Source organism: Quercus lobata, chromosome 5 (genome assembly GCF_001633185.2).
Source record: "Quercus lobata isolate SW786 chromosome 5, ValleyOak3.0 Primary Assembly, whole genome shotgun sequence".
NCBI classification, from domain to species: domain Eukaryota; kingdom Viridiplantae; phylum Streptophyta; class Magnoliopsida; order Fagales; family Fagaceae; genus Quercus; species Quercus lobata.
The window spans coordinates 24,792,016-24,861,494 of record NC_044908.1 but is presented as its reverse complement, the minus strand read 5'-3'; the positions used below and the strand labels follow the sequence as shown (position 1 = coordinate 24,861,494).

The window sequence follows — 69,479 nt, the reverse complement described above, 5'->3', positions numbered from 1 at the left end:
GAAAACTGAGTTTTGGACAGAACCAATGCATTGCATGCTCCTCGGACTCAAGCCTATGGGGAAACCAACTACTTGGATGAGAAAACTGAGTTTTGGACAGAACCAAGGCATTGCATGCTCCTCGGACTTAAGCCTATGGGGAAACCAACTACTTGGATGAGAAAACTGAGTTTTGGACAGAACCAAGGCATTGCATGGTCCTCGGACTCAAGCCTATGGGGAAACCAACTACTTGGATGAGAAAACTGAGTTTTGGACAGAACCAAGGCATTGCATGGTCCTCGGACTCAAGCCTATGGGGAAACCAACTGCTTGGATGAGAAAATTGAGTTTTGGACAGAACCAAGGCATTGCATGGTCCTTGGACTCAAGCCTATGGGGAAACCAACTACTCGGATGAGAAAAAGATTGAGTTTCATAAGGTCGGCTACTTAATAAAAATTCTAAGTTACTCAATCCTCGGCTCAAATACTGTAAAAGGTTAAAGCCAACAAGAGTGTTAAGAAGATGGTGAAACACCCCACTATTCAGCAACCTAGGGGGGCTGTTCATTTTGCGGGTGATATGTCTTCAGATGTTTACTTCCTACACCGCATCGAGCATTCAGTTATCATCTCGGCTAGTTTTGGGGTAAGTATTGTTTTTCACAGGTCAGCATTGTTGTGCCAAACAACTCTATTAAAGTTATGGTGATATCTTTTTCTTAGCAAGTATTTTTGACCCTAGGTGTCATTGACTCAAATGCTATATTATTGTGCCGAACAGCACTCGCAAATTCATAATAGCGCCTTTCTCTTTGATAAGGGATTATGGCCTCAAGTATTGTACTTTAAGGTCGGCGGTATTGTGCCAGGCCGACTCAGTAAGCTCATCATAATGTCCTTTCTTTTCCTGCCTAATGGGAGTTTCAGCCCTAAGTATCACTTATTTGATTCAGTATTATTAAGCCGGATTGTTTTTATAAACACAGAGCAAGATCTTTTCATTAACTGGGATTTTGGTCCTAGACGTCGGTCACGGTTTAAAAATAAAAGAAAAATTCGCAAGATTGTATGTCTATTCATTGCGTTGTCATTTTGGAAATATAGAGATGGAATATGTGAAGTAAAGTGATAACAATTTTTATTAATATAAAGATGTATTACAACGTACAAAGAGGGGCTTAAACAAGCCTATACAAAAGGTGGATTGCCAAAACAAAAAAAAAAAAAAAAAAAAAAAAAAAAAAAACAGCAATACAGATAGTAAACAGTCAGATGTCTTTTTAAACTCGTCTCCGAAGTCCTTCTAAACTCTGTCTCAGTAGCGCCCATATTGAGAGAAGGACCTTCTTCAGAAGAAGATGAAGGAGATGAATGAAGAAGATGGAGGAGATGAATGAAAAGAAGGAGGAGAAGAAGAGGGAAGAGATGAAAAGAAAGAAAAATGAGCAAAATGAGGCACCAGTGAACGAAGAGAGGAAGAAGCAGGGGCACTTGGTCCCTGCCTCAATCCTGACTCCTAACACGCTGGTGCCATGTTAGCTATGCTCATCAGAGAGCGGCTGGTACTGATAATGGGTGTTCTCGGCTCAGTCACGCCGAAGTTTTGACGTGACGAGCCCCTGCTTCGAATTTTGGCTGAAAGGAAGGTGAGACAGATTTTGAGTCTTCGTCATCCCTGCCCTGACCGAGCCATTACGAGCTTTATTGGAACATGGTGTTTACGGGGAGGGTATGGTTCCTTCATTACTTGTTGTTATGGTGAGCGTATCACGATTTGGTATATAACTAGTGGGTAAAGTAAACTCTAGGGGAGGCTAAGGATTTCAAATCTCAGAAGGATAAAAAGGGTCTCTGTGTGAGAGCAATAGCCTCCTAACTTGTCTTCTTATAGGAAGGGCAAAACGGAAGGTATTAAATTTGTCCAGATTTTCAAGAGAATTTGTAAGCAAAGATGTACCCGTTCTACTTCCCCACCTCATCAAACAAATCGTCGAATTTAAATAGTCTCGTAAATAGAGGTCATTAAAAGCGCGTTTTGGATAACCAAACGGTGAGAACGCGTCAGGAATAAACTCAAGAGGAATGTCTCGTAGACCGGTACATTTCCTGGGCAGACGAAGAAACGTCAACATTGATGAAGGACTGAGTTGAACGAGCTATAATAAAGGCTTGGTATTATCAAAACCCTCCTCTCCAACCAATTGGTTATGCAGCAGGGTTTTGAGAGGCTATTGTGGGGCCCAATAATCCGTGGGCCAGGCCCATTTACTTGTTGGGGTCCAAAGGCCCAAGCCGAGGAAGGTGATAGTCCAAGCTCGGCAATACAAATACGAAATAGCCTTGGGACACAGCCGAGGGCGACTCAGTCCTCGGCATAACCGAGATCCCACAAGAGGAAAGGGCAAAAATGGTATAAAAATAACTTTGGAAAAAAATCTAAAATATCTATGACATATAGAAAAGGGTACGCTAGGAAATATAACGACCCAGTAAAGCTGCTCTTACTACCATTCAATGCTCTACACCTGACAGAGCCGTACTCTTCAGCTTTTACAACCACCCCCAACCACTCTGAGTATGGGCTGATGGGACAAGTATCAGTCTTGGAATGCTGATCCTACACGTGGACGAAGGATAATGAACACAGGCTAGTATAAAAGGAAAAGTAAGCAATTCATAGAGGGGGCTGGGAAAAATGGCCAAAAACCAGAGCCTCCCAGCCCGCCTCCAGGAAAAAGACTCCTAAGGCGAAGATGACTTAACCATGTATGCATATAACGTAAACCCACCGTTTGGCGACCAAGGCCTAGCCTTTCAAACCCACGCTCTACAAATGATGTTGTTTGGGCCTTTTTACGTGCGAACCCAACACCGTTACGGTCCGCCACGAATCGTGTCCTTACAATAACCATATTGATAAATTTCTCTTATTTGTAAATTATTAAATTATTGGATTAATTTGAAACTCTCCATTAATTATAGTGTTTAAAATGTATTTTCCTTCTTTTGGCAAATAAAAGAGTGAAATGTAAAATATTTCAAATTTTAGTTACAATCACTCTAAACTCATACTACTATTTTACCATAGAATTTTTTTAACCCCTTTTTGTTTATACTAATGATAGGCATTATAAGATAGATCGCCATATTATAAACTCTCTCTTTTTTATAACTTATGAAATTATAGAGTTTAATTTGAAACTTTTAATTAATTCTAATGTTTAAAATATATTTTAATGGTGCATTAGCTCTCCTCCTTTAAATATGACCAAATCATCTTAAGAAACTTTTCCTCATCCTATCATCAATAGGGTCTACCCTTATTTATAAGCAAATTTCTTTATTTTGAATTTTGTCTTTCCATGAATTTCTATTTAACTGTCTTAACATTCTTATTTTAACTACAATTTATTTTATGAGTATGTTACTTATTAATAGTCCAACATTTGGTACCATAAAGCATAATTCGTCATATAACAGTCTTATAAAATTTTTTCCTTAACTTAATTTGTATTTTACGTTCACATTAAATTCTTGATGCGCTTCTCCACTTCATGCACTCTGCTCTTATCCTATGATTTACATCATTTTTAATCTCTCCATCTTTTTGTATTATTGATCCACAATATTGAAAACTCACCCTTTAGTATCTTGACCATCTAGTCTTATCGCTCTTTCATCTCTTTTTCTACTTTTACTAAACTTACATTTCATTTACTTCGTTTTAGTCCTACTTAATAAAATAAAATAAAAAATCTTTAGATTCTAGAGCATCTCGCCAACTTCTAATTTTATCCACTAAAATAATATTATCTACAAACAGCGTACATCAAAAATAAAATATTCACAATAAAATGCATCATCCTAATTTAAAAATGGATGAAGAATAGTCGCACATCACTACTCATATAAAAAATAAAGTATAAAGTATCTAGTTTTAAGCAATAGTGGCAGGTTGGCGTTTTTCTGTTAACCCAAAAAAAAAAAAAAAAAACATTCATGTTGCCCAAGTTTTGGTTACGTTTGCCGAGAAGAATGAGGTTACTCTCATTTGCTCTAAATTAAGTTTTGCTACGGTTTTTTACTTTTTATCAAAAATTAAATAAAGAAAAGTATGAGAGTATTTTTTTTTTCTCTCTCCAGTTTATCTAACAAGTTTGGGTTATTTATAAAAGTAATGCTTTTCACAACGATTTGATAATAATTTTAGCTAGCAAGTAGTTACTAGTTCTAATATTGGTCGACCACTATCATCATTTTTTTCTCACTAATTAATAATAACTTGTTTCTTAAGATTTGTTGCGAAAATGTTGTGTATATAGTGTTACTCTATTTATAATTTATTAAAGATTTAGCAAAACACAAATATGCTTCTGTAGGAACCAAGTATGAGGCTGCTGGACCTTAAATCACTTGGGCTCACAATTTATTTGTAGTGGGCTTGAGGATTTCCTACTTTGGGTCGTTCTCAGCAGAAAGACTCAAAGCAACACTCAGTTTATACTTTCTCACTTGACTGTTTTCTCTCCGTTTTTCTGAACCCCCTCTTCCTTCCATACTTCTGCTATTTATAGCCAAGATTAGTGGTGAGATTACGTTTTCAGCCTCTGTTAGTGCTATTGAAGGTCCAGTATTTTCTGATTTAAGTGGATTTTTAGGTGAGAGTGGGGTGCAACAATTATGACCTTGGAACTTGGTTCCAGCTTAGTTGATAGTACTCGGTAATGCAGTTTACCGAGTATATCATGATTTACCCAGACACGGTTAATAAACTTGTTCGGGGAAACATATGCCGAGCACACATCAGAATTCAAGGCCTAAAATTGGTTTTTGCGCTAAGGCAGATCCGAGAAGGACTTAGGGCAATGGGATTGTTCCCGTTAGGCCTGGGCCCAAGGGCCTATACAGGTCTTGGGATCTCGGTGCCGTACATTAGCCCCCCCTTGATTCATACCCGGTTGTCGGGAAGAATCAAGGAGTTGGCCGAGCCTCTTGACCTCAGAGACTTTTATGGCCTGGGAATCGTGGTTATGGTTCCTAATTAATGCTCATCTCAAAAGATGCGCCGTTTCGCGATGCCAGGTACAGTTGTCATTATTGCCTGACGCTTCCTGAACCGGAGCGACGCGCGTTCTGGTTACGTTTGGCATCCGCAAGGTCGTTCGTAAATCGTGCCCATTTACTGCTTGATTAAAAGCTTCTTTGCCCCCCCTCTTTCTGACCCTATAAATAGTTCCCCATAGAACATTCTCTCATTTTTCCTCCACCTCTGATATTTCGTGCTTACTCTCTGCCGACCAACTCTCTGTGTGCTTACTCTCCTGCCCAGTGTTCTCTTCCTACTTAGAACCCAAAGTAAGTTTTTCTTTCTTTTTCTATTCATTCAGCTTATTTCTTCAAGTTCCCTTTCATAGCATTAGGTGTTATAGATGGGTTACTCTTACCTTCTAGAGTCCCCGGATGCTTTGGCCTCTTTTAGGAGCACATTTAGTATTCCCGATGACGTGGATGTGGCTTACTGTCACGAGAGTGATATTGCTCTCCACCGAGGATTTGGTACAGCATTTTTTCCTCTGATGGCAATCTTAGAAGGCGGGGTTAGGTTCCCCGTGGATCCCCTTTTGACTGATACACTTAGGTATTACGGGCTGTGTCTCGACCAGCTGCCCCCCAACTTTTACCGGGTAGTTAGCTGCGTCAGTAAGTTGAACCATACTTTCAATTTACAGTTAAATTACCATGACATTAACCACATGTATAGACTCTGTGGGAACAAAGCTACCAACTATTACCTAAAGGCACGAGATAATCGGGTACGGCTGATATCATGCTTGCCTGATTCGAACAGGAACTCCGCCGGGGAGTTCATTAGGGTGCGTGGCAATTGGTTTGCCGGGGATGTCCCTTGCCCCCTTTCACGGCGTGAAGTGGGTTTGTACCAATTCCTTGATCTAACTATTTTCCTCCGCTTTTCCTTTTCTTTTAATGGAATAAATCTTTATAATTAGATATTGATATGGCACCTGTTCTTTTGTAGATGGCAAAATGTTTGTTCCGGACATTAGAACCGTCCACGCCAAGGATTTGAACTTCATCCTTCGCTCGGAGATATACGTGCATTGGGACAGACAACTCCGAGCTTCGCACCTGATCCTCGGGATAGAGCCAGTTTACTCCACGTGGCAGAATTTTAAGCAGGCACTTTTGGTTGACAATCCCCTGTTGTCCTACATAGATGTCCGGTACGTGAATTTCCTGCCGCCGACGCTTACAACCGGGGAGGCGAGAGATTTTGGACGGCGCTTCACCTGCTCGGAAGAGCTAGCCCCCCTGCGAGACGAGTCCGCGGAACGGGTGTCTCGACACCTTAGGGAGTTAGCCCACGAAGTTGTCCAACAAGAGGGCCTTGTTCAAGAGCAGCCGCAGTCTGAGAATCCCCCTACCGAGACTCAGCAACCAGTGGTTGAAGCAGCTGCCCTATCGGTTGAAGCTATCCATCCTGGCGGAAGGATGGTGTCAAGGAAGGTCATGACCATTGACCGTTTTGTGCCCGGTGCATGGCAACCCAACCAGCCCCCACCTTTTTAGGGCCGGAGCCAAGGACCTCAGCCTCCACCCTCTTCGCAGGCTAAACAGGCCTGTAAGAAACAGAAGGTAACCGATCAACCTTCCACGAGCCCGGGGGATGCCGCCGTCCAGACTCTTCCCCCACCAACAGGGGGAATCGTTATCCGTGAGCCGCCAACCCAGGCTGGTACGGGGGTTGCATCCTCCTCTCAAGTGGCTCCAGCGTGGAAGCCCAAGTTCCTATTGGACGGCAAGCCGCTGCCTTCAACCGCTTGTGTTCGGATGTGGGAGAAGGGCGAGGGCGGCCGTATTGCCCAAACTTTGGCCGAAGGTCTTCTTCTTCCCGAGGACGTGCATGCCTTCGAGGAGGGATCTGAGGAGTCTGTGGGGCGCCGGTTAGAGTGGCACGCCATTGCAGTAATTACTTAGTTTATTCGTTTTCTTTCCATACATTCACTTCTGCTTCTTTACTAACTTTTGTGCTTGCTAGGCTGCCCGACTGGCTCACATAGTAGCCAGCCGGACACGGGATCTCGCTGAGGAAGTCGAGCGTGAAAAGGGAGCGCGGGAGTCAGCGGCCAAAACGGCGAAGGAAAAGCTCAAGGTAGCTGAGTCCGCCGAGAAGAAGGCTGCTACTGCGGAGAAGAACAGAGCACTGGCCGAAAAGAGGTGTGCAGAGCTCCTGGCCAAGCAGAATGAGACGAAGGTCAAGTTAGCTGAAGCTATCAGCCTCAATACTGCCAACGCCGAGGAGTTAGCCGACTTTAGGGCAGCCCTGGCGGCAGCGAAGCAAAAATGGTATAACAAAAGCTTCGTTGATGCCGAGAAGTCTGCAGAGCCGGTAGTGGCTCAGGCTCGGAACCTGGGTTTTGAGGCCGGGTGGTTCGCCGCTCTCCAAGCACTGGATGTTCCTGAGGATTCGCACCTGAGAGACCCCGGCCAAATTCCCTTTCCGAGTCCTGTTGCTGCCGTCCAGGACACCCCAATTGCTATTGACAAGGAGGAGACAGCAAGCATGAGGGAGCTGGTTGAACAAATTGACGCTTATGCTGAGCCAGAGGACATGGAAGCCACCAGCATCTCGACTGTGCAGGAGCTTCTCGGTGAAGACTCGCATTTCCCCCTGACTGACTAGCTAGAAGCGACGGACCTGACCCGACCCTTCAGCTGATTTTCTTACAGTCCTTTTATGCTTTTACTTGTTTTTATCATATTTCTAATTTACTGGTTTATTTGCCTAAGGCACCGGGATGTGGTACATGAACAATTACCTTGATTTGTTTGATTGGTAAAATGCTTTCCGTTTGACTTTCATTTTAATCCGTTGAATGAATTTCCGTCTATTTGTATGTTTCACGTGGATTATGCCAGTGTTTTGGCCATTTAATGGAATGATACTCCCAAAACCTCTTACGCGGTGCTTTGAAAAATCCGAGAGCGCCAATGGAGTTGGCTTTTGTAAAGGGTCAGGGTTCCCGTATGTTCGGTGATCGTGATCCTATCGAGGGTGATCGTGATCCTATAAGGCTTTCCTCCTGCTCGGTAGATTTAGCTTAACCGAGAGCCAGGCTTCGGTCCTTTGTGTTTTTAGTCATATGGTCTCAACCTGCTTGGTGATTTTAATCGAGCCGAGTGTCAAGTCTCTGTCCTTAGAAATTTTAGTTGCAAGGTTTCCACATGCTCGGCGATTTTAATCGAGCTGAGATCTAGTTTTCTGTCCTTAGAGATTTTAGTTGTAAGGTTTCCACCTGCTCGGCGATTTTAATCGAGCCGAGGGCCAGGTTTCTGCCCTTAGAGATTCTAGTTATAAGGTTTCCACCTACTCGGCGATTTTAATTGAGCCGAGGGCCAGGTTTCTGCCCTTAGAGATTCTAGTTGTAAGGTTTCCACCTGCTCGGCAATTTTAATCGAGCCGAGGGCCAGGTTTCTGCCCTTAGAGATTCTAGTTGTAAGGTTTCCACCTGCTCGGCGATTTTAATCAAGCCGAGGACCAGGTTTTTGTCCTTAGAGATTTTAGTTGTAAGGTTTCCACCTGCTCGACGATTTTAATCGAGCCGAGGGTCAGGTTTCTGCCCTTAGAGATTCTAGTTGTAAGGTTTCCACCTTCTCGGCGATTTTAATCGAGTCGAGGACCAGGTTTCTGTCCTTAGAGATTTTAGTTGTAAGGTTTCCACTTGCTCGTCGATTTTAATCGAGCCGAGGGCCAGGTTTCTGCCCTTAGAGATTCTAGTTGTAAGGTTTCCACCTGCTCGGCGATTTTAATCGAGCCGAGGACCAGGTTTCTGTCCTTACAGATATTATTTACAATTCTCTTGGTGTGTGGTCACAGAACCAAAAACAGCGTATAGAAATAAGTTCATCATAATCTTGATTTTAGCGAAATACAAGTTCTGGCTTACACGGATGATCATGTGTAGAATTTTTTTAAGTTGTTGGCGTTCCACGGCCGGGGAAGCGGCCTCTCGTCGAGGTCTTCCAAGTAGTAGGCCCCTGCACCCGCGATGGCTGTAACTCTGTATGGTCCCTCCCAGGTTTGAGCAAGCTTCCCTGCAGCTATGTCTCGCATGTTTCCCACAACCTTTCTTAGCACTAGTTCTCCGGCACTGAATTCCCTCCCCTTTACATTTCGGTTGTATCTTTGGGCTAGTTTCTGCTGATATTCGGCGAGCTGTACGGTCGCGGCCTCCCTGCACTCTTCTAGCCAATCCAAACGCTCCATCATCAGGTCGGCGTTCTGGACGGGGTTAAACCCTGCGATCCGTGCGCTACATAAGCTCACCTCGGTTGGTATCATTGCCTCCGCTCCGTACGTTAAAGAAAACGGGGTCTCCCCCGTGGATCTTCTGGGGGTTGTGCGGTAAGCCCACAATACACTAGGTAGCTCTTCTGCCCATCTTCCTTTCGCCCCGTCCAACCTTCTCTTGAGCCCGTTCAAAATAGTCTTGTTCACTGCCTCAGCTTGGCCGTTGCTTTGTGGGTAAGCCAGGGTTGAATACTTGTTCCTGATGCCGAGTTCGCTGCAGAAGGTTCGAAAAGCTTTGCTGTCGAACTGTAGCCCATTGTCTGTTACTAGCGAATTTGGCACCCCAAACCTTGTGACTATATTTTTCCATACAAACTTTTTCACTTCAGTATCCCGGATATTGGCCAAGGCCTCAGCTTCTGCCCACTTTGTGAAGTAATCTACAGCCACTAATACAAAACGGCGGTTCCCCGTTGCTCGGGGGAATGATCCAAGGATGTCAAGCCCCCATTGCGCGAACGGCCACGGGCTGCTGACGGGATTTAGACGTCCTGCAGGCTAATGGATTAAAGGGGCGTGCTTTTGACACTGTTCGCAGCTCCGAACATATTCAGCGGCATCCTTCTGCATCTGTGGCCACCAAAACCCCTGGGACATTGCTCTGTGTGCTAAAGACCGTCCCCCAACATGTCCGCCACACACTCCCTCATGTAGCTCGGTCAGAAGCTCTTTGACTTTCTCAGGATGTAAGCACAAAAGGTAAGGGCCTGCGAAGGACCTTCGGTACAATTTGCGGTCCGAAGATAGCTAGTACCGGGGAGCCACCCGACGGATCTTGTTGGCCTCGTCTTCATCCTCCGGAACTTTATCCTCGGCAAGGAAATCTATGATCGGGTTCATCCAACACAGATTAGCCACTGCTATCTGTGCAACCTCTACTCTGGCTTGGTCGGGAATACTCTTCACACTGATACTTGGCTCCCTTATAAGTTCTATTGTGACTAGCCGTGGCGTGTCCTCGATAGCCGACGAGGCTAACGTGGCAAGGGAGTCGGCGTGCTTGTTTTGTGACCGAGCTACCTGGGATACCTTTACCGTTCCAAATTGACTGATAATCTGCTTGGTCGCACTCAGATAAGCTTTCATTCGAGAGTCCCGAGCTTCGAAGTCTCTTGTGATCTAATAAACAACCAGCCAAGAGTCCGAGTAAATCTCTATATCTTTTGCGCCCAGATGCAATACGACCCTCAAACCGGCTAGTAGGGCCTCATACTCGGCTTCATTGTTTGAGGCTTTGAATCCCAATCTGAAGGAGTGTTCCAATCGTATGCCCTCAGGGGTGATTATGACAATACCAGCCTCGGCCCCCATAGCATTTGAAGCGCCGTCCACAAATACCCTCTACGGGCGAATTTCTACACTACAGATTACCTTGCCGTCGTTCTTGGGTGTGAATTCTGCGATGAAATCTGCGAGAACCTGTTCCTTCACTGAGCTTCTAGGTCGGTATCTTATGTCAAATGATCCCAACCGAGTCCCCCATTTGGCAATTCGGCCTGTGAAGTCTGATCTCTTTAACAGTGACTGTAATGGATACTCGGTGAGAACGAACACTGTATGAGCCTGGAAGTAATGTGGCAACTTCCTCGTGGCGTGCACCAGGGCTAAAACTAACTTCTCTAGGGGCGAATTTCTACACTACAGATTACCTTGCCGTCGTTCTTGGGTGTGAATTCTGCGATGAAATCTGCGAGAACCTGTTCCTTCACCGAGCTTCTAGGTCGGTATCTTATGTCAAATGATCCCAACCGAGTCCCCCATTTGGCAATTCGGCCTGTGAAGTCTGATCTCTTTAACAGTGACTGTAATGGATACTCAGTGAGAACGAACACTGTATGAGCCTGGAAGTAATGTGGCAACTTCCTCGTGGCGTGCACCAGGGCTAAAACTAACTTCTCTAGGGTCAGGTACCTTGTCTCGGCATCTACCAAGGTTTTGCTTACGTAATACACTGGCATTTTTACTCCTTGATCCCTTAGTAACACAGCACTTACGGCATGCTCGGTGACTGAGAGGTACATAAACAAATCCTCCTCGGGCTCTGGGGCCGTCAACCTCGGCGCCTTTGCCAAGTATTCCTTCAGCTCTCGAAAAGCCTCATCACATCCCTCGTCCCAACGAAACCCCTTCCACTTCTTCAGAAGTTGATAAAACGGCCGGCAGCGATCGGCAAACTTGGAGATGAATCGGTTCAGGACGGCTAACATTCCAGTGAGCACTTGCACCTCCTTAGGATTGCTTGGTGGTTTGAGGCGGTTCACGGCCTTTATTTGGTCAGGGTTAGCCTCTATTTCCCGAGTAGAGATCAGATAACCCAGGAACTTGCCAGCCCCCACCCCGAAAGTGCACTTTTCGGCATTCAGGCGCAATTTGTGCCGCCGTAGTATCTCGAATACTCCCCAGAGGTCTTCCGTATGTTGTGACTCTTTTCTGCTTTTTACCACCATGTCGTCAATATAAACTTCAACCGTGCATCCAATTTTTTCTTAGAACATTCTTGTCATCATTCGCTGGTACGTGGCTCCGGCATTCTTCAATCCAAACGGCATGACCTCGTAGTGATAGTTTGCATTCGGGGATATAAATGCTGTCTTTTCTCGGTCCTCGGGCGCCAAGGCAATCTGGTGGTAGCCTTGGAAGGCATCTAGGAAGCTCATCCTCGGGTGCCCATACGTGGCGTCTACTAGTTGATCAATCTTGGGCATTGGGAATGGGTCCTTGGGACACGCCATGTTCAAGTCTGTGAAGTCCACACAAACTCTCCATTTGCCGTTCTTCTTCTTCACTACGACAGTGTTTGCTAGCCATCTCGGGAAGAATATTTCTTTTATGACTCCGGCCTCCTTCAGTTGCTGGACCTCCAGGTTTACTACATCGACGTGTTCTTTTGATACTCTTCTCGGTTTCTGCTTCTTCGGGGAAAATGATGGGTCCACGTTAAGTTTGTGGACAATGAACTCGGGATCTATGCCGGGCACTTCATATGGGTTCCACGCGAAAATATCTACGTTCTGCAAAAGGAACAACAACATCTCTACCCTTTCCCGGTCATTCATGCTTGTGCCTATCTGGAAATACCTGTCAATGTCTGGAAGAATTCTAACCTTCAATACCTCCTCGGCCACGTCCGCCCCTGTTTCCCCTCGGGGTCTCTGTAATTGCTATGAAATTTCTTTCTCGGCCTGCTCAGCTTGTCCGAGTTGTTCATTTTTCCATCTGACCGTGGTGACAAGGCACTACCTCGCCACTTGTTGGTTCCCCCTTACCTCGGCAACTCCATACTCAGTGAGAAATTTTACTTTCACGTGGAGGGTGGACGGAACAGCCTTCATAGCGTGAATCCACGGCCTCCCCAGGATTGCGGTGTATGGTGAGAATGATCGGACTACTATGAAGGTAACTATAACTCCCTTGCCTTCCATGTCCACCGGGAGAGAGATTTGTCCCTCGGGAATTACGACTCTTCCGTCAAATGAGACCAGCGGCGTGTCATACTTCACCAAATCCTGGGTCTTTAATCCAAGCCTTTCGAAGAGGTCCGGGTACATGACGTTAGCCCCGCTCCCTTGATCAATCATTACCCTCTTCACCAGGAACTCGCCTATCTGGGCCGTCACCACCAAAGCATCGTCATGAGGTTGGACCGTTCCTTCCAAATCGTCTTCTCCGAACGAGATGGTCAGCAGTCCAACTTTCTTCTTCTTCTCGGCTGATTCTCCTTCTGTGCAAGCCACTGTCAATACCCTTTTTGCTGCTGCTGTTCCTCTTGGTGCAGCATGGATGACTTCGATTACCCCCAGTGGAGGCGGAAGGGGGTTCCTTTTCTGTTGGACGCCCTGTCCAGCTTCTCGGTCAGTGGAGTCTACTACAAACTCTTTCAGGTGCCCTGCCTTTACTAGCTGTCCGAGATGATCTTTTAATACCCAACACTGCTCGGTGGTGTGTCCTTTGTCTCTGTGATAGGTGCAGTATAGGTTTTGGTTCCTCCGAGATGGGTCGCCCCCCATTTTTTTTGGCCATCTGAAGAATGACTCGTTCTTGATCCGCTCTAAGATTTTGTGCACGGGCTCTTTAAACGCCACATTAACCCCTTTGATTTGCACCTCTGGTTCCTGCATTCTGAAGTCTTTTTTTGGTTTTGTCGGCAAAACGCCTTGCCGAGATCTCCCAATTAATGGAGCTTTCCCCCTGCTCTGCAGTCGGTCGTCCTCCAGGCGTTTGTACTCCTTTATGCGTCTCATCAGTTGCCTCATATCCTCGGGGGGTCTTTTCGTCAACGACTCCCGTAATTCAGAGTCTTCGGGAAGCCCCATCCTGAAGGTGCTTGTCGCAATTTTCTCGTTCCCTCCACCAATCTCGTTGTAGAGTTCCCAGTATCGGCTGGCATAACTCCGAAAGGTTTCCCCGACCCTCATCTTCATGGAAAGTAGCACGTCAACAGGCTGTTGCACTTGGCTACATGTCATGAATCTACTGTTGAACTCTTGAATCAGCTCGGCAAAGCTATGTATGGAGCCTTTCCGTAACCCATTGAACCATCTCAGGGCCGTTGAGCTGAGACTAGAGGGGAATACTTTACACATCAATGCATCATTGTGTGCATGCAAAGACATCATGTGGATGTAATGACTGACATGCTCCATGGGATCTGTCCTCCCCTCATAGGAATTGAACAGCGGTCGCGTGAACCTGCTAGGCATAGGGGCCCGTTCAATCTCATCGGAGAATGGAGACCGGGCTGCCATCCGCAAGGCTCGGCTCATGGCGTCCATGGCGGCATTGTGGTGCTGCCGTTCCTCCGGCGATTCTGATCCTCGGTCGTCGTATCCATGCGACCGTGAATGGTCCCATTGATGACGCGGTTCCTGGGAGTGCCGGTGTGACTCTTGAGAGCGTGATCGGTCTCGGGATCGTTGCGTTCCAGATCGGCTAGAGCCCTCTTCGCCCCGATTTCTCCTTTGCTGGGGGTTGCGATTCCTTTCTTGGCGCCGACCCCTTGCTTCCAGCTCCAAATCCATTACCAATCTACGCAACCGCTCCAGCTCTCGGTCTCTATCATCATACTGCCGATGCGCTGAGACGCCTGAAACCGTTCGGTGTGTCTGGGCCGACCCTTCTCCCAATCCGGACCTTTCCTCTCCTTTTGGGTGCTCCCTATCCTCACGCCGTTTCTGCCTTCTCTCCCTCCACATCGATCCCCGAGAAGATCCTATGGAACTGCTCGGTGCACGCCCTCCTGAACGCTCCTCAGACATTTCCCTTGTTTGAGTCTCAGTCGAACCACAGCTTCGTAGGAGAGCCCCACGGTGGGCGCCAATTGTAGGAACCAAGTATGAGGCTGCTGGGCCTTAAATCACTTGGGCTCACAATTTATTTGTAGTGGGCTTGAGGATTTCCTACTCTGGGTTGTTCTCAGCAGAGAGACTCAAAGCAACACTCAGTTTATACTTTCTCACTTGACTGTTTTCTCTCCGTTTTTCTGAACCCCCTCTTCCTTCCATACTTCTGCTATTTATAGCCAAGGTTAGTGGTGAGATTACGTTTTTAGCCTCTGTTAGTGCTATTGAAGGTCCAGTATTATCTGATTTAAGTGGATTTTTAGGTGAGAGTGGGGTGCAACAATTATGGCCTTGGAACTTGGTTCCAACTTAGTTGATAGTGTTCGGTAATGCAGTTTACCGAGCATATCATGAATTACCCGGACACGGTTAATAAGCTTGTTCGGGGAAGCATATGCCGAGCACACATCAGAATTCAAGGCCCAAAATTGGTTTTTGCGCTAAGGCAGATCCGAGAAGGGCTTAGGGCAATGGGGCTGTTCCCGTTGGGCCTAGGCCCAAGGGCCTATACGGGTCTTGGGATCTCAGTGCCGTATAGCTTCTATAGGGGAGAAAATTGACATTTGTCCCTTTCGCTCAAAAAATCTAGCATTTTGTCCAATTTCCCAAACTAATTAGGGAAATGCCCATGTTTTGAAACTCGATTTTCTCAAAATTGAGTTTCAATGTCACTATAAGCTCTTTAAAACGCTACTATAGATATGGGACGGTCAAACTTTAAAAATAAAAAATAAAAACTTGCATGGAACTCGAGTTCATGAAGATCGAGTTCCAAAACGCCACTATAGAGTCCTTAAAACGCCACTATAAGGCTCCTTAAAACACCACTATAGGGCTCCAAATTTTTTTTTTTTTTTTTTTTAATTTTTAGTTTGTTATAACTCGATTGTTTAAAATCAAGTTTCAAAATAGGAGCATTTCCTTAATTAGTTTGGGAAATGGGGCAAAATGCTGGATTTTTTTTTTTAAAAAAAAGGGCAAAAGCCCATTTTCTCCCTTCTTTAAGTATTATACATTAGATTCTTGAATTAAATTTAAATGCATGGTTACATTTATCAATGAAACACATCCATATTAATTTTTACAAGAACAATTATATTTAACGCAATTATGCATTTGAATTTAGTTGAGAACCTTAATTTAATACACCAAAAGGAACTCTACCAAATTTTATCTCACATATTATTTTCTAATCAAATCTCAATTATTTTTAAAGCCAAATAAAGTATATCAAATGAACACTAATACACAGCTAGAGATGTAATATCTTCTAAAGATGCATGTGACTATTCTATATGAGAGGAACATTTTCTGCTAGTTTTTGTATGTCCTCAGGTATTGTATACAAGTATACAACGACTATGATGGACGGTAAAGATTGGAGGAGGAGCAGTTGTTGTCGCTTTGGGTTATGAACAACGTGTTGGACGGGCAGTGATGGGTCTGCCATGCTGGCATAGAGGGGGCCAATTGTGATGCCATAGTAAAAAAATTATAATAATAAAATAACATAAATTTTGGTTATGATGAATAATTGAATCTAGCTGATCAGTATTTTAGTATAGTCTCGTGAAAATATGAACTCAGCTCCACTCTACAAAGTAACACATTATTTATTTTAGTTTATTTAATACCTAGATGCACAGACACAGTCTCACATATACATGTCCGAGTACGATACGATGATACGAGTAATTTTTGAAAAATTATAATATGATATAATAGATTGGACACCGTTATGACATGAGTATAACATGAATATGACATATGTACGGCACCCCAAATAAAGGGTCTGTACATCCTAGTTTAATACATGAGTAAGTTTTGAAAAATTATAATTTGATATGGTAGATTGGACACCGTTATGACATGAGTACAACATGGATATGACATTGATACAACATTCCAAATAAAGTGTCCATGCATCCTACTTTAAAACATGAAGCTAAATTTAAATTTGAATTTAGGCTCAGTTATAAAATGTTTAAGCTCAAACATAGTAACATATTGCAAACAAACTCATGGTATAAGGTTTGTTTAAATTACTATGTTTGAGTTTAAGCCTTTCATAATCGAGCAAATATATGAATTTAAATCAAATAGTATAAGCTTTGATTAAAGGAACATGGAAATAGTATTGTGTACTTTGAATCAACTAAAGAAGAATGCACGGTATGCTCTCCAAAAATGTCTCTCACAGTAACCAGCTAAAATTTATCCCATCAAGTGTGGTGATATCTCTAATCATATTTAAGATTATTCTTCATTCTCAGCCTATTTCACTACCCTTAAAAGAATTATTGAGATAAGGTTAAATATTTATTTCCCCTTCCCGCTAGTACCTGTGGTGATATGAAAAAGCTTGCTCTACTAATTGTAATTGATAAAAGATGATTTTTTTTTTTCAATTCGTAATGAGTCTAAATGATTCTTTTTAAATTACCCAAAATCAATTGTTAAAAATAGAATCCCTTTCTATCTTAAGCAAAGCATTGAGAACATTCAGATACCCAGTGGAAACTGCAGCAATGGATCAACTTTCAACAACAAAAATGCATTTTTGGGCACTAAAATATTGGTGTTGCAGGGAGAGGTAATGAATATGGTGGACGCATTGACCGCATTGTTATTGTTGTTAAATCTCTTGGGGCACCTTGGGAAACTTGTTACAACAATGATTTTAAAGAAAATCATTTGATTCATACAATAAGTATGGATTCATAAAAAATAAAATTCCACTTCTGCTTTATTGGACTACTATAAGACATTAGATAAGGTTAATGTAAGTAAAAAAAATGATACGATGATATACACAAAAGAGCTAATTATATTGGCTACAAGAGGATACTCACAAATAATATAACAAAAGTGTTTTTTGTTTAATTTAATTCAGAAGAAGATAATTGTTGGACATTTGAAGATGAGGCCAAACCACATTCTATATCTAACATAGTTGATGCGGAAACAACACCCAATGGCTCGTACATATCATTTCTTGCACAATCAACCTCTTCATAGTTTTGTTGAACTTTTTGGAACATTTGAATTGCCTCCAACTCCATTGCAACTTCTTTCATTGTAGGTCTTTTCTTCCCCTTCATGTTCAAGCACCTTTTTGCAAGTTTTGCCATTGCAATCATCTGTTCCCTTTTATCCTTATTCATGATTCGAGCATCAAGGATATCAAAAAAATTATTTCTATCCATTGAATGAATGAAATATATAGCTAAACTTCGAAATTCTTGTGCCGTTATTGAAGAGATTGTTTTTTCTCCAGTTAAGAGCTCGGACAACACCAAAACTATAAATATCACTCTTTTCTGTAAATTGACTTGTTTGAAAATATTCAGGGTCCAAGTATAAAGTGCCTTGTACTAACCTAGTTTGATCAATAGCAACATATCTTGAAGTCCCAAAGTCTGCCACTTTTGCTCTATACTTATCATCTAGGAATATATTTGTTGACTTAATGTCTCAGTGGTAAATAGGTAAGGAAGCCGATGAGTGTAAGTAGAAAAGAGCTCCTGCAACTTCTGTGGCAATTCTTAAGCGCATATCTCACGTTGGTGGAAACTCCTCATTTTGATCTCTAAGATATTGGGATAGAGTTCCATTAGGAATAAATTCATAAACTAACAAAGGAAATTTTGTCTCCAAACAACAGCCAAGTAACTTAACCACATGCCTATGGTTAATTTGTGAAAGAATGATGACTTCGTTTATGAATTGTTCGAGTTTTCCTTCATCAATTACCTAGGATTTTTTTACTACAACAATTTTTCCATCTGGCAACATGCCTTTGTGAACAGTGCCTTATCCTCCTTGGCCAAGTATTCTATTCACATTAAAAGGATCAGTGGCCTTGTCTATATCTTTTGGATCAAACATTTTGATTTTTTCAACATTGACTTCACTTGAAGATAAATATTGTTGTAATAATAAACCACCATTTCGTTTGAAGAACTTCTTCTTGCATTTAATGTTCCTCCTTTCCTTTAGTATTTTGTAGGAACACCATCCACCAATAATTAGAAAAAATAGCCCAAGTTCTGTACTACCGCCTGCTTAATTCAATGAAATTGGAAAAGATTATCTGTTGTACTAAAGGTTCTAATAATTTTGATTGAGAACTTCAACTTAAGGGACATGTTACATTTCTATTCATCAATATATGAATGAGAAAGTATGCATTTAATTTGGCCTGTGAGAGAAAAAGAAGAAAAAAGATAGTTTTAGTAAGGATTTATGAAGAATAATTGGAATTTTCTCATCAGTATTGTGATGAAGGAGAATTAATAATAATATTCATAATGGATCATTGGATTTGTCATGTTGTTTTTACTTTTACACTAGATGGTTTTGCATACAATTTTGATATGTTCTTGTGTGAATATTTTCTTAGTATTGAATAGTTGCATATGTGATTTTGTCTTTTTTTTTCCTTGATTTAAAAAAAAAAAATAATCCACATGTAAACCATAATTTAGTCCCAGGCAAAGAAAAAGGGATGCCATCAACATTATATATGTGTAAAAAAAAAAAAAAAGGACAAGTCCTCCTAGTCCTATGGGGGAAGAGGGGATCAGAATATATGGTTTGACAGGAAAACCTCATGAATAATAGTTATTATGTTTAGAGATTCTAAAATAAATTTATTTGTAGCCAAATAAAGAAAAAATAACAAGCAAAAAAATGTAGTCATAATTTTGGTACAAAGTTACATCAGTACAGTTTATTTTGCAGGGCTGTATATGGAATGCTTGGATCTCTTCAAGTCGACCAAATATATAAGCTTGCTTCTCTATTGCACATATGTGCAACAATGATATAACTTTATATTGTAGAATACAATTCAACAATGAAAAGGAGTGTGTTGTTTTTTGTAAATTGGAAGAATGAGATGTTAACTGGTTAAATTGGTTTAAAAGTAAGAAGAGAGAAAAGGGAAGAGTGATTAAAATATATTTATAGTTTTGTTTGATTGGGTACTGCTCTCAATTTTCATAAACTTAAATTAAGATTTGAGATACTTCCATTAGTTTTACAAAATATGATCAAGAACCAGAGTAATTGAGTATTACATAGAACATGAAGCGTGTAGAACATAAAGTTTTATATTGGATGATTAATGATTATAAATTTGCATTATAAGTTCTAGGTTGCTAGGACTCTGCCCGCCTCTCCTACTACATTTCTCTCTCACTCAACACCAATTAATGGTCTAGTGTGGAAAAAAATAATAAAAAATTGGTGTTCTTTATCAACAGTATCTAATTAACTATAACTATAAATCTATAATTGATGGTGAAATTGGTCTTCTTACCGCCAAGTTGGTTGAAAAAAAAAATTCATGGATGGGCCACCAAACCTTGATCAACTAGCCAATTTGGCTACATAGCATATCAAAGATTTTTTTTTTTTTTTTAACAAAGAATTTTTATTCAATTGTGTCTTTTGGCATTATATATTTAGGAGTATATATCATATATTACCGTGTCTGAAAGTAGAAAGTAATTTCCGCGGATGACTTAAAAATTAAAATAATCAAAATTTCAGAATTTCAAAATCAATTAATATGAGGAGGTAGTGAATAGAAAGGTATGTGCCAAAGTTATATATTGATATATAACAACTAAAACTCAAACAAAACAACAATAGCATAAACCCACCAAATTTAGAGACAAAAATATAAACCCATATCAGTGTATAATCCTAAGTAGAGAGAGAACCTAAAGATTGTGGGTGGCGTTGCTGAGCTAAGGTTGTGGGTGCGCAAGACAAGAGAAGCAAAGAGAATGGCTGGAACTGGAGTGTATAACCCTATTCCTTCTCATGTGGGTAGGGTTTTGCTTAGCAGCTGTTTGGGTTCTTGTGGTTGGATTGGAAGAAAAGAAGTTAGAGAAGAAGTTGGCAGCTGTTCTTTTCTTTCTTGTTTTTTTTGGTTTATATATATTATCTGCTAAACTGGTAACCAGTATCTATTAAAATTAAATGAATGGTTAAGATCAAAACAATATTAAATTAATGGTTCAGATTTAGGTGGGTACTGTACCCACAAAAAAAAAGAGGGGGTACGGTAGAATGACCCAAGTTTTTTGTTTAATCTAATTCAGAAGAAGATAATTGTTGGGAATTTGAAGATGAGGCCAAACCACATTTTATATCTAACATCGTTGATGTAGAAACAACATCCCATGGCTTGAACTTTTCATTTCTAGCACAATCAACCTCTTCATAGTTTTGCTGAACTATTTGAGACATTTGAATTGCCTCCAATTCCATTGCAACTTCTTTCATTGTAGATCTTTTCTTCCCCTTCAAGTTCAAGCATCTTTTTAAAAGTTTCGAGACTGCAATCATTTGTTCCTTTTTATCCTCATTCATAATTCAAGCATCAAGAATATTAAATAAATTATTTTTCTCCATTGAATAAATGAAATATGTAGCTAAACCTCTAACTTCTTGTGTCGTTGTTGAAGAGACTGCTTTCTCTCTAGTTAAAAGCTCAACAAGGACAACACCAAAACTATAAATATCACTCTTTTCTGTAAATTGACATGTGTGAAAATATTACTCAGGATCCAAGTATCCAAAAGTACCTTGTACTAAAGTGGTTGTTAGGTGAGTTTGATCAATAGCAACAATTCTTGATTCCCAAAGTCAGCTACTTTTGCTCTATACTTATCATCTAGGAGTATGTTTGTAGACTTTATGTCTCGGTGGTAAATGGGTAAAGAAGCTGATGAGTGTAAGTAGAAAAGAGCTCCTGCAACTTCTTTGGCAATTCTTAAGCGCATATCCCATGTTGGTGGAAACTCCTCATTTGGTTCATTAAAATATTGAGATAGAGTTCCATTAGAAATGAATTCATAAACTAACAAAGGAAATTCTGTCTCCAAACAACAACCAAGTAATTTAACCACGTTCCTATGGTTAATTTGTAAAAGAATGATAACTTCATTTATGAATTGTTCGATTTTTCCTTCATCAATTACCTTGGACTTTTTTATAGCGACAATTTTTCCATCTGCCAACACGCCTTTGTGAACAGTGCCTTGTCCTCCCTGGTCAAGTATTCTATTCACATTAAAATGATAAGTGGCCTTGTCTAGATCTTTTGGATCAAACAACTTGATTTTCTCAACATTGACTTCATTTGAAGATATATATTTTTCTAACAATAAACCACCATTTCGTTTGAAGAACTTCTCCTTACGTTTATTGTTTCTCCTTTTCTTTAGTATCTTGTAGAACCACCATGCCCTAGTAAGTATAAATAATAGCTTAAGTTCCGATCTTTCTCCTGCTTAATTCAATGAAAATGGTTAAAATTATCCACTGTGCTGAGGGTTATAGAGTAGTGATTGTTGCACGCATATAAAGTTCTGATTGAGAACTTCAAATCAAGGGACATGTTATGTTTCTATATATGAATGAGAAAGCGTGCATTTCGGCGTGTGAGAGAAAAAGAAGCAAAAAGACAGTTTTAGTAATTTATGACGCAAAATTGGAATGTTTCTGTAGGTGATGATTCTTATCAGTACTGTGGTCACGGAGAATGATAATTTTCAGAATGTAAATTCATCTCATTTGTCTTGTGGTTTCTACTTTTACACTATATGATTTTGCATGTAAATTTGACATGTTCTTGTGTGAATATTTTCTTAGTAGTTGACCAATCGCATATGTGATTTTCTCTTATTTTTGCTTGAATCTATTACGTTTAAATTAATCCATATGTAAACCGTAATAAACATGGATTGGCATCTGGGTCTGCGCATTCATCTATATCTGACAATATAAATATATATGTAATGACAAACACAGTCAGCATCATATTTATATTGATGATGCTGAAAATATCACCAGTAAGATACACGGTCTTCGCAAGCTCCAAACAGCACCTGCACAGCAAAAAGAAAGGACCTAGCAGAGAGCACCGATGTGGTACTGGCCAAATACCCTCTGAAGTTCAAGTCAGAACTATTTTCACAACTCTAGAGTGCTAGAGAGGGTAAAATTATGCGTACCTCGGTTCGTGAGGGTGGTTGGGTTTTTATAGTAGTAGGGGTTGAGCCCTTTTCCTTGGAGTAGAAGTCTTTTCCTTATAGGAGTCTTCTTGGGCGTATTTTCCAAGATCCTTTCCATATAGGTATCCTTTTTAGGTTTCTCAAAACGTAGAGGGCAAGTCATTTACTTATACACGCAAACGTGGTTAACTAATGCCGTCAGCTTACATTATGCCTTCAGTCTTTATCCCGTCAGCTTCAGGATCACCCTTCAGTTTTATGATCCCGTCAGCCTATGGGTGCCTCTGGTGCCTCTCCCTACAACTTTCGCCCGCCGTCAGTCATTAAACAAGGGCTGACGGCTCAGTAGATCATGTCACTAATAAACCGTCGACTTATCTTTTGCGATCAATCTCTTTTATCCTTATCAGTTGCCCCCTACTCCATATATCCGTCACTTTTCATACTGACGGGTTATGGAGTTAACGTTTCTGTTGATTGTCATATTTTTTAAGGAGGCGGGAAAATTATTTACATGGGACTCTTCGAGCCGTCGTGCATTTAATGCTTTGGACACGTGGTGTGTTCCCATTGGCTTTGCTTCTGACGAGGGTGTCGCTTTGTCTTCCGCGCCCTCCCATTCTATATATAAAGGGGGTCCTCCTCCTCATTTCCCCTATTTCATCTTTGTTGATCTTTGAAAGAGAGAGACCGTCGCCCTGAATTCCATCACTTTGTTCCTTAACTCCGTCACCTCGTGCATTGCTGCCCTTGAAGCCATTTCTCCAAGACAGTTAACTCACCAGTAAGTTCTATTTCCTCTCCTCTTTCATTTTTACTTATGCCTGTATAATTCATTAGTGAGGACGTCAGCTTAGGTACTTAGATTGGATCCGTCACTTGTAGGTAGTCAGATGTCAAGTGACGCGTCGTGTGAGGAGTCGTCAGTCTGCGAAGGAGCGGGCTACGACGAGGCTTTGGTTCTGGTGATGAGTCAGAGGACTTCTCACCTTCGTCAGAGAGAGGGATGTCGGCCCGATCTCCTGACGGTGATGAGAGTTATACTGAGGGGGGTAAGGATGAAGTAGAAGAGGGAAGAGGAGAGGACGGAAGTGACAGGGATGATATAAATGTTGACAGAGATGATAGTGACGGAGATGAGGGACCAAGTGGAAGGACTTCAGAGGGTCCAGGAGATAACCGTCCTTTCATTCTCCCTGAGGATTGGGCTGTCAACAAATTTTTACCTAAGATGAGTGATAAGGTTTTTAGGGAGTTGCGCACTCGTTACCAAATCCCAGACCATATCTTGATCCGTCTCCCTAGAGAGAATGAGAGTTGTTACTCAAGGAAAACCGCTGACGTGGGCATGTATGATGTCATGTTTGCTGCGGGCTTGATATTACCGTTGACGGCCCTACACCGTCAGCTGGCTGACTTCTTGGGCCTGTCCGTCACTCAAATTGCCCCAAATGCCTGGAGGACTTTCATAGGAGTTGAAATCTTGTGGGGCCGTCTTAGTGGAGGAAACCGTCAGCTTACCTTAGACGAATTCTTTTACTGCTACAGGCCCCATCATATCGCCTCGTCTAAGGGGACATACCATTTTAATGCCCGAGAGAAGAGTTTGAGGCTAGTATCAGATATGCCAGATTCCAATAGGAACTGGAAAAGTAGATATTTTTTTGTTGAAGGGACGAATTGGGTTTGCCGTCAAGAGGAATAGGCGACGATGCCCCATGGTTATTTTGACAACACTTGGGCTTTTGTCAGGGATTCAGGTTAATTCCGTCAACCATGTTCCTTTTGTTTTTGAAGTGACGCTACTAACATTCTTTCTCTTTTTTCTTTTCAGCTCATACTCGTCCCCACATAACCAACGAACAGGAGGAGTTCATCCGTCGGGTTCTGGAAATCCCTTTGGAGGGACGTAAGTGTAGGGATTTGATCACCCTTGACACTATTCATTTATACTGTGGGGGTCCAGAACCGTCAGCTGAAGCCCGGAAATTGGACGATTTTTCCCGCCGACGTAAGTACTCCTTATCAACTCCGTCAGTCTACTTCTCCGTCTTTTGTTCTAACTGTTAGTTTTTTTTTTTTTTTTTTTTTTGTGTGTATTGTAGAGATGGAATCTGCTAAACAGAGGGTAAGGGCTGCCGCAGCCCATCAGAAGGAGGAGAAGAAGGCGAAGGAGGCAGGAGGGGAGACCTCGTCAACCCCTAAGGCCGTCACTAAGCAGGCAAAAAGGAAGCCCGACGGGAGTGACGGCCGTCCGTCTAAAAAGGCCGCAGTCACTCCTGGGGATGGCGCTGCAAAGAAAAAATCACCTCTCAATCCAAGCCACGGTGTGGGCAAATGGGTAATGACCTCCTCGGGTCCCGTCAACAAGGGCCCCTGCCACCTTTTGACCCACAAGGACTATGCCGTCGGGGAGGTTAAGTCCTTCATAAAGCCAAAGGACATAGAGCCTTGTGATCTATTAGGGATGGAGGATTTAGGGGCGTCAGCCCTTCTTGATCTCACCAAGGTATGCTTGCTACCTCTTGGTTGAACTAATTTTTATTTTGCTTTGATGAACTTTGACTGACGGCTGTGTTCTTTTCTTAGGCCTTGGTGTGCATCAAGGCCCTTCAAGACCGTTGCGTTGCGAAGAAGGGAGTCGTCACTCGGGTCCGGAAGCATAATACAAATCTGATGAATGAACAAGGGCAGTACAAGGATGCTGTTCGTACGCTGAACCAAGAGCTGAAAGAAGTCAGGGAGAAGCTGGTGGAGGCTGACCGTCAGAATGACAAGCTCAAGGAGGAGGTGATGGATCTAGGCCAAAGGGTGCAGACGGCTGGGGCTAACGTGGTTTGAGACTTTAAAACGACGCAATCATTCATTGACTCTTATGCTGAGTATTATGGCACTGGTTTTGACGATTGTCTTAAGCAGGTCGCGTCAGCATTCCCAGAGTTGGACCTGTCTGGAATTACCATGGACGGTGGAGATGACGGCTCCTCTCAGCCTAATCTTACTCCGGAGTCTGACGGTGTTGTTGTCCTAGCCCAGCCTGCTGCAAACCCTCCTACTCCTGCTTCCAATACTCTAGTTGCGATTGTAGACGTTGAAAATCAGCAAGCTGACGGGAATCCTGCTGATGCTCCCGCTCTTTAGTTCTCTTTATTTGTATTTTAACCTTGCATTTCAACCATTTTGCAAACAATCGTTGTACTTAAATTCTTTTGCAAACAATTTTTTAAGTGCCCGTTTGGTTTTCTCGGGGTTTTGTTTGTATACAGCTGTATTTATTACATGGTATGTTATTCCTGTCGCTTTCGTATTTTTTAATTAGTGATTGAGCCAGACGAAGTCCTGGTAAACATTCCCGTCTGTTTTGGGAACCCCGTCAGTTTTTTTTTTTTTTTTTGAACTGGTTGGGAGACTCCGTCGGTATAGCCTTTTTTGTGACTTATGAGTATATCCTTCTTATCTCGTCAGTTTCACGGGTTTTTCCCTTGGATTTTCGACCTTGTTCGTCATTTTTCAAGGTTCGTCAGTTTGGTTGCACTACCAAGTGATGGTTCCGTCACTTTTGGCCCGTCTGCTTCGCCCGTCAATTGTCACCATTTTTATTGCTTTACTTACCTTAATGTAGCCGTCAATTTTCTAATTTTCAGTCATCTTAGGGGCATAATGTAAGCCCATTGGTTCTATAATGGCCCCATCCATTTGGTGAGACCATCAGCCTTTTAGCTTTAGTCTGTCATAGGCTTGATGAGCTTGTCATCTTTTGTAGGCCCGTTGGTTTTAGAACCTCGTCCATATAATGATAGCCTCATCTGTTTAGTTGGACCGTCAACTTTTTAACTTTAGTCTATCATGGGCTTGATGAGCTTGTCATCTTTTGCAGGCCCGTTGGTTTTAGGACCTTGTTCATATGATGATAGCCTCATCTATTAGGTGGGACCGTAAGCTTTTTAGCTTTAATCTGTCATGGGCTTGATAAGCTTGTCATCTTTTGTAGGCCCGTTGGTTTTAGGATATTGTCCATATGATGATAGCCTCATCTATTAGGTGGGACCGTCAGCTTTTTAGCTTTAGTCTGTCATGGGCTTAATGAGCTTGTCATCTTTTGTAGGCCCGTTGGTTTTAGAACCTCGTCCATATAATGATAGCCTCATCTATTTAGTTGGACCGTCAGCTTTTTAGCTTATAATGATAGCCTCATCTATTTAGTTGGACCGTCAGCTTTTTAGCTTTAGTCTATCATGGGTTTGATGAGCTTGTCATCTTTTGTAGGCCCGTTGGTTTTAGAACCTTGTCCGTATAATGATAGTTTCATCTATTAGGTAAAGCCGTCAGCTTTTTAGTCCATGCGTTATGGACTTAGTTGTTTTGTTCACTTTTGTGAACTTAGTCGTCCACTTTCGTGAACTTTAAACTGTAGATTTCTAAAATAGATACTTCAGCAATTTTTGAATAAACTCCTCTTATTGCCATGCATTTGTAAATAAAAGTAGTTCTAAAACCGAATCCTGCCCTTTAGGCTTAAAATGAAAAATAGGTATTGTTGCAAAAAACTAAAGTAAATGATAAAGCTGAGGAGTAAGACTAAAATTTGTTGAAATGTAAATAAAAAAGGTTGGTCTTCATGTTGACGCTTCTATTGGTAATACTTTCGTAGGTGCTCGGTGTTCCATAGGTGTGGCAGTTTCTGTCCGTCTAACGTCTCCAGGTGGTAAGTGCCTTTCCTTTACCATGACGTAACTCAGTAAGGTCCTTCCCAATTGGGGCCGAGCTTCCCTTGGGTAGGGTCCTTAGCAGCGCCCATGACTTTTCTAAGAACGAGATCTCCAACTTGGAAGTCTCTGTGTCGGACCCGAGAATTGTAGTGTTTGGCCATGCGGTCCTGGTACCTAGCGAGCCTTTGTTCTGCCACAGCCCTGATCTCGTCCACTAGGTCGAGCTGTAGTCGCATTGCCTCGTCGTTTTTGTTCTTGTTATGGTTGTGCACCCTGTAGCTCATGAGCCCAACTTCGGCCGGGATGACTGCTTCACTTCCGTACGTTAGTTGGAACGGTGTCTCTCCTGTGGGTGTCCTTGCCGTCGTCCTATATGCCCATATTATAGTTGGTAATTTTTTAGGCCATATACCCTTTGACCCCTGGAGCCGAGTCTTGATAATCTTGAGCAAGGATCGATTCGTGACTTCGACCTGGCCATTAGTCTAAGGGTGTTCGGGGGAGGAGTAGTGGTTCTTTATTCCTAACTGTGAGCAAAAATTCCGGAAGGAGTCGTTGTTGAATTGCCTCCCGTTGTCCGAGACAAAGACTCTAGGAATGCTAAACTTGCATATGATGCATCTCCAGACAAAGCTTCGTATGTTCTTCTCCATAATAGTGGCCAAATCTTCAGCTTCCACCCACTTTGTAAAGTAGTCAATGCCCACTACTAGGAACTTTAGTTGTCTTATTGCTGTAGGGAATGGTCCCATAATATCCAATCCCCACTGTGCGAATGGCCATGGGGCTGTCATCGGGGTCAGTTCTTTGGTTGGCTGTCTAATAACATTGCTAAACCTTTGGCATTTGTCACAGGTCCTGACATAAGCTTCGGCGTTCTTCTGCATGGTGGGCCAATAGTACCCTGCTCGCACAAGCTTGTGCACCAATGATCTTGACCCTGAATGGTTTCCGCAGATTCCTTCGTGTACCTCTCTCATGACGTAGTCTGCCTCTTTCGTACCCAAGCATCTCAAATATGGTCAGGAGAAGCCTCTTTTGTACAGGACATCTTTTATTAGGACGAACCTTGCCGCTTGGACCTTCAACTTTCTTGCAGCCTCCCTTCCGTCTGGTAAGACCCCGTCTTTTAAGTATGAAATTAACGGTGCGGTCCAGCTACTGTTAGAGCCTATTTCCTGCATGTGGCTGGGATCTATTAGTGGAGAAAGCTGAACAAAAGAGAGTACATTACTAGGGATGACCATATGTTCTGCTGAAGCGACCTTTGCGAGGCGATCGGGTCGCTCGTTTTCTCCTCTGGGAATTTGGACGATTTTGGCTTCTAGGTCATCCACTCTAGCCCTTACTTGATCAAGGTACCTTTTCATCCTTTTGCCCTTGCACTTGTAGTTTCCATTTATTTGGTTAGTAATGACCTGAGAGTCGCAGTAGCTGACTACCCTCGCGGCTCCTACTGCTTTGGCGAGGTCCAGTCCTGCTATTAATGCTTCATATTCTGATTCATTATTGGTAGCGGGGAAGTCGAGATGGACCATACATTCAACTGTATCTCCTTCGGGTGATAGTAGCACGATGCCGGCCCTTCCGGCTTGTCTGTTGGATGACCCGTCCGTATATATGCTCTAATGAGGGGACTCTCCTGCCCCCTTGTCTTTGTCATGAGTGAATTCAACTATGAAATCTGCGATGATCTGTCCCTTGATGGTGGTTCGTGAGCGGTATTGGATATCAAATTTGCTCAACTCTATAGCCCATAACGCCAATCGACCCACAGCCTCAGGATTGCTCATTGCCCGTCGCAAGGGCTTGTCAGTCAGGACGTTCACTGTATGGGCTTGAAAGTACGGTTTGAGCTTGCGGGCCGCCGTAACTAATACAAAGGCAAGTTTTTCCATAGGCGAGTATCTTTCTTCAGCACTGCGAAGCGCTCGGCTCGCGTAGTATACGGGCATTTGTACTTTTTCCTCTTCTCTGACTAAGGCAGCGCTGATGGCTGCGGGGGAGACAGTTAGATAGAGAAAAAGCTCTTCTCTTGGCTGTGACGGGCTAAGTAGTGGTGGGGAGGAGAGATAAGCCTCCAACTCCTCGAACGCTTGCTGGCATTCGGCAGTCCACTCGAACGACCTCTTCAGCGTGCGGAAGAAGGGCAAACATTTGTCCGTCGCCCTTGACACGAACCTATTCAGTGCTGCTATTTTTCCGTTGAGGCTTTGCACTTCCTTCACATTTCTTGGTGGCACCATCTCCATAATGGCCCGGATTTTGTCCGGGTTTGCCTCGATTCCCCTTTGGGACACCATAAATCCTAGGAATTTTCCCGCCGTCACTCCGAAGATGCATTTTCCTAGATTGAGCTTCATGTTGTAAGAACGAAGGGTGTTGAATGTTTCTTTGAGATCTTTCAGATGATCTTCCTCCCTTCGGCTTTTTACTAGCACATCGTCAATGTAGACCTGGACATTTCTCCCAATTTGCTGAGCGAACATTTTGTTCATAAGTCTTTGGTACGTTGCGCCTGCGTTCTTCAGGCCGAATGACATCACTTTGTAACAGAAGAGGCCTTGACTGGTCATGAACGAAATTTTCTCCTGATCAACTTCGTGCATTCGGATTTGGTTATACCCCGAGAAAGCGTCCATAAAGCTCAACAATTGGTGTCGGGCCGTTGAGTCTACTAGGACGTCGACCCTTGGGAGGGGATAGCTATCTTTGGGGCAGGCTTTATTAAGGTCGGTGAAGTCCACACACATCCGCCACTTTCCGTTAGCTTTTTTGACCATTACCATGTTCGCTAGCCAATCGGGATAGTATACTTCCCTAATGAAGTTTGGTTCCTGTAATTTGCGGACTTCTTCTGCTATGGCCCGATCTCGTTCTGGGGTAAACACTCTCTTCTTTTGTAGGACAGGTGGAAAGGCGGGCAATACATTCAACCTGTGCACCATGACTGAAGGGTCTATTCCTGGCATATCTTTATGACTCCAGGCGAATACATCTCGATTGCTTCTAAGGAAGGATATGAGCTCTTGACGGATTGCGGGGTTAGCGAGTGTTCCAATTTTGGTCGTTCGGCCAGGATTGGAACTGTCAAGGAGTATCTCTTCTAGCTTCTCTACTGGCTCCGTCACCATCCGGTGCTCTTCTATATTCAAGGCCTGAGCCTGATCCTCCATTTTCATCATGGCTACGTAGCATTCACGCGCGGCCATCTGACTTCTGCGCAGCTCCCCTACTCCATAGTCAGTTGGGAACTTAATCATTAGGTCGTAAGTTGAAGTTACCGCCTTCCACGAATTGAGCATGGGTCGTCTGAGGATAGCATTGTAGGCAGACGAGCAATTGACCACCAAGAATGTTACGTCCTTGGTTATCTGCTGAGGGTAATTGCCTACCATTATGGACAATGTGACCGCGCCCAGGGGGAACACTCGGCTCCCTCCAAAGCCCACGAGCGAGGCATTTGTCGGAATCAATCGCTCCCTGTCAATCTTCATTTGTTGGAACGCCGGGTAGTATAAAATATATGTTGAACTGCTGTTGTCAACTAACACCTGGTGCATGTTATAGTCTTCTACCCGTAAGCTGACGATGAGCACATCGTCATGTGGGTGGTGAAGGCATCGCACATCCTCTTTTGAGAACCCGATTATGGGGCCTTTTCTTCGTGTTATCTTTGGCACGACCCCCGTCAGCTGAACATTTTGTACCATCCGAAAGTAGGTTTTGCGGGCCTTTTTGGATGATTCGGCAGCAGCCGTTCCTCCTACGATCATCCTTATGTCCCCTATTGGGGGCCTCGGTCGCTCATTATCCCGTCGGGGGTGTTGGTCTTGTGGGGGTGGATCTATTTTCTCCTTACTAACGAACTTCTGCAGTTTTCCTTGCCTGATAAGGGCCTCGATCTGCTGCTTTAGGTCATAGCAATCAGCCGTATCGTGACCATGGTCACGGTGGAAACGGAAATACTTATCCTTAGAACATTTGTTGGGATCACTCTTCAGCTTTCCAGGGAACGTCAGAGCCTCCTCGTCCTTGATTTGCATAGGGACTTGATCTATCGAGGCGGTCAACGGAATGAAGCTCGTGAATCTTCCTCCTAGGGGCTTAGGGCGCCTCTTATCCCTTTGGTCTCCCATCCTTGCTTTCTTTCGGCCTTGGTCCTGCCGAGTGTCTTCCTGCCTCTCTCTTTTCTTTGGCCTCTCTTCTCGGGCCATCAGCGCGTCTTCAGCGTTCATATATTTTGTGGCCTTGTAAAGTACTTTCGACATGGTCTTTGGGTTGTTTTTATACAGGGAGAATAAAAACTTACCCTTCCTCGGCCCATTCGTGAATGTTGCGACAAGTATCTTATCGTCGGCTTTGTCGATCGAGAGCGCCTCCTTATTGAAGCGAGATATGTAGGCTCTTAATGTTTCGTCCTCTCGCTGCTTGATACTCATCAAGCAAGCTGTTGACTTCTTGTACCGATGGCCTTCGATGAAGTGCGTGGTAAATTGAGCGCTAAGTTCTTTGAAGGTGCTGATGGAGTTCGGTGTCAGCCGACTGAACCAAATTCTGGCTACACCCTTCAGCGTTGTAGGGAAGGCCTTACACATGATCGCGTCTGCTACTCCTTGAAGGTGCATCAGGGTCTTAAAGGTCTCTAGGTGGTCCAGAGGGTCCCTGACCCCGTCATAACTATCTATCTGTGGCATGCAGAACTTACTCGACAGGGGGAAGGAGTTGACAGGGGCAGTGAACGGCGAGTCAATTCGGTTGACAAGGTCGTCAAGATCATTGGACACTCACCCCTTGAGAGCGTTCATCATAACCTCCATTTGTTCCTTCATCGCCTGCATCTCTGCGATAATAGGTGGCGGAGCCGTATCTGCGAGGGAAGGGAGGCTCACGTTTTGTCGCTCCGGTTTGCTCGGGGCATTACTAGCCTGGGGTCCCTCTTGGTTCCTTCTGTCAGCGCTGGTTTCTTCTTGATTTGCTCCTTGGTTATCCAGTGCTGCGTTTTTCTGGCGTAGCTGTTCTTCCAGGTCTCGATTTTGTTTGGTGAGGCGCTCCACGGCAGTGGCGAGAGTTTTAACTTGTCTCTCGAGGGCGGTTGTGGGTGGTTCTTCTTCTTGAATGTCGTTGGTGGTTGCCATTGAGCGAGTGAGCACCATGCAACTTTTGTTTGGGAAGCAGTAATCCGACTAAAAACGTTTCCCACAGACGGCGCCAACTGATGATGCTGAAAATATCACCAGTAAGATACACGGTCCTCGCACTCTCCAAATAGCACTTGCACAGCAAAAAGAAATGACCTAGGAGAGAGCACCGGTGTGGTACCGGCCAAATACCTTCCGAAGGTCAAGTCAGAACTATTCTCACAACTCTAAAGTGCTAGAGAGGGTAAAATTATGCGTACCTCGGTTCGTGAGGGTGCTTGGGTTTTTATAGTAGTAGGGGTTGACTCCTTTTCCTTGGAGTAGAAGTCTTTTCCTTATAGGAGTCTTCTTGGGCGTATTTTGCGGGATCCTTTCCATATAGGAATCCCTCTTAGGTTTCTCAAAACGTGGAGGGCAAGTCATTTACTTATACATGCAAACGTGGTTAGCAAGCATTCTTTGACTAGTATCGTCAGCTTACATTATGCCTTCAGTCTTCATCCCGTCAGCTTCAGGATCACCCTTCAGTTTTATGATCCCGTCAGCCTATGGGTGCCTCTGGTGCCTCTCCCTACAACTTTCGCCCGAAGTCAGTCATTAAACAGGGGCTGACGGCTCAGTAGATCCCGTCACTAATAAACCGTCGGCTTATCTTTTGCGATCAATCTCTTTTATCCTTATCATATATAAAACCCAAACAGTCATTTTTCGCTCTATAATAATATGAAAAATACTAGAGCTACAAATTTTTTGATAAATTGTTGATGTGAGTAGTTATTAGTAAGTAAAAAAGTGATAGATCCAGATGAAAACCTGTAAAAATTTGCTCTCACAACAATTTGTAAAAAAGTAGTAAAATAATTTATGGCTGTAGTATTATTGTAATAATATACTATGAGTAGTGTTACTCACACATACAGTAGATTTACAATAATTTCACCAAAAAACTAAGATGGCAAGCTATTAGTATTAATTTTATCCTGGGTCTGTTATTGATATCACTTTTTTACTTTCCATTATTAGTAGCTTACCGCCTAAGCTTTGTAAAAAAAGAAAAAAAAAAGAATAGGAACTTAAGTGCATAATATAGACATAAAAATCCCCTTCCCAAAAAAAAAAAAAAAATTTATTGTCTTGGTAAAACTAACTTGATCAAGTTCATGAGAGATGATTCAAGTACTTATAATTCTACTGGTTCACTATCTACCAAATATTTTATTTGACACTTTAATATAATTGATAATTGTAAAGTATGTGGAAGAAAAGAAAAGCGGGCCAAATACTTGAGGTATTGTCAAACAAAATTTTGGAGAGAGTTTATCTTCAAATCATTTGGGAGGGAAATTCTTCCAACTCATTGTATAGCGATTTATAAATCTATCAATTTGTAATTTACTAATTTAATTGCAGGACTTATATATTGAATTATGTGACTTATTTAAATCAAAATGAAAAAGTAATAATATAATAAATTTATACCACGCCACAACACAAAGACCAAGATTTTGAACAAGATGGAACAAAGAAATAGGTAAACATAATTAATAACCTGTATATGAAATATTTTGGCCATTTCAATTGGAATTCAACTAAATTGATAACTTTGAAATTCAGTCCTAAAACTAATCTGACAACGCTATGAAGCTAGCCTGTGAAACATGTGTTAACAATTAAAGCTGCGTTTGGATTGTGCAGATTCTAGCGCGTTTGCGTTTTTCAACCCTTTTTTTTTTTCACGCGTTTTTTAGACTTGCGAGTTTTTTAGACTTGCGGTTACTATTCATCACTGTTTAATGAACAGTAACTGCAAATTTTGACTTTTCAAACTTTTTTCATCCAATTAGTGCACATCGTGTACTGTTTACGGACCCACAAATTTCACTTTTCAGCAACTTTTTCATTAAAAATAGGTCCCACGGTACTATTCACACATTTAAAAATTATTTTGCTACAGTATTTTTCAGTTTTCAGTTTTCAGCTATATCCAAACGGAGCCTAAATTCATAGAACTATTTCACCCCAAAGAAATAAATAAACAAATAGACTGCAAGAGGTTTACCTTGACATCCTCGAGCAAGATATGCATTTCCTTCGTAGCCTTGTTTGCATGAACAAGTAAAAGTCAACTTACCGTCTGAAATTATATGCGATGCACAAGTATAGTTTGATTTATTGTGTGACCAAACACTGCTCAGTCCACTCATTAGTAGTTCAAAAAATAGTTCACTAAACCCCCATTCCAATACCACAGGGACGTAGGATATATTTTGGACTTCCAAGTTCAATTGTGTTTGTTTCGTGAGCCTCGAACCAATTTTGTTCCACTAAAAATGCATATTTGCATTCATGGTCAATGATGGCGGTATTTCTTGTTTCTATAGTTGCATTTAATTCCCCGGGATATTGAGGGATCGTAGTTTGGCAGCATTTGAAGCCATAGCAACCTTGTGAGTAGCTATAAGGTGCAAATTTCTTACTCGCAGATATGCACGCAGCAATAACATAGCCATGTGGGGATTTCATTGAGGCATAGATATTGCAACCTATGGCAATAAATCTGTTGTGGTATGACCGTATGAGAAGGAAAAAGGGCTTCCTGCGAAGTCCACAATTTCTATGCTTGTTGTAATGCTATTAGTACAGCTCGACAATAAGGGATGGTTGATGCGAACTGTGCCTTGTAATGAAATCTCCAGCACCTCCAGGTTGAATATCCTCAAGAAGTTGAAATTTTCTTTGCACGATATTGCATACCAATCGTCATAGTAGCAATCAGCTCCTATTCCGAAAGGGTATGGGATGCTAATGTTTCCACAGTATGCTTGACATGACGGCTTTGCTAAACTTGCTGCATTTAAGAAAGTGTTAATTGACCCCAATAACAAAATTATCGGAAAGACTATTTGCACCACCATCTCTCTCTCCTCTGCGATGATGAATGTGAATGTGAAGTAGTATGTGTGTCCAAGCCTAGACTAGCATTTTATAATAAGAAACTAAGAAAAAATAGAGACTGAAGAAGGCAAAACGGCCGGACTATGTTATTGGATCTACGTTCTTACAAGATTTCCGTCATGTTATCATCTAAACATTATCGATGATATGGACAATTCTCATCTAAACATTGTCGACCTATGATGCTAAATACGAAATTGGGTAAGTGTTCTTGCTAACATGAATCAAACATTCATTTTTTAGAAAAAAATTTTGTTTTTGTTTTTTTTTTTTTACAGTCACCTGCTAGCATCATACAATCAACACGAAGAGAACTCATGAGCATTGTATATGCCCAAAATGTTGTCATCAACCAGTGGTGGCTCTAAGAATTTTTTCTAGCATGATTATTATGAAATTTAAATTATACAAAATCTAATAAAAAGATAATTTTATGTATTGACCAAAAAAAAAAAAAAAAAATCTTTTAAATCATTGAATGCATGACATGTGATTTGAGAATAAATATACACACACTTATGTAATATTCTTTTGCATAATAAATTCAAACTAAAAACATTATATATATACACACACTAATGCTAATTGTTTCTCCACCTTCCTCACTCCATTATTGTGTACAAAGGTTTTGTAAGTATAGGTTATTGTGTCCTCGATTTACTATAGTGAATTTCAGTCGGAAGATTACATTATTTTTATATGAATCTACCACATTTTCTCAACTACTTCTAGTTTACCATATTAGAATTGTGCCAAAAGTTGTGACACAAAAGTTATTCTTTTCACGGATTTTCTTTCTTAGGAGAAAACATATATTCAACACTAGTAAACAATATGTACAAATCAATTCCAAATGAAAATGCACTCCCTAGTGAAATAAGTGGACAAAAAAAAAAAGGGGTAATTGCACTTTACTCACCTGTGGTTTGGCCCGTTTTAATAGTGTCCACCCGTGGTTTAAAAGTTATCACTTAACCTACCTGAGGTGGCCTCCGTTAGACCCCCGTTACCCATCTCTGCCATTTTCGTTAAAAAAATCCCCTTTGCTATATAAGTAAAAATTAGAACCCAAATAGAACCCTAAAAAGGAAGAACGAGCTCTCTCCCTCTCTTTGCCTTAGAATCCTTAAAAATCCTCAAACCCATAATTCCTTTCTCTCTTCACTTAGATTGCTAAAGTGAAATTTGAACACTTGCAAGCAAGGTGGTGTATTGAAGCTTGGGTTTTCCTCTCCTATAAATTTTCTCACCAACCAAACAAGAGTAAATCCCTAATTTTATCAACCTGTGTTCACCACGCCAAAAAAAAAAAAAAAAAAAAAATGATTGCAGGCAAAGAGAGAATTGCAAGCAAGCAAGTCTCAGGTCTTGGCGTCACAACACGCAAATATCAGGGCCATGGAGCAAAGGTGCTTGATACTCGACCAAAAGATCACGTCTCAGAATTTCAAGATATTGGCCCTTAAGTCCCAAATTGAAGGCCTTGATGTGAAATACTGTTCAAAATCGCAAGATTTGAGGTGAGTGAATTTAATTTTAGCCTAGTCTCCTTCACACTCTCCATCAAAGTCACCAACACAAGCACCTGCTCCTAAAGCTTCAGCGCCATCGCCTAGTACTCCACTTGCTGAAGCTCCTGGACTGGCTCAGAATGGCGCTATTTTGAACAGAATTGGGTTTGCGGCTGTTTTGGATCTAGGTTCGCTACTGGATTTGGGTTCGCTGCTGGATTTGGGTTTGCTGCCGTTTTGGATTTGGGTTCGCTACTGGATTTGGGTTCGCTGCTGGATTTGGGTTTGCTGCCATTTTGGATCTGGATTCGCTGCTGGATTTAGATTCGCTACCATTTTGGATCTGGGTTCTATGTTTTTTGGGGTTTAGGTGTTTTATTGTATTTATTCATTATTCATTCATTCATAGCATGTGATGTTTTATCATGGTATTGACCATACCCATTAATATAATTCAGCAAAAAAAAGAAAAACCTATTAATATAATTTCTTCTTTATTCTTTTAATTTCGCAATTGGTGTTAACTATTGTGAAATTTTTATTTTTGAAAGTCTAAGGAAACCAACTTTATGGGTTTGAATTGCGATTACACGGAAATCAATTGGTGCTTGAGTTCAATAAAATATAACACACAAAAGGATCAGGTTGCTTTATATATAAGGTTGCTTACAAGTGTTCAGATTTCACTTGGCAATCTAAGTGAAGAGAGAAAGGGATTATGGGTTTGGGGATTTTTAGGGATTCTAAGGTAGAGAGAGGGAGAGAGCTCGTTCTTCTTTTTAGGGTTCTATTTGGGTTCTAATTTTGGCTTATATAGTAAAAGAGATTTTCTAAAAAAAAGGGCAGAGGTGGGTAACGGGGGTCTAATGGAAGCCACCTCAGGTAGGTTAAGTGATAACTTTTAAATCACGGGTGGGTACTGTTAAAATGGACCAAACCATAGGCGAGTAAAGTGCAATTATCCCCAAAAAAAATGACAGGCTCAAGCCATAATTAATTGAGCTTGTGGCTTTATCAAGCATATAGGATACTCGTGGGTTCTTCGTGTTGATTGATGCAAAATGACCGTCAAAAATGAAAGTAAAAAGATTGTTTGATCATTGATGCATGTTAGAGAGAACACTTACCAATCAACATGGAGAACCCATGAGCATCCTATATACTCGATGAAGCCACAAGCAAAATGCCAACACATCCTCCTGAACTTTAAGCTGGTGGTCATTACATCTCCTAACTTTTTATTTTTGCCGATTTACTCTTTAAACTATACATATGTGCCAAATCTCCACATCTGTTAGCTTGCTGTTAAAATTCTAACAGAATATGCATGTGACACATACATGATATTTAAAATACCCCAAAAAAAAAAAAATTTTTTTTTGAGAAGAAGAGAGATGATCGGTCAGAAGTCAGAACCACCGTGGCATTCCTCCCTCTGCGCCGAAATTCTTTGTCTTGCTTTGTTCAACCGCATATATGATCTCCTGTTCGATAGCCACCATATTACTGATATTTGCATTCTAAAGATTTTTCAAGATGCGTAGTTTCTGGACTCTATTTTCCTATAATGAGTTTGATTTGCAGGGTTGGAATGTCAGACTTCACTGATGTTTTACCTTTCAAGCATTATGTGGACGAATGCCTTGGGAGCTATAATCAACAACCAGACCAAAATCCAACCCCAGTAGTGATTAGCAAAGTCCCCCATATATATTAATAATCTTTACCAACCCAACAAAGAAATCTACCAAAACCACCAATCGGTACAATCCAATTCTAGATTCCAACAATACATATATTTAAATTCCACTGAATTCATCTCAAAACCCAGATTTTTTTTGTGTAAAAAAATAAACAATTAAATATAAAATCATTCAATCAAAAATTAAATAAATAATTTTTTTTTTGTAAACCTCTTTTTGTTTGGGTTTCTTTGAGATCAAAGTCTGAGGATCTTCGTAGGCGTAATCCCCTATATCTAGATCCATTATAACCTTCTCAAATTGAAACTAATTGGTTTTAGAGAGATTTCAGACTTGTTTTTTTTTTTTTTTTTTTGGTGTAAGGTGCGGAACCAAATACATGATTGAACGGCACTGTGGGACATGAACAGAAAGATGGACTTCCAGCGCCGAAGGGATGGATGCCACGGTTGTTCTGACTGGTCGTCTCTCTCTCAAAAACTTTTCTTTCTCCTTCCACTCAGTTAAGATTTCAGATTTGGTATTTTAAACATCACGTGTGTCTCCCATGCATATTATGTCACACGCATGCATATTCCGTCAGAGTTTTATTAGCAATCTAGTAGATATGGTGATTTGACACATATGTATAGTTTAAGAAGTAAATTGGCTAAAATAAAAGTTTAGAGATAACCACCAGCTTAAAATTCAGGGGATGTGTGGGCATTTTTTCCAATTTAGTATATATTAGCATCATTGGTCGATAATGTTTAGATGTAAATTGTCCATATAAGTCCATTTCCAACAGAAGTAAAATGATGTTCGAGGCAAATATAACTTGATGTAATTGCGTAGAAAAGACATGACGGAAATCTCGGGAGTGTGTAGATCCAATATCATTGTCCGTTAATAGTGTTTCAGGCAATTGTGTTGTTGGGGTCAATTAATACATTCGTACAAGCAGTGGATTTAAAAAAGCCTTCATGTCAAGCAAACTATGGGAATATTAGAATTCCATACCCTTTCGGAGTAGGAGCTGATTGCTACCATGAAGATTGGTTTGCAATATCTTGCAATGACACTTTCAACCTTCCCAAGCCTTTCTTGAGGAGATTCAACCTGGAGGTTCTGGATATTTCATTACGAGGCACAGTTCGCGTCAACTATCCCACATTTTCAAGCTGTTCTAATAGTATTACAAAGACCACAGAAATTGTCTTCTCCCAATCCAAAAACAGTTTCATCGCCATAGGTTGCAATATCTTTGCCTCAATGAAGTCCCTAGATGGCTCAGTTATCGCTGGGTGCATGTTCGGGTGTGGGATAAACAGTACTGAAATTGCTGGAAGTAGTTGCATTGGCATCAATTGCTGCCTTACCCCGATCCCCCCATATATTGGTCTATTCAATGTAACTATATAGCCAAAATATATCTCCAGCCCCAACTCTAACGACCAAGCATGCAACCATGCATTTTTACTGGAACGCGGGTTCAATGCCAATTTATTAAGATACCCAATTAAACCTGAAGTCCACGTTCCTGTGGTATTGGAATGGGGGATTGATCAAACATTATATTCTCGTATGATGAGAATTGAAAGATCAAAGTGTGCAAAACATTTAACTTCAGAGGGTAACGAAACTTTTACGTGTATATGCAAATAGGGCTACAAAGGAAATATTTATCTTCTTCAAGCATGTCAAGGAAAACCTCTTACAGTCTATTTATTCTATAATTTTTTTTTCCTTTTTTTCTATTTTTTATTTTTGGGTGAAATTGTTCTATGAATTTAATTGTTAGCACTTGTTTTCACAGGCCAGCCTCGCAGCGTGGTCAGATTAGTTTTAGGACTAGAATTCAAAGTTGTCAATTTCGATCAATTCCAATTGAAATGGACAAAATAAAGTTTACAGGTTATTAATTATGTTTGCCTCTCTCTTTGTTCCATCTTGTTCAAAATTCTGGTCTTTATATTTTGTCTTGGAGTGAATTTATTATATTATTATTATTTTGACTAAAATTACACATTAATGATTTTATGTATATATATATATATATATATATATATATATATAAATAAAACTCATAGAAAGTTTAATTAAAATTTGAAATTATAATATAATTTTGCGTCATGTGTCTAAATTTATCTGGGAACCACACCATAATTATCCTTTTAATTTTTTTTTTAAAATCTTTGTATCAAGTGAGTCAATGAGTATAAAATAATAAGAATCTAATATTAATAAACTATAAAATTAAAAAAAAAATACAATTTATATATATATATATATATATATATAGATACATACATACATATATATTAATAGGTAAAACTCAGAAAAAATTCAATTAAAATTTGAAATTAGAATCCAATTTTACACCATATGTCTAAATTTATGTAGGAATCATACCCTAATTATCCACTTATGTTTTTTAATCTTTGTGCCAAGTGAGTTAATGAGTACAAAATAGTATGAATCTAATATTAATAAACTATAAAATTAAAAAAAAATATTACATATACTCAATAAAAATCACCACATATTCTATGTTATTAATTTTTTTTTTTTAAATTGATCATAAGTAGTATTAAATTTAGGTAATCATTTTGGTATGTGACTAATTGCGTTTACTTTAAAAAAAAAATTGACTAATTATTTACATTTTTATAATAATATCCATGTGTTTGCATATGTTACATGCTAGTTGCTATCTCACTCACATGAAGATAGATCCCACAAGCATGAGACTCACCAGTATGTCAAAGGAAAAAAAAAAAAAAAAAAAACTTATTGTTACATGCAGAAAATACCATAAGGGGGTGGGGTGGCTTAAAAATCTGCCTTCCCTTCATATTTAAAAAAAAAATATATATTAAATTTAATTAGTGCCTCCTAAGTTTAAAAAAATTACATTATACATATATTTTTTAAGGAGATAATTATAATATGCTGCTAATTTCGCAGCTCAAAAGGCATCAATATGTACAACGCTCTTGCTGCATTACATCTATGTAAATGCACAATTTGGGGTATCACACTAACTTTAACTTGGCCAACATTATATTTTAATTAAATAGGAAAAATTATTTAACATTCAGGAAGCAGTGTTTCATTATCTCATATAAATAATGCATAAATTTACTTAACAATCACTATTATTTAAAATGAGGAAACACGATTCCTAGAATACATTATAATTAATTTGAAGTGGTGCAAATGGAAAGCACCCAAGCTCTCTCTCGCGAGGAAGAAGCTGAGTTGCGTCGTAGCACCAAAAAAGTTAAGGGTTATCATCATTTTGAACCTCCTTTAGCCCCTCTCACGAAAGGCTATGACCCTGTTTCTCCGTCTGGCCTAAATGAACCTAAGTTATCCTTTAAAGATAAGCTAGTTAGGGAGATTCCTGGAGCTTATGCTCAAGCCTTTGACCTCTCACACCAGTTGGATGACGACATGGAGTCGGACTTGGAGATGGAGGCATTACGTGACGGTCTGGCGGCAGTTAAGCTCTCCAAAGAGTTGAGACTCCGCATCAGAACCCCCTGGTCAAATGCCCTCATCGTGAAGGTTTTTGGAAGGTCAGTTGGCTTTTCCTTTCTCCATTCCAAGATCATGGCTCTATGGAAACCTGTGGGAAGGGTAGATTGTGTTGATTTAAGTTGTGAGTTCTACCTGATGAGGTTCTCTGTCAAAGAGGATTATGATCAAGTTTTGAGGAAAGGCCCATGGTTTATAGGAGAACATTTCCTTTCGATCCGATCATGGGAACCTAACTTTAGACCAAATGAGGCTAACATTGCATCGATTGCTGTTTGGGTTAGACTACCAAAGCTCCCAATAGAATACTATAACCCTGAAGCACTTAAGGAAATAGGGAAAGCCATTGGCAATGTTCTTCGTATAGACTCACATACAGCTCTGGAATCTAGAGGACACTATGCTCGTTTGTGTGTGCAGGTGGCAATCAACAGACCACTTGTAAATACCTTATTGATTGGGGATTTCTGGCAAGCCGTTATCTATGAAGGGATTAGCAGATTGTGTTTCTCCTGTGGCCCGGTTGGTCACCGTCGGGAAGCCTACCCGTACACGATTAAGCCAACTCCAACTGGCAATGCAGGACAGGGTACTGAAACATGCGGATTGCATGAGAATGTCCAGGCCACGAGTACAAGTGACAGCCAAGCACCTGATACTGAAACCAATAACACCACTGCACAATCAGAGGAGGACGTGTTTGGACCTTGGATGGTAGTAACACGTAAAAAGCATGGAGGACGTAATGTCAGAGGTAGTGGAAGCACGTCCCCAACAACCAATTCGAGTGGTCATCGTGTCCAAGTGAAGGAAACGGCATCAAATTTTGAATTGGTGGACCTGGGCTCCACTAAAGATGGTAAAAGAAAAGTTGTTGGGTTAGATGAGCCCATTAAAGAAGGTAATTGTTTTGATGGGCCTTCTGATGATGGGAAGCCCAGTACGCTTTCCCTTACAAACCAACGTGGGAGGAAGGGCAAAATTGGTAAAGCCAGGCCTAGGGCGTCCCAAACATTAAAACCTCCTGCTGTTGGCATTAATTCTAAGCCTCCTTTTCCTGTAACAAACTTTACCTTACTTTCAGCTGAGCGAACGGATGGGAAATTTGAATTCAAAAGTGAGACCATCAAGGAAATGGGTAATTCAAGTAGAGAGCAGAAGCATCAAGATACAGTATGTAGCTTTGGAGGAGATCTGTGCAGAGACAACGCACATGATGGGGTGGCTCAGCCCTGTACTAACAAAAACTTGGAAGTTTGCCGTCCCATTGATAGAGATGAGTGCCTGTTCAGGAACTTCAGCGATTACGAATCCGGTTTGGGCTCTGAAGGAGCAACTGTGGTGGGTATTCAAGTTGGACACCCAGGGAAGGGCAATGATCAATGTGGTAGCATGGAGGAAGGCATCGCTGCAATTGCCTTGGCTAACCTTATGCGAATTCGAACCATCTCTCACCCTGTTGGAGAGGAGGATGCTGGAGTTTCTTCTGATCTCGACAGTTGTGATGAGGAACATGAATAGATTGAAGCTCCTCCAAGTATCCACAAGACACTACATAGAGATGATCCGCCTGATAAGATGGACCTTGAGGGAGGAGGCTTTGACCCAACCTCCTGCTGATGAGTGCCTTTCTTCCCCTCACTATCTCATGATGAATATAATCATTTGGAATTGCAGGGGGGCCCGAAAGCCTTCCTTTCTCCCCAATGCTAGAGACTTGATTGTTGATCATGACCCTGCCATCATGGTGATCATGGAGACTCGGATTGGTGGAGATAGAGCAAAAGAAATAACAGATAGGCTTCCCTTTCAGGGAGCTATCCACACGGAGACAATTGGCTACGTAGGAGGATTATGGTTGCTTTGGAATACTGACAGAGTGGAAGTTACTAATCTCACCGGTACGGAGCAAGAGATTCATGCCAGTGTGAAGGTAAAATCTTCAAACCTTTACTGGTTATTTACTGCTGTTTATGCAAGTCCAAGATTCAGAGAGAGACGTTTACTTTGGAATAATCTTAAATATGTTTCTAGTATTCATAATTTGCCTTGGATAATTGCTGACGATTTTAATGAATTGTTGTCTAGTGAAGAAAAGTTTGGTGGTAGGCCTATCAGCCTATATAGAGCTAATTTATTTAAGGAATGCTTGGACTCTTGCAACATGGCAGATCTTGGATTCCAAGGGCCGAGGTTCACCTGGACCAACAAGCAAGACATAACAACCCTCATTCAAGGGAGACTAGACCGATTTTTTGCAAATCCAGATTGGTGTGTTATGTATCTTGAAGCTCAGATAACCCATCTTACTAGGTGCTCCTCTGACCATTGCCCGGTTTTGCTTGAGCTACAACCTCAGAGCAACTTCAGGCTTCCAAGGCCCTTCAGGTTCCAAAGCTTTTGGTTGTCAGACCAAACATTCCCAACTGTTGTTCGAAATGCATGGTCTAGCAATGAAAATTTATTTGAGGCTACCTCCAAATTCTCCAGAGATGTTGCTGATTGGAACCATACACATTTTGGCAATATTTTTGCAAAAAAGAGGAGAACTGTGGCCAGGCTGAATGGTGTCCAAAAAGCCATGGTGACTAGACCGAACACCTTTCTTATTACCCTGGAAAGAAAGCTGCTTTTGGAATTGGCTTTGGTGAATAGCCAAGAGGAGGAATTATGGGCGTTGAAGTCTCGAATAAATTGGATGACCCAAGGTGATCGTAATACAGCATTCTATCATATGTCTACTCTCATCAGGAGGAAGCATAATAAAATTCTAAACTTGAAGGATAATCAAGGAGAATGGATTACCAATATTCATGCTGTCATGGAGTTTGTTCGCAGTAGTTGTATTACTCTGTTCTCTACGGACCTTGTTGCAGCTCCTAGAGAGGTTCCCCCTTTTGAGTATATCTGCCACAAATCTCTGAGACTGAAGCTCAGGTGCTAAACCTCCCTATCCACACTAATGAAATTAAGCATGCCCTTTGGTCCTTAAAAGCCTCCAAGGCTCCTGGTCCCGATGGATTACATGCTGGATTTTACCAAAGGTTTTGGTTAATAGTTGGTTAGTCAGTGATTAAAGAGATCAAGAAGATTTTTCAAGAAAAGAGGATACCCCCAACTCTTAATCAGACCCTTATTTCTCCTATTCCTAAGATTCCTGGGCCGGAGACAATTGGTAACTTCAGACCAATCAGCCTTTGCAACACCATGTACAAAGTCATTACAAAAATTCTTATGGCTAGAATCAGGCCGTGCTTGGACAAGTTAGTCTCCCCATTCCAAACTGCCTTTGTGCTAGGGAGGAAGGGAGTGGACAATGCTATTATCGCCCAAGAATTAATTCACACTATTGGGAGGAAAAAGGGAAGTGTGGGGTACATGGTTATTAAGATCGATTTGGAGAAGGCATATGATAGGCTTGAATGGTCTTTCATTAGGGAAGTTCTCCAAGCTGCAAATTTCCCGTCGGATATGATCCAGATAATCATGAGTTGTGTTTCGTCTACCTCAACATCCATTCTTTTCAATGGAGGGATGCTTGACCCTTTTCTCCCCTTAAGGGGAATCTGGCAAGGAAATCCACTGTCCCTATACCTCTTCATTCTTTCTATGGAAGTTCTAGGGAGAATCATCGAGGATAAATGCTCGAAAAGGTTGTAGAATCCTGTTAAAGCTTCAGCTAGTGGGCCTGCCTTTTCACACTTGTTCTTCGCTAATGATTTGCTGCTCTTTGCCAAAGCTAATGAGTCCAACTGCCGTTGTGTTAAAGAAGTCGTGGATGAATTTTGTATGTTGTCAGGTCAGAAGGTCAATAATCTCAAATCAAAAGTCTTCTTTTCTCCAAACATTGATAGGGATCGAAGAGTGGATCTATGTAATATTCTTGGCTTCAGCTCAACCTCAAACTTAGGTTCGTACTTGGGATTTCCTCTTAGACATGCGGGGTCCTCTAATCAGGACTTCAATTTCATTCTGGATCGTGTGCAACTTAAGCTTGCTGGTTGGAAGGCGAACCTATTATCCCTTACAGGAAGAAGGGTTCTCATCGAAGCCACTACAAGCACTATCCCTTCCTATGTAATGCAAACCTCCTTTCTCCCGGTCAGAATCCTAGACAGCTTGGACAGAATGAACAGGAATTTCCTTTGGGGTTCTAGCGATGCCAATAAGAAAATGCATTGGGTGGGATGGCCGAAGGTGACTCGGCCTAAGGAGGAGGGTGGTCTTAGCATCCATTCAGCAAAAGAAAGGAACTTGGCTTTTTTGGCCAAACTGAATTGGAGATTTAACACAAAGAAAGATACCTTGTGGGCCCATGTGCTCCAAAAGAAATACTTAACTCCAAGGAGGATGAATTCGAGGAATGTGACTTCCTTACCTAGTTCTCGGGTTTGGAAGTCTATGAAGAAAGGGGAGGTTATATTCTCCAAAGGAACCCGTTGGAGTCTTGGCAGGGATAGTAGGCTCAACTTTTGGACAGATTCTTGGACATCTAATGGTCCCTTGAGATCCACTATTCATGGCCTTTTAACTAGGGGGGAAGCTGATATTACTGTTGGAGACATCGCCCTAGGAGAGGGTTGGGATTGGGAGAAAATCTCATTGACATTACCCATGAAGATCCGTATGGAGATCCAAGCAATGCCACGTGCTCGTATAGCTAACAAGGAAGACTGCCTTATATGGGCTGCCTCATCTAATGGAAAATTCAACCTTAACAGTGCCTATCTTCTTGCTTGTGATCAGGAAGACCATCCAAATTCCTTTAATGGAAAATGGATTTGGAAGTTAAATGTTCTGCCTAGAATTCAATCTTTCATATGAATGTGTTTTCACAAGGGTATAGCAACAAGAGAATGCCTTGCTTCCCGAGGTATACTTGTGGATACTAGCTGCCTGATTTGTCAACAAGCTCTTGAATCTATCCTTCATACCTTAAGGGACTACACTGTGGCTGCCAACTGCTGGCATAATCTTGGTGGAGATGCTGTTGGGATGGATTTCTTCTCCCTTGACCTGCGTGATTGGCTTAAAAAATATTGCTGTCAAAATGTTATTTGATGGGGCAAAATTTAGCTCAATGGACTTTCACGACATTGGGCCTGACGAATCCGAGCCCATGGGCCGGCAGCGATAGAGCCCAGTAGCCTAGAGCAGTTCCATACTCTTGGCGCGCACGTGTGGTCTCCAAGGAAACTAGAAACCTAGCGCAAGGAACATTCCGGAAAATACGCGCGCTGATCCCCTCTACAAGGAAATGTCTTGTCCATCACGTTTGGGATTACTCGAGGGGATTCCCATAAGGAAAGACTACTAGTCCAAGGAAGAGAAGCCGCCTTTCTTCTACTATAAAAGCTACAATACTCTCGCGAATCAAGGTACGCATAATTTACCCTCTCTAGCACTCTAGAGTTGAGAACAATTCTAAGAGTTGAGAACAATTCTAACTTGACCGTCGGAGGGTATTTGGTCGACACCACACCGGTGCCTACGGTGAGATCACTTCTTTCTTTTTGCAGGTTGTTAGCTGGAGCGAGTGTGGATTGTGCTACTCACTGGTGATATTACGGCATCATTAGTTGGCGCTGTCTGTGGGAAAAACGCGAAAAGTTTAAGCCAGATCATCGCCTCCCAGACATAAGAGTCACATGGTACTCACTCGCTCAATAGCTACCACCAACAACGCTCAAGAAGACGATCCACCGAGATCTACTGCATTAGAAAGGCAGGTCCAGACTCTCATGACAGTAGTAGAACGACTCACAAAGCAGAACCACGATCTGGAGGAGCAGCTACGACAAAGGGATGTAGGACCCAACCTTCAGGAGCAAAACCAGGAAGGTAACAGTGCCGAGCGAAGGGAGCAGGAGAAGCCTAAGGGTAGCAATGCCCTGAGCCAACCAGAGCGGCAAAACGTGAGCCTTCCGTCTCTCATGGATTTTGCCCCCCCGCCTATCGTCGCCGAGATGCAGGCGATGAAGGAGCAAATGGAGGTCATGATGAACGCCCTCAAGGGGCGAGTATCTTCTGATCTCGACAATTTAGTGAACAGAACCGACTCACCATTCACCGCGTCCGTCAACTCATTCCTCCTGCCACAAAAGTTCCGGATGCCACAGACCGAAAGTTATGACGGGGTCAAGGATCCACTCGATCATTTAGAGAGCTTTAAGACCCTGATGCACCTTCAGGGTGTACCAGACGAGATCATGTGCAGGGCGTTCCCGACCACACTGAAGGGGCCTGCGAGGGTCTGGTTCAGTAGGTTGACACCAAACTCCATCAATACGTTCAAGGAGTTGAGCACCCTGTTCACCTCACACTTCATAGGCGGACATCGATACAAAAAGTCCACCGCTTGCTTAATGAACATCAAGCAGCGAGAAGACGAGACGCTGCGAGCTTACATAACTCGTTTCAACAAAGAAGCCTTTTTGATCGACGAAGCTGACGATAAAATACTCGTAGCCGCGTTCACTAGTGGGCTACGGAAGGGTAAGTTCCTGTTTTCCTTATACAAGAATGACCCAAAAACCATGACGGACATTCTCTATAGGGCTACCAAGTACATGAATGCAGAATATGCGTTGCTGGCCCGAGAGGAAAGGCCTAAGAAGAGGGAAAGGCAGGAAGACACGAGACAAGACAGGGGGCGAAAAGTCGCTAAAACCGGGGATCAACGTGATGAAAAGCGCTCCAGACCCCCCACTGGAAGGTTCACCAATTTCACCCCGTTAACCGCCCCAATCGACCAAGTATTGAAGCAAATCAAAGATGAAGGAGCATTGACCTTCCCAGGAAAGTTGAAGGGAGACCCCAACAAAAGACCGAGAGACAAGTATTATCGCTTTCACCGGGACCATGGGCACGACACAGCTACTGCTATGACCTGAAGCGGCAGGTTGAGGCCCTGATCAGGCAGGGGAAACTACAAAGGTTTGTCAGCAGGGAAAGAACTGATACACCGGAAGAACAGGCTCTACGAAGGGAGAACGACCGCCCTAGACCACCCATAGGAGACATACGAATGATCGTAGGGGGCACAGCTGCAGCCGGGTCTTCCAAGAAAGCCCGCAAAACCTACCTCAGGATGGTCCATAGCATCCAACTCATAGGGTCCGTACCAAAGATGCCGCGAATAGGAAATCCCGTCATAAAATTTTCAGAGGATGACACCCGGAGACTTCACCATCCTCATGACGACGCGCTAGTAGTCAGCCTGCAGATTGGGGATTACAATATGCACCGGGTCCTCGTCGACAACGGCAGCTCAACAGACATCCTGTACTATCCAACATTCCAGCAGATGAGGATCGACAAGGAACGATTGTCCCCAACAAACGCCCCACTCGTAGGGTTTGGAGGTACGAAGGTCTTCCCTTTGGGCGTAATAACGTTAGCTGTGACGGCGGGTGACTATCCTCAGCAGATCACAAAGGAGATAATGTTTCTCGTAGTTGACTGCTCGTCCGCTTACAACGCCATCCTCGAACGACCAACTCTCAATTCCTGGAAGGTGGTAACCTCAACATATCACCTAATGATCAAATTCCCGACGGAGTATGGGGTAGGAGAACTGCGGGGGAATCAAGTAGCAGCACGAGAGTGCTATATCGCCATGTTAGAGATGGAGGATCAGCAGCAGACGATGTGCATTGGGAAGTAGCGAGTATTAGCAGAGCCAGTTGAAGAGCTAGAAGAAGTAAGACTTGATGACATACGGCCTGAACGAACGACTAAGATTGGCACACTAGCCAGTTTACCCGTACGCCAAACGATCACAACTTTCCTAAGAAATAACCAAGACGTTTTTGCTTGGAATCATGAAGACATGTCGAGAATTGACCCATCGGTCATGGTCCACAAGTTGAATGTGTCGCCATCCTTCCCTCCAGTCCGGCAAAAGAAACGAGTCTTCGCTCAGGAGTGGGATAAGGCCATAGTCGAGGAAGTTCGGAAGTTACTGGAAGCAGGTTTCATCCGGGAAGTATATTATCCCGACTGGTTGGCGAATGTCGTTATGGTTAAAAAAGCCAACAGAAGCTGGAGGATGTGTGTAGACTTCACAGACCTCAACAAGGCTTGTCCTAAAGACAGCTACCCGCTCCCACGGATAGATACCCTTGTGGATTTGTAAAAATGTGTTCCCCCCTAGATCGAGGGTTTTACATGGAGTCGTCACTTATTTAATTTAAAAGGAAAAACAAGAAAACTTTTGATGAAAAATACTTCTGTTGTATTAATGTATATGACAATTTACATCGAATTTTGTAACAAAAATTTACAATGCTTTTTGTCCTAGATACAATCTAAGAAAAGTAAATTACATTGCTTTATTTCCTAGTTACATTCTAAAAAAAAGTAAAATTGTAAATACAAGAGCATTGTCTAGAACCCTTGATCTTGGTTCGGAGGCTAATTTACGAGATAGGAAGGGATTAAGTACCCATCTCGCCCGGTAAAACCGGTCTCCTAGGTTAAGGTGGCCAATGTCATGTCATGTCAAACAAATACAAAGAATATGTCATATAAACATGTGATTTGCAGGAAGTGTAAATAAACCTATATTAGGAGAATTTGACATAAAGAGAAAAAATAAAAAATAAAATAAAACTTGTTAGATAACAAAAATGAAGGTAATGGCATGTTCATCCAAGACATCAATATAAATAAAGAATTCCTAGCCTAGACATGTTCATCTAAGCATGTGAGGGAAAAACAAAATTGTCATGTTATTTGTCATCAACATAATTGCAAAGAGAAGCAAATAAAAATAAAACCTCTAAGCATATTTGATCATCCAAGCAATTATGAAGAGAAGTAAAGGAAAAACCCTAGACATGTTTATCTAGACAAAATCAAAATACTTTGACATGTTTGTTCAAGCATTTAAAAAAGTAAAACAACTACCTAGACATGTTCATCTAAGTATTAAAGAGAAAATTGTGTTTTAGCCTAGAAGTGCTCATCTAAGCATTCAAAAGAAAATTGTGTATTGGCCTAGAAGTGTTCATCTAAGCATGTAAGAGAAAACCAAGGCATGTTCATCCAAGCATAGCATAAAAGAAGTGAATAATGATTTGTAAGCATTTATTCTAGCATGTATAAAGAATTTAAAAAAGTTAACTACTTACCAGCATAAATTAAAAGGGGAAATGATCACCTAAAGGGCTAGGAAGAAAGTAAGGAAGTACTCAACTACAACCAAAGTAAGAACAATGGTTGCTCAATAGCTTTTTTTTCTGCTTTCTCACTAGCTCTCTAGAGGGAATTTGGGGTCCAGAGAATGGAAGAGGTCTTCTCTATTTATAGGGGAAGGGATGGCTTAGCTTTAAAGCTAAGTTATTAGCTTTCTTCTGAAGCTAAGGGAGGAGATAACCTGTTTAAATGAGCTGAGACGGATTTGGTGTTGATCCCCATTCAAATTTTGAAATGATGCTGCACCTGCTTCGTATTTTGGCTCTAATTTTCCGTTCAAAATTACAATTGATTCAAGATGGGTGTTTTTTGAAAGGAAATTCAATTATCTACAACTTTTTCAGAAATAGAGAAAGCCAAATTTCAACGTTATCCATGCCAAAAATGTGTTTCAAATTGCTGCTGAAAATAGTAACGTCTTTTGAGCATTTTTGAATTTTTTCATAGGCTGTATCTGTTTCTTTACCCAAGTTATTTTTCAAAAATCTTTCTTCTGAAGCAAAGGGAAAGGATAAGTCTATTAGATAGGCTTGACCAGATTTGATGTTGAACTCATTTGAAATTTTGAGAGAAAATTGAAGATAATGCTGAATTTGTGTTATCTTCTGCACCTGTTTCGTTTTTTGGCCATAACTTGCTGCTCAAAATTCCAATTGATTTGGGATTGATGTTTTTTGAAATGAAATTTAATTCTCTACAACTTTTATAGAAATAGAGAAATCCAAATTTCAACGTTTTTCTGACCAAAAATGCGATTCAAGTAGCTGCTGAAGATAATGACGTTTTTTGAGCATTTTTCTTTTTTTTTTTCTTTTTTTTTTTGAATTTTTCATGGATCATATCTCCAATTTTATTTTATTTTATTTTTTAAAATAGCAGATAAGATGCCATAAAGAAAAACATTTTTTATTATTTCTTCAAAAAAAAAAGAAAAAAAAAATGAAATCCAATCAAAAATCACACTTGATTAACTTTAAATTAATTCTTGTGAGAACCAATCAAAATTAAGTGTTTAGAATAGGATGTGATCAAGCCCATCGTATAGGCGAGCCATGATCATTGAAAATTGTTTGTATGATAACTTTTGATCAGGTAGTCCGATCAAAACCCATGACATACCATTATGATCGTTAGAACATCAAGATTTGTTTTGTATCACAAATCTGAAGATCTACTGGTTGGTTAAATGCAAGTTGTAAAATGGGTGTCTACAGGATTCGACTGCAAGACACCAGCTCTTCAGTTTCATGGACGCTTTCTCTGGCTACAACCAGATCAGGATGGACGAATCCGATCAGGAGAAGACCTCTTTCGTCACAAACCAGGGATTATTTTGCTACAAGGTGATGCCTTTTGGACTCAAAAATGCTGGAGCAACATACCAAAGGCTAATGAACAAGATGTTTGCACATCAGATTGGCGGGAACGTTCAGGTTTATGTTGACGACATGTTGGTTAAAAGCATGCACGAAGAAGATCACTTAGACGACCTCAGAGAAACATTCGATACGCTTCGATCGTTCAACATGAAGCTGAATCCGAATAAATGTGCGTTCGGAGTAACGGCGGGAAAATTCTTGGGTTACATGGTATCCCAAAGAGGAATAGAGGTCAATCCGGAGAAGGTACGGGCGATAATGGAGTTGGAACCACCAGGACGGTCAAGGAGGTCCAAAGTCTTAATGGAAAGATCGCAGCACTGAACAGGTTCGTCTCAAGGGCGACAGATAGGTGTTTGCCATTCTTCCGCACTCTGAGGAAGTCATTTGAGTGGACGGATGAATGCCAAGCGGCTTTCAACAACTTGAAGACGTATCTCTCGTCTCCACCACTGCTCAGTCCGTCCATACAAGGAGAGGAACTCTACCTTTATCTGGCAGTCTCGAGTGCCGCAGTAAGCGCAGCCTTGGTAAGGGAGGAGTACGGGATACAGAAACCTGTCTACTTTACCAGCCGTGCGCTCCGTGGAGCAGAAGGAAGGTACCCGCAGATAGAGAAGTTGGCTTTCGTGTTAGTAATCGCTGCGCGGAGGCTTAAGCCATACTTCCAGGCGCATACAATCATTGTCTTAACGGACAAGCCGCTGAGAAAAGCCATGAATAGCCCAGAAGCAGCAGGAAGGATGGCCTTGTGGGCAATAGAGCTAAGCGAATTCGACATCCAGTACCGCCCGCGGACGGCCATAAAAGGACAGGCAGTAGCTGACTTCATCGTCGAGTTCACACTCGGGGGGAACCAGTTGGTAGAAGAGAAGGAACAGTGGAGTATCCACACAGACGGATCCTCGAATAGAAGAGCCGGAGGAGCCGGAGTAGTGATTAAAACTCCGCAGGGGGACATGATACAGTGCATGATCCGACTGGATTTCCCAACAACCAACAACGAAGTAGAGTACGAAGCCCTGATCGCGGGGCTAGACCTTGCAAGGGCAGCGGGAGCAAAAAACATAATTGTCCACTGCGATTCACAAGTGGTAACAAGTCAGATCAATGGCGACTACGAGTGCAAGAACGATAGAATGAAGAGATATCTGGAAGAAGTAAGGTACCGAATCAACAGCCTCGAAGTCGAATTCATTCAGGTCCCAAGAGAAGAGAATGAATGGGCTGACCAACTAGCAAAAGCTGCATCAACCGAATTCATGCTGGTTCCCGAACAGGTATTATCATCCAAATATCTTCACTTATCGATGACGGGACAAATATGCAGGTGGTAAACTCTGAACATAACTGGACCACGCCATTGATCTCCTACCTAAGGGACAGGTTGTTACCAGAGGAAAAGGGCACCGCAAGGAAGCTGAAGGTCCAAGCGTCACGGTTCGTGCTAATGAAGGATGTCCTATATAAAAGGGGCTTCTCTCGACCGTACCTAAGGTGTTTGTGCCAAGAAGAAGCAGACTATGTGATGAGAGAAGTACATGAGGGTATCTACGAAAATCACTCATGCGCACGATCACTGGTACACAAATTGATCCGAGCAGGATACTACTGGCCTACAATGATGAAGGATGCATAAGCTTATGTCCAATCTTGCGACAAATGCCAGAGGTTCGACAATTTCATCAGACAGCTGTATGAATAACTGACACCTATGACGGCACCCTGGCCGTTCACACAATGGGGGCTTGATATTATGGGCCCATTTCCGACGGCTATCCAGCAGCTAAAATTCTTGGTCGTCGGCATAGACTACTTCACTAAATGGGTCGAGGCAGAAGCTTTAGCCACCATTACAGAGAAAAACATTCGAAGTTTTGTCTGGAGAAATATCATATGCAGGTACGGGATAACCAGGGTACTGGTCTCTGACAATGGTAAGCAATTCGACAACAGCATGTTCAGAGACTTCTGCGCGGAGCTAGGGATCAAGAATCACTACTCGTCACCCACGCACCCACAGGCAAACGGGCAAGTTGAGGTCACAAATAGGTCCCTGCTCAAAATAATCAAGATTCGTCTTGAGGGGGCAAAGGGTATCTGGCCAGACGAACTACCTAGCGTCCTATGGGCATACCGGACCACAGCAAGAACACCTACTGGAGAAACACCATTCCGACTTGCATATGGAACCGAAGCTGTCATTCCCGCAGAAGTGGGGCTCACGAGTTACCGGGTGGAGAGCTACGGCGAGAATATGAACAAAGAAGGCATGCGTCTCCAGCTTGATTTACTGGACGAAATCAGGGCGACAACAGAACAGAGGTTGGCGCGCTATCAGGATCTCATGGCGAAACACTACAACAACAAAGTGAGGCACAGGGACTTCTAGGTCGGGGACCTTGTACTACGGAAAGTAATGGGTGCCGCTAGAGATCCTTCACAAGGAAAATTAGGCCCCAACTGGGAAGGACCCTACAGGATCGCGTCATGGCAAAGGAAGGGGACCTACCACCTCGAGACGATGGACGGACAAAAACTGTAGCACCCGTGGAACACGGGGCATCTTCGGAAATACTACCAGTAGAGGAAAATATAGGGAATCGGTGATTTCCAAGATTATTTTATTCTAATTCTAATCTTTTAGCTACAATTTACTAGTCTTTTTGTGCCTTTTTAAGCCCAATGGGGCAGGTACTTTTTCTACAAACGCATTTTCTTTAAAGAAGAATATTCAGACACAACTTTGATTTTTCACATAGATGTTTATTACGTATGTATATTATACAGGCAACAAAATCCACAAAGTGGACGGATCACCAAAACGGTGAATTAATTTACAAGTCCACAAAGTGGACGGATCACCAAAACGGTGAATTAATTTACAAGTCTTCAAAGTAGACGGATCACAAAGGTGATGAAAAACTGTCCTCAAAGTGGACAGATCACTAAGGTGATGGGTAAACTGTCCACAAAGTGGACGGATCATCAAAACGGTGAATTAATTTACAAGTCCACAAAGTAGACGGATCACTAAGGTGATGAAAAACTGTCCTCAAAGTGGACGGATCATTAAGGTGATGGGTAAACTGTCCAAAAAGTGGACGGATCACCAAAACGGTGAACAAAATTACAGGTCCACAAAGTGGACGGATCACTAAGGTGATGAAAAACTGTCCTCAAAGTGGACGGATCACTAATGTGATGAAAAAACTATCCACAAAGTGGATGGATCACTAAGGTGATGGGTAAACTGTCCACAAAATGGACGAATCACCAAAACGGTGAACAAAATTACAAATCCACAAGGTGGACGGATCCCTAAGGTGATGAAAAACTGTCCTCAAAGTGGACAGATCGCTAAGTTGACGAAAAAACTGTCCAGAAAGTGGACGGATCACCAAAACGGTGAACAAAATTACAAGTCCAAAAGTGGACGGATTACCAAGACAGTGAAAAATTGACGGACCATCCAGAGGATGTCATACCTGTCCCCAATCAACATAAAAAATAATAGAACTCCACACTGTGGATGGATTGAACGTTGGCTAGAAATACACTCGGATAGACGAGTATTTTCTTAATCTCTCCTTCATAAGGAGGACGGACTTTTAAGAAAGTTCCAAACAGTAATAGAAAGCATAAAATAAAGTATAGCATTAATAAACAAATAAAAAGCCCAGGGGGCAACTGTTTAATACAAAAAAAAAAAGGACGGACAGATTGTTCTCAAAGTAAATTACAAAAAGACAAGTAAATCAGTCTACTTTTTTGGAGTCGGCAACTTGGGCATCCTTCGACGGGACTAATTCTCTGTCACCCTGAACCGCATCATCACCAAATAGGTCGTCCATATTCTCTGAAGCAACGGGCAGAGCAGAGGTCTGATCTTGATCATTAACGTTTATCATTGATACATCCAAGTCAGGGTAGCCTTTTTTAAGCTGACGGAGTGCATCGTCGAAGCCTTGAAGGAACGATCCCCCCAGCTCTCTCAACAAAGCCTCGGATTCTCGGTATTCACTAACAGCATCATCCTTGGCTTGACGGAGCTTTTCCTTCAAGTCCTTTATTTCCCCGTCTTTGGCTTCCAAGGCCTTCCCAGCTTCCTCCGTCCTCTGCTCAAGCTCTTTTCTTTACTTCTTTAACAGGTCGAACTTCTTCTCCATTGTAGACTTCCACTTATGAAGTTGACCGAGTTCATCCTCCGTCTGCTATGCTTTGGCCAGTACACGTTCTAGAGCAGCCTCACGGTTTAGGCACCGGTCCATTAGGCCCTTCATCATAACCAAGGACTGAAATAAACAAGTTAAAAGGGTGTTAAACAGAAGGCTAAGAAAAGCTGACGGACACTAAATGTTATGATAAAAGTTAAGCCCTTCATCGACGGGTAAAAGTTACCTGGGCAACAGCAAACAGACCCGTCTCCCCCATTGCCTCCGTCGAATGATTGCCCAGGTCCTCGTAATCCTCCGTGGAAATTATTGATGAAAGTTTCTCCAAGGCAAATTTGGAGTCGTCACGGAGAAGAGGAGGAGGTTTCTCCTGGCTGGTGGACGGGGCCTTCATTAAACCCTTGCCGGACCCATGTTTTGCTGGGGTGACGGTCTTTGCTCCCTCAACCATCAAGCCTACAACAGGTTCCAGAGGAACCTTCTGCTGCTTATGTGGACGGTCAGACTTGGACGGCTGCTTCCTCTTCGTCGCCGACACCGTCCCCTTGGGAACCACAACCTCGCTCGTCTGTTTTTGTTTGACGGCCTGTGATTTTGTCAGTGCCCTCCTCTTTGCGTCGTCCATTTCTGTAATACAGAACGGATGAAGCCATCAACGTAAATTAAAAGCTACTTATGAAAGGTAAAAGTTGACGGACTTACGTCTGTGAACTCTTTCGTCATATCTAATGGCTTCACGGTTAGGTTCAGGACCGTCACAATACCAATGGATTGTTTTCGGATTCACCAACTTTGCCCAAGTCCGTTCTTCCGGCTTCGTCTTCTGGAAAATTCTTTCTAAGAAGCCAAACTCTTCAACGCTGACTTGAGGGCGCCGTCTACCTGCAGATGAAGTAGACGGTTAAAGAAAACAGACAAAGCTGACGAATGTAATATATCAAGCAAAATGTGATGGGTTCATACGAGATGAATGTAAAACTCCCCAAGTTGTGTCGACGGGCATAAATTCCGTCTCCCCTGGATGGCTCATCCATCTGTCATCCTCTATGAAGAAATAGCGACTCTTCCAGTCTCTATTTGAGTCTGGTGTTTCAAAAATGACCTTCAGCAACGGGCTCCTACTGGCAAAACTGTAAATTCCTCTTGACTTATCAATCTCATCTGAATGGTAGCATTGAAGGAATTCACGCACCGTCAGCCTCCGTGCACCGTCAGTCATTGCACCATAGAGTATCTCCATGGCAATGAAGACCCTCCAGGCATTTAGGGATATCTGGTTGACGGACAGACCCAGATACTTTAAAAGCTCTCTATGCAGTCTACTTAGCGGAAATCTAAGCCCCGCCTTCAACATCTGTTCATACACTCCGACACCTTCCACCCTGTCGTAATAGCATTTCTCTGATACGTAGGGCAGACGGATTGGAATGTAGTTCGGAATTTGAAAGTTGACCCTAAATGTATTGAAGTGTTTTTCCTTAATGACGGAAGTAAATTTGTGCACCGTCCACTCTGGTAGCATGATGAACTTCCTAAGTCCATCAACACAGACGACGGGTTCTGATGGTAGATCCTCGCCGTCATCAGACGATTCTTCTACTTCGACCATCTCCATATCCTCATTTATTGAGGACGAGGAAGAGGCGGACGAACTCCTCTCTTCGCCAGGACTCTCTTGGTCTTTATGACCGGACGGGTATACTTCTTCGTATTCTGTCCCGTCACGAACCATTGACTGGTTACTTGACGCACTAGACATTTCCTACAAATGACGGCAAAACCTAAGACTGACGGATCTAATAGTATTGACGGTTGTATAGGTCTGTCTAAATATAACATCCAAATTCAAAAAACTTGCATATAATAATAGCAATACTCACCGTTCTTTGAAGTAACTGGGAGTTGACAGTTGTATGATCAACTGTTTTGTATGGGCGACGGACTGTTCTGAAAAAGATGACGGTTGCGCTCTGACAATGTGTTTTGTCTGTGAAATGAAGAAATGAGGATTGAGAGGTGTAATATATATACCTGGAATGCACGGAAGACGAAGCGACGCTTTGATCCGATAGAAAACCCAATCAAAATGCGACACGTGGCATGCTCATAAATGCTTGGCTATCTGCCTTAAAAATAGTCGCAATCCGTCTTCTCCTAGAATACCGTCAACTTAATAATCTTATGGCACCGTCCTAAATTTTCTCTATTCATGAAATCCAAACAATATCTAACCGTCACCCTAAGGGTTCGTCTATATAAGAGTTGACGGACCCATAGGGTGAAGGGGGCAGCTGAAGGGGCAAAATTTAGCTCAATGGACTTTCATGACATTGGGCCTGACGGATCCGAGCCCATGGGCCGGCAGCGGTAGAGCCCAGTAGCCTAGAGCAGTTCCATACTCTTGGCGCGCACGTGTGGTCTCCAAGGAAACTAGAAACCTAGCGCAAGGAACATTCCGGAAAATACGCGTGCTGATCCCCTCTACAAGGAAATGTCTTGTCCATCACATTTGGGATTACTCGAGGAGATTCCCATAAGGAAAAGACTTCTAGTCCAAGGAAGAGAAGCCGCCTTTCTTCTACTATAAAAGCTACAATACTCTCGCGAATCAAGGTACGTATAATTTACTCTCTCTAGCACTCTAGAGTTGAGAACAATTCTAACTTGACCGTCGGAGGGTATTTGGTCGACACCACACCGGTGCCCACGGCGAGATCACTTCTTTCTTCTTGCAGGTTGTTAGCTGGAGCGAGCATGGATTGTGCTGCTCACTGGTGATATTACGGCATCATCATTATTTGTGGGAGCAACCAGATTGCTTGGAGTACAACCTTTGCCTTTGGTATTTGGATTTTATGGCAGCACAGAAATAGAATTGTTTTTCAAAATCAATCCCCAAGTCAGTCTATCCATAAGGAAATCATGCAGAGAGTAACTGAATTCGCGCTCTGTGCCCAATCAGTTTCGGCTTGCAGATCTCGTGTGGAAAGGAAAATCAAATGGGAAAGACCTTTTAGGGGATGGTATAAATTGAACACTGATGGATCTTCCTTAGGAAATCCGGGTGTTGCTAGAGGTGGGGGAGTAATCAGAGATGCTTCAGGTGCTTGGATTCGAGCCTTTTCTAGAAATATAGGCTCAACTACCAGCTTTCTTGCTGAATTATGTGCTCTAAGAGATGGGCTTATCATGTGTAAAGAATTGCAATTGCATGCAGTTGAAGTAGAGTTAGATGCTCGTGTAGTTTCTGACTTGATGAATCATAATGGAGGCTCTAATGAAGTAAACTCCTCCCTTGTGGCTGATTGCAGGCTTCTCATTTCTCAGATGCCCCAGGTGAAGGTGAATCATTGCTATAGGGAAGCTAATCACTGTGCAGATGGTTTGGCTAGGCTAGGAACTAAGCATGATGATGATATATTGTATTATAACTCCCCTCCCCCTAGTATTTTGAATATTTTTCTTTCAGACATGTATGGCCATGAGTTTGTCAGGTTGTGCCCTGCCACTAATGGTTCTGGTTCTCCTTTCTAGTTGAATGAAATTATCCAGTTTACCAAAAAAAAAAAAATAATAATTAATTTTTGTGTTGTGTATGGTCGGGAATCGTACCTATGTGCACATGAAAAACTTAGACTTGAAGTGACCAAACGTGCACTTATATGTGACTACCATGGCTCAGTTGGATGTAGACCAACAGATTTTACTCGTTCTGAATTCTAAACATATTCTTGCTGATATAGAAATCAATCCACGATTAGTTAAACAGTTTGAAATTACTTAATCAACAAGGAATTTATCTACTTGTAAAATTAAGTATGATAAGTAAATCATTACAATACCTCAATTTTCAGTGAAAGAAATTGATGTGCCTGTATACCACAATCACAAACTTGTCAGTCTAACACTAAAATTAGATTCTCAAATAAACTTAAAAAGTTAACAAATGTTAGAACTGTGCCCCATATGTTATGGGCAGCTTCCCAAGAGATTTTTTATTTTATTTTATTTTTTGAAATTGTTACAATATGCTGCTTACTATGCTACTCGAATCTTTCCATTCTAGACTCTTGAACATTTTGTGCATTAAAATATGTCAATTAAGTTACAAGACTTTTGACTCCAAGAGATTCATATATATCCCAAAAGAAGGCTATGGTAGAAAATATTTAAACCATGCATATAATAAAATTTTAATTTGCACTGAAAAAAGTAACTCACCATTATTTTTCAAGTTGATACCAGGGAAGGCAATGATAGAAAATATTTGCTTGTAAAATACTGGATAGAATTTGAGTTAGAATATGGAGAAGCATATCTCTATATTTATAATCGACATGTTCATGCATTGTTCAAGTCTGAAGTCTCAGTTTACCAAATTTCCATTTCCTATATTTATCTTATGTTGTCATCCTATGTGTTCCAAACCGTTGATTATTCTTATATTGTTAGAATGGACGGCAGAGATTTGAGTTTCACAAGAGTCTTCCCTATGTTGTCATTCAATGCACTCTACCCGTAGATTATTCTAACGCGTCAGGATAAACGGCAGAGATTGATTTTGGGCACCGTTCGTTCTTTGACCATTCTACTTTTTTTTTTAGATGGCTTTGACCATTCTACTTGGGACTATACTTATATATTCTACAAATTAAGTCAGACAAACGTATAAAATACTATCACTACAATTCAATATAATTTGCTGTCGATGATTTCGAGTCTGTAGCAAGATTTTTATTTTTATTTTTTTATTAACCAAGTTCCACCAATTTTTTTATTATTTTTTATTTTTACAGGAAGTTCCACGAAATTAATTGTAAAGAATTTTTTAATATTGTGAGTGTATTTTCTCATATTGTCATTATAAACTTGGAGGAAGCAATGCTTGATGTCAATTTTTAAATTTCTTTGGCCAAAAAAATACAATAGTGGTTCCTAAAATTTACATATTGTACACATTTGGTCTTCGATGTTTTAAGTTTTATTGATCTCTGAAGTTTCAAAAGTGAGCACAATTGGTCATTCTATTAATTTTCATTACTTAACTAGCCTATCAGTCTAATGGAGTAAGGATATAGTATTTTGTTGTCCACATGGAAACTTTTTATATTAAAAACTACCCCAACTTCAAACTTTATGATGACATATCAATATTATGTCCACTAATTTTCAATTGAATACTCCTAACATATTTGATAAAGATTTTACAACACAATTCAAAGAGGGTTGTTAAGTAATAAAGGGTAGTAAAGACAATACATTTTGTGAGGTTGAATTTAATCAACCATCTTGTTAGCTTTATTCCGTACCAAATTTGTTTGTAATTCAGCATTTAGAAACCCTGTATTTAGGTGGGAATCATGTAAGGGTAGTGTGTGAGAGAGTGTGAAGAAAAAGCTCAAGAGTGTGTACTCAGCAGGGCCTCATGATTGGATCTTGCAACTGGCTCATGGCTAGCAAGTCGCCAAAGCTGGCACACATGTGAAGCATGCAGAGGAGTTGAAGAGTCACGCCAGCTGGAGCACTACAGGACAAAACTTCCAGTCTGGCTAAGCAGTTAGCTCGCGACTCAAACTTACGACTCAGTCAAGTCGCGAGGTGAAGTCGTTAGACCACTCTATTTGGGAAAAACTGACCTTTAGTATTCCAAACACACACCAGTATAAATACCCCTTATACCCACGTATTGCAGAGAGCTTTCAGAGAGAATTTTGAGAGAGAAACCCTAGAGAAAAAGAAAATTGACTCATCTACAATCATCATTCTTTGATTCTCCAAATTCCTCTACTCTCACCCCCTCCATTGTTACATCCTTGAGAGATACATTAGCCAAAACCTTTTCTCATCATACCCATATCTGTGAGGAGGCTATTTGGTGCTCGGGAAGTAGTTAGGAAGGGAGCAATTGATATTGGTTGATGCTATGGGTTATAGAGGGATCTGGTAAGCTAGAGAAGACAAAAGTTCGGCATAACCTCGTTGGAGCAGGAAGCTTAGAGGGCTTAGGTACACTGGGTAGATTAGGTTTGGAGGGTCTTCTACTGTTCATGTATCCTAACTTCATTCTCTAGTAGATTATTGACCACTTGGAGGGCGGCAGAGAGGTTTTATGCTGAGGACTTTGGTTTTCTCTTCGATAATACATCGTTGTGTTGTCTTTGTGTTTGCATCTCTCTTTCCTTAATCTTTGCCATTTAATTTTTGTTGTGGTTGTGATTTTTATTTGGTTTAGATTGTTTTATCAATTCTGGTTTAGCTTATTTTCATATTCCGAACATACATTATTTGATATTAAGTTTGAATTGGTAATTTGTATTTTGGGGGTCTAAACGTTCAAGGTGTTTTACATACTATTTGAACGTTCACTTTTCAAAAGAAGAAAAAACAAAGACGCAATAGATAGTTTTGGATAATTCGACAAGGGATGGAGAAACACTAGTGACGGACACAATTAGACTTTTTGCAGATCTTTGAACAAGAATCAACACAACCTTCAACGTTTTCTACATATGAAATAACAATATATGTTAGACTAATATTACCAAGATAAACTTAAAACGATAAGGAATGTTTCTATGATCTTGGAATGTTGTTCCAAAAATTTGAAATTTAATTTGGGACACATAATTAGCAAAAACTCAAAGAGCATTAGTATAATTCTTAAGTAGGTTCTGATTTTAATTATTCAATATTTATAAATTCAAATTCAATTAAAACCTTTAAATTTTGATGAACTGTCATTTTTGTGCATAATTTAATTTTTGATCATTTTACTCTTTAGTATTTAAGTTTATTGCTAAAATGTTCCAACAATAATGACCAAAAAAGAAGAAGAAAATTTTAGGGACAAAAATACCAATTTACCCAAATTTAAATGGTGTCACTTGTTTTTTAACCCTTTTTTTTTTTTTTTGGATACAAGATAGAATTTACACTTTATTCTAATCTAAGTGTATATGTGTGTGAAACTCCCTCCTGGAGACTTGAACCTTGGCCCTTTCTCCTCACATCCCACAAACATTTATGCTTGTGGAGTGACCACCGCACCAAGGGTGTGTGGTGGTGGTTTGTTTATTAACCTAAATATAAATAAATTGGATGAATTGACGTAAGAGGGAGAAATGAACGGGAAATTATAGCATTTTGAAAGCTAAATGTGTTATATGAATGTGTAGCCTTTTTCTTTAATATAGAAAAGATAAGATATGTGTAGCAATTTAAGGATTACATACCATAGCTCAAGTTTGTGCACCATGAAGATGCACAGCTGAGTCATGTGAAACCTTTGAGAGCAACGACTCACATTTTCTCAAACAATTGCTAACAAAAACTGACCTAAGTTTTATGACCAAAGCACGTTGGAGCTCACATTTCACTTGGCATTGGAAGGATTGGGCTTGCAATTCCATCACTAAAAGCAAAATTATCACCTTAATCAGTAGCCCAACCCTTCTAAATCCAGTTGCTTCCATGGCTAAATCTCTTTCTCCCTTTCGAAATTTGATGGCATATGGACTTTGAAGAAAGCTTAGGCCTTGATCTCGCTAGTATTAGACGTTTTAAGTATATATAGGGTGATAGGCCACAAACTGAATGACCCCTTGTGATAGAAATTAATTAATTAATTAGCCAAGTTATTAATTAATCAATTTATCATGCAAACGCGTGGTAGCACAAACAAATCACCAATAAACTAATTATGCAGCGGAAAATAAATAACACGGTGATTTGTTTATGAATGGGGAAAACCTAATGGCAAAAACCCCACCGGGTGATTTTCAGGTCACCACTCCCGAAACTCTACTATTATCACAACAAGCGGTTACAAGTAAAGGAATCCTAGTACCTTACCAACTTACAGTTGAACCCTTATCCCAATACCTAATTGGACTTGTTCTGTAGTGACAGTTCCCCTTTCAGATGCATGACTCCCAGTACGTGACTAACTAATTGCGCGGATCCCAGTACGCAACTTCAATCACCAACTAAGAAGGTTGTTGGTTGCAAAGTTCTTTAGTTCATCCACACGATGAAGATCAAGAAGATGCTTGGTCACAAAACCTTACGGTGCACATACACAACAACTTCTTCAAGAGAAAGAGATGAACTAGGGCAAGAATTTCGTCTCCAGTCACAATTTTCTTGAACAGAGTTTGCTCAATGCTTGTGCAACTTGTGAACACTTTGAAGACCCTTAAACTGATCCTTTTATATGTCTAGGGTTAGGAGAAAAGAAAGCCTAAAGATACATTCACGGATCCCAAGAAAATCATATTGAAATTCTAAAAATCTTAAATCTCGACAGATAGCAGGTATCGAGTAGGTGTCGAGCACACCGAATGAAGAACAGCTTCCTTAAGCTCGATAGATGCAGCTATCGACCAGCTGTCGAGCTTTAATGATTTTGTACTTTGAACTTGTTTTCTTGAACAAACTTGAAAGCTTTAATACGTGATCTTGAAACAAGGTTTCTTGAAGTACTTAAAACATCCTAAATCTACCTAAATACAAGTAAAGTGTGTTTTGTCAAAGGATAAGCCAACTACATAAAATCATGACATATGTTCATAACAAGTGAAACACATATGTCCTAACATAGGGCCTTCATATATATGTAACCAAAACTAAGAGGAAATCCATTTAGAATTCAAATTGGATTTCTATTAAAATCTAATTTAGTGTCATATGTAAATGAGATAATTCAGTGCAAAATACGAAGAGTTATATATAGATAAACCATAAGAAACTCAATCATATATCTAATTATATATATATATATATATATATATAGAAGAAGAGATAGTTTGAAAGATTATGTTTTACAATGCCATTTGTTTGTCTAACTAAAAATAATTCAAATTTATCAACTGTTTACATAATACTATGAACATTTATTATTTATTTAGTAGAAACTTATATGGATAGTGTGTGTTTAGTGTTTACTACTTTAAAAAAAAAAAAAAAAAAATTGTACACATGCATATGAACAGTTCTAAACTAGTCTCATTATATATCTATATTTAAAGTTAAAACCAAGACAAAATCCAATTAAATTCTAAATTGGATGGCTAATTTTCCACTACATGTCCATCTAATTTTTTTTTAAATTTTTGCGCCAAAAATGAATGATGCATTAACACCTGACGCAAAATTCAAGAAGACAACAATAATGACACTCGAATCTCTTAACACAAGAGAATTGTGAAAGTGGTCCTCCAAGTAGCCACCTCTTTAAAACAATGTGGACTTTAGCTTCCTAAATTGGCAAAGCAAAAATGAAACTATTGTTAAACCCAAACCACATATTGTTTGAACTTTGAACACCCAAATTCATTTTATTTTTTACCACTCAATATCTCTTCCATCTTTTAAACCCAAATTTTTTAAGAAACCCAGTAACTCCTCTCTACCTTCTCATAATGCAAATCCTTCTAAGTGGCATCTTCTAATTTTGATGGTCTTCAACTGAAGTTTCAAGAACACAAATCATCTCATTACTTTTGCTTTGTCGGGCTGGTTGAGGTGCACCACCAGTGCAACTAAGAATGACTTATCAAGGTATGCTACAAAGGCTTATTTCACTCTATTTCTATGTATTCTTTTCTTTCTGTATTTTATCTTTATCTAGTTATGTTCTTGTTATGTTTTTTCTCTATCTAGTTTATATGCAAGTGCCCTCTAACTATTTGATAAAATTCCTAAATGAAAAATTAGTACCAATGAGGATAGAGACCAAATACATAGTTTATCCTACATTTTATCATTCCATTTAATCCAAAAAAAAGAAAAAGAAAAAATTTAAACGATTTTTTTACATTTTGTTGTAGGACCAGGCACTTATTATCTACCCATGCTTCCTTGCATTTTCTGGTAATGAATTATGTAAGACTAGGGTGAGTCAGTCAACATGTGTACTCAAAAGTATATATATTCTTCCATAGGCAAATTAGTATAGCTACTAGTATCACTCACAACATATGCTAAAAATAATAATACTAGTTGAAAGTATATTTTCAAAAATAAGCAAATAAATTAAGAGCTCTATCAAATTTACCTTAAGTGTACTACTGTGTATATGTCCACAAGCTTGGCATGAAATCCAAGCCAATATCTCCACCCTATGCTCTTATTCTTTGCAGCTCATTTCATCTTATATATATGTTAATTATGGCAGACATTGTTCTAGGTTAAGGTTTGAAATCATAAACCCTTACTCTATAGAATTTTTCTCTCTCATCAACACATTATCTCACTTGCTTTTAGGAGAACCTCCAACCAACCCATTGGTTATGTTTGGTCTCAAGTGAAGTATGTAGATCTTTCATTCTTGGAACAAGTCTCTTCCCCAATCTACACCATGCAAACCACGCTTCTTCCTCAAAAGATTAGTCACCAGATTGACAAAATGAGTTGCAACTTCCTATAGGGGGATATTGCTTAACATAGAGGCTGTCAGATGGTTAAATGGGAGACTGTCACTTTACCCAAAGAGGCTGGTGGGCTGGGAATCCCATCCACCCGGCAAAGAAACTGTGTGATTCTCATGAACTAGGCCTGGCGCCTTTATACCAATCCTACTACGCTCTGGGCCCAGGTGCTAAAAGCTAAATACTTTCCACACGTAACCTTGTTTACTAGTCCACAAAATTCAAGAGGGTCCCATATTTAGACCGCTTTCTCGGTAGGAGCCAAATTGTTACTTAAGGGCATGAGCTGGATTGTCGGAGATGGATAAACTATTCGAATTTGGAAGGACCCTTGGCTTCCACATGGCTCCCTTCTAAGTTATATTGAAGGTCCCCTCCTCCTCTTTGATGAAGATCGTTAGGTTAGTTCATTGCGAACTAATCATTCTTGGTCATTCGACTTTCTCAACCTCCCTCTTCCCCCCCAACTTCAAAATCTTATTCAGGGTATTCTTGTGGCACGATTTTCTAGAATTGCTGACACTTTTTTGTGGCCCCATAACAATGGTACCTGTTTAGTTAAATTCGCTTCTAAATTTCTTTTTCAACAGCAACAAGTACCTTGGAATAAACCGGCGTGGAATTGGATTTGGACATTATCATGCCAAAAAAGATCCAAATTTTCTTCTAGAAAGCTATGCATAACCGGTTACCCACCAAACAATTCTTAACTTTTAGGCGTAACCATCTAGATAACCACTGTTCTTGATGTCACAACCTGGAAATGACCATACACATTCTACGAGATTGCCCTTGGGAAAAAGAGGCCTGGAGTCAATCCCCGAGAATATTGCCCATGTCCTTCTTTCACTTGCCGTTGCAAGATTGGCTACGGTGCAATGCAACAGCAGATGTCATTATCATGCCCCATCAACTCCCTTGGCATGTTTATTTTCCTTTTACTTGTTGGGATCTATGATTAGCTCGCAATGGAAGGATTTTCAAGAATCAATCTCGATCCCAACATAGCCTTATCTACTCCTCTGTGCAAGCCGCTACGTAATTTTACTTCCTAGCTGGCACTACAAGATGGAGCTAGGTTAGCCTCCCGTAGATTATACGATGGCACGCGCCCCCAAATCCCTATATTAAACTAAATACTGATGGTAGTGCACTAAGTAATCCAAGTATAGCAGACACAGGGGGAATATTAAGGGATCACTCAGGATGATGGATTTTAGGTTTCTCACTTCATTTGGGACTAACAACAAATAATATGGCTGAGCTGGCAACTATTTGGCAGGGCTTGCCTATGGCATGGAATATGGGTTTTAAGTTTATACAGCTTGAACTTGACTCTAAAGTAGTTCTAACATGGTTAACAAATAACAATGCGAGTTACCCTACTAATATGATGCCTTTAATTTGTGATTGCGGGAGCCTTATGGATCAAGACTGAGAGGTGCAAGTGCAGCACATTTACTGTGAAGCTAATGAATGTGTAAAGCGGATGCTCTAGCGAAGCAGGGAACTCACCAATGGAACCTTTTGTCTGTATATAGTAACCATCCCAATTTTGTATATTTGTACTATGTAAGGGATTTGGCCGGCGTTGGGGTTACTAGACTATGTGCCCGAGGATCAGATGTTGGTGATGTATAAGCTTTATCTTATATAAATAAGACCTCCTGTTTCCATCTAAAAAAAAAAAAACTTTCCTTTAAAACCCATTCTCCAGTTAGGAACTTGACAATGATTTCCTCTCCACATTTATTCTTTAACTGTGAAACATTTTAAAATTTGATATATTAATTATCTCAATTCTAATTAGTAGTACCTATAATTGACTAGGCACATGTTTTTTATTTTTGTTGCTAGAACGCATGTTAAGGAGAGAGACAATGAGGAGGTAAATATTTGATCCATTAATTTCAACGGCAACATTTTTAGTTTGTAGATAACACAATTGATTGTCATAGTTAAAAGCAAGCAGATAGAAGGATGAGAATTGGCATATTACTAGCATTATTTGAAATTCAAGTAGACCTATAGGATTTTTT

The 69,479-nt window shown here is 41.1% G+C and overlaps 2 protein-coding genes and 1 pseudogene across 2 annotated transcripts; 2 read left to right on the top strand and 1 right to left on the bottom strand.

Moving 5' to 3' along the window:
• Positions 1 to 17,572: 17,572 nt before the first annotated feature.
• Positions 17,573 to 23,560, bottom strand: LOC115990232 (annotated as a pseudogene).
• A 20,262-nt stretch (positions 23,561 to 43,822) lies between these two features.
• LOC115990231 lies at positions 43,823 to 45,205 on the top strand. Its single transcript, XM_031114079.1, has one exon. It carries the CDS (start codon positions 43,823 to 43,825, stop codon positions 45,203 to 45,205), a length of 1,383 nt encoding a protein of 460 aa, XP_030969939.1.
• Positions 45,206 to 53,005: 7,800 nt separating this feature from the next.
• LOC115990230 lies at positions 53,006 to 54,477 on the top strand. Its single transcript, XM_031114077.1, has 2 exons — positions 53,006 to 54,118; positions 54,169 to 54,477. Exons 1-2 carry the CDS (start codon positions 53,006 to 53,008, stop codon positions 54,475 to 54,477), a joined length of 1,422 nt encoding a protein of 473 aa, XP_030969937.1.
• Positions 54,478 to 69,479: the final 15,002 nt, after the last annotated feature.

Coding starts and splice junctions, on each gene's coding strand:
- LOC115990231 (XM_031114079.1), top strand. CDS start 43,823: ATGATCCGCCTGATAAGATGGACCTTGAGGGAGGAGGCTTTGACCCAA.
- LOC115990230 (XM_031114077.1), top strand. CDS start 53,006: ATGTGCGTTCGGAGTAACGGCGGGAAAATTCTTGGGTTACATGGTATC. Junction 54,119..54,168: donor TCATGCTGGTTCCCGAACAG/GTATTATCATCC, acceptor ACAAATATGCAG/GTGGTAAACTCTGAACATAA.